This window comes from Triticum aestivum, chromosome 1B (genome assembly GCF_018294505.1).
Source record: "Triticum aestivum cultivar Chinese Spring chromosome 1B, IWGSC CS RefSeq v2.1, whole genome shotgun sequence".
NCBI classification, from domain to species: domain Eukaryota; kingdom Viridiplantae; phylum Streptophyta; class Magnoliopsida; order Poales; family Poaceae; genus Triticum; species Triticum aestivum.
In genome coordinates, this window is record NC_057795.1 from 36,443,163 (window position 1) to 36,515,251 (window position 72,089).

At 46.9% G+C, this 72,089-nt stretch overlaps 1 protein-coding gene and 1 pseudogene across 10 annotated transcripts; one reads left to right on the forward strand and one right to left on the reverse strand.

Annotated features, from left to right (window-relative positions):
* Positions 1-9,049: 9,049 nt before the first annotated feature.
* Positions 9,050-13,935, reverse strand: LOC123085852 (poly [ADP-ribose] polymerase tankyrase-2-like; annotated as a pseudogene).
* Positions 13,936-34,455: 20,520 nt separating this feature from the next.
* Positions 34,456-37,890, forward strand: LOC123105475 (uncharacterized). 10 transcript variants are annotated; one of them, XR_006450886.1, is made up of 7 exons: positions 34,476-34,771; positions 35,904-35,940; positions 36,168-36,260; positions 36,343-36,408; positions 36,576-37,040; positions 37,121-37,280; positions 37,635-37,890. XR_006450886.1 is itself a non-coding variant. In XM_044527549.1 (4 exons), the coding sequence occupies exons 1-4, from the start codon at positions 34,484-34,486 to the stop codon at positions 36,397-36,399; spliced, it is 465 nt and encodes a 154-aa protein (XP_044383484.1). In that variant the 5' UTR covers positions 34,456-34,483; the 3' UTR covers positions 36,400-36,408. The 10 variants fall into 10 exon arrangements, 3 of the variants coding, with proteins under 3 accessions (XP_044383484.1, XP_044383497.1, XP_044383488.1); XR_006450878.1 differs by having other exon boundaries at positions 34,470-34,771; positions 35,066-36,260; XR_006450885.1 differs by having other exon boundaries at positions 34,475-34,771; positions 35,904-36,260.
* Positions 37,891-72,089: the final 34,199 nt, after the last annotated feature.

The window sequence follows — 72,089 nt, forward strand, 5'->3', positions numbered from 1 at the left end:
GGAAATAAATAATAACTTTATTATTGCCTCTAGGGCATATTTCCTTCAGTCTCCCACTTGCACTAGAGTCAATAATCTAGATTACACTGTAATGATTCTAACACCCATGGAGCCTTGGTGTTGATCATGTTTTGCTCGTGGAAGAGGCTTAGTCAACGGGTCTGCAACATTAAGATCCGTATGTATCTTGCAAATCTCTATGTCTCCCACCTGGACTAGATCCCGGATGGAGTTGAAGCGTCTCTTGATGTGTTTGGTCCTTTTGTGAAATCTGGATTCCTTTGCCAAGGCAATTGCACCAGTATTGTCACAAAAGATTTTCATTGGACCCGATGCACTAGGTATGACACCTAGATCGGATATGAACTCCTTCATCCAGACTCCTTCGTTTGCTGCTTCCAAAGCAGCTATGTATTCCGCTTCACATGTAGATCCCGCTACGACGCTTTGTTTAGAACTGCACCAACTGACAGCTCCACCGTTTAATGTAAACACGTATCCGGTTTGCGATTTAGAATCGTCCGGATCAGTGTCAAAGCTTGCATCAACGTAACCTTTTACGATGAGCTCTTTGTCACCTCCATATACGAGAAACATATCCTTAGTCCTTTTCAGGTATTTCAGGATGTTCTTGACCGCTGTCCAGTGATCCACTCCTGGATTACTTTGGTACCTCCCTGCTAAACTTATAGCAAGGCATACATCAGGTCTGGTACACAGCATTGCATACATGATAGATCCTATGGCTGATGCATAGGGAACATCTTTCATATTCTCTCTATCTTCTGCAATGGTCGGGCATTGAGTCTTACTCAATTTCACACCTTGTAACACAGGCAAGAACCCTTTCTTTGCTTGATCCATTTTGAACTTCTTCAAAATTTTGTCAAGGTATGTGCTTTGTGAAAGTCCAATTAAGCATTTTGATCTATCTCTATAGATCTTAATGCCTAATATGTAAGCAGCTTCACCGAGGTCTTTCATTGAAAAACTTTTATTCAAGTATCCCTTTATGCTATCCAGAAATTTTATATCATTTCCAATCAGTAATATGTCATCCACATATAATATCAGAAATGCTACAGAGCTCCCACTCACTTTCTTGTAAATACAGGCTTCTCCGAAAGTCTGTATAAAACCAAATGCTTTGATCACACTATCAAAACGTTTATTCCAACTCCGAGAGGCTTGCACCAGTCCATAAATGGATCGCTGGAGCTTGCACACTTTGTTAGTTCCCTTTGGATTGACAAAACCTTCCGGTTGCATCATATACAACTCTTCTTCCAGAAATCCATTTAGGAATGCAGTTTTGACATCCATCTGCCAAATTTCATAATCATAAAATGCGGCAATTGCTAACATGATTCGGACGGACTTAAGCATCGCTACGGGTGAGAAGGTCTCATCGTAGTCAATCCCTTGAACTTGCCGAAAACCTTTTGCGACAAGTCGAGCTTTGTAGACAGTAACATTACCATCAGCGTCAGTCTTCTTCTTAAAGATCCATTTATTCTCAATTGCTTGCCGATCATCGGGCAAGTCAACCAAAGTCCATACTTTGTTCTCATACATGGATCCCATCTCAGATTTCATGGCTTCAAGCCACTTTGCGGAATCTGGGCTCACCATCGCTTCTTCATAGTTCGTAGGTTCATCATGATCTAGTAGCATGACTTCCAGAACAGGATTTCCGTACCACTCTGGCGCGGATCTTACTCTGGTTGATCTACGTGGTTCAGTAGTATCTTGATCTGAAGTTTCATGATCATTATCATTGGCTTCCTCACTAACCGGTGTAGGTGTCACTGAAACAGTTTTCTGTGATGAACTACTCTCCAGTAAGGGAGCAGGTACAGTTACCTCGTCAAGTTCCACTTTCCTCCCACTCACTTCTTTCGAGAGAAACTCCTTCTCTAGAAATGATCCATTCTTAGCAACGAATGTTTTGCCTTCGGATCTGTGATAGAAGGTGTACCCAACAGTTTCCTTTGGGTATCCTATGAAGACACATTTCTCCGATTTGGGTTCGAGCTTATCAGGTTGAAGCTTTTTCACATAAGCATCGCAACCCCAAACTTTAAGAAACGACAACTTTGGTTTCTTGCCAAACCATAGTTCATAAGGCGTCGTCTCAACGGATTTTGATGGTGCCCTATTTAACGTGAATGCGGCCGTCTCTAAAGCATAACCCCAAAATGATAGCGGTAAATCTGTAAGAGACATCATAGATCGCACCATATCTAGTAAAGTACGATTACGACGTTCGGACACACCATTGCGCTGTGGTGTTCCGGGTGGCGTGAGTTGTGAAACTATTCCACAGTTTTTCAAATGTACACCAAACTCGTAACTCAAATATTCTCCTCCACGATCAGATCGTAGAAATTTTATTTTCTTGTTATGATGATTTTCAACTTCACTCTGAAATTCTTTGAACTTTTTAAATGTTTCAGACTTATGCTTCATTAAGTAGATATATCCATATCTGCTCAAATCATCTGTGAAGGTGAGAAAATAACGATATCCGCCACGAGCCTCAATATTCATCGGACCACATACATCGGTATGTATGATTTCCAACAAATCTGCTGCTCTCTCCATAGTACCGGAGAACGGTGTTTTAGTCATCTTGCCCATGAGGCACGGTTCGCAAGTACCAAGTGATTCATAATCAAGTGGTTCCAAAAGTCCATTAGTATGGAGTTTCTTCATGCCTTTTACACCGATATGACCTAAACGACAGTGCCACAAATAAGTTGCACTTTCATTATCAACTTTGCATCTTTTGGTTTCAACATTATGAATATGTGTATTACTACTATTCGAGATTTAATAAGAATAGACCACTCTTCAAGGGTGCATGACCATAAAAGATATTACTCATATAAATAGAACAACCATTATTCTCTGATTTAAATGAATAACCGTCTCGCATTAAACAAGATCCAGATATAATGTTCATGCTCAACGCTGGCACCAAATAACAATTATTTAGGTCTAATATTAATCCCGAAGGTAGATGTAGAGGTAGCGTGCCGACCGCGATCACATCGACTTTGGAACCGTTTCCCACGTGCATCGTCACCTCGTCCTTTGCCAGTGCCCGCTTATTCTGTAGTCCCTGTTTCGAGTTGCAAATATTAGCAACAGAACCAGTATCAAATACCCAGGTGCTACCGCGAGCTCTAGTAAGGTACACATCAATAACATGTATATCATATATACCTTTGTTCACCTTGCCATCCTTCTTATCCGCCAAATACTTGGGGCAGTTCCGCTTCCAGTGACCAGTCTGCTTGCAGTAGAAGCACTCAGTTTCAGGCTTAGGTCCAGACTTGGGTTTCTTCTCTTGAGCAGCAACTGGCTTGCTGTTCTTCTTGAAGTTCCCTTTCTTCTTTCCTTTGCCCTTTTTCTTGAAACTAGTGGTTTTGTTAACCATCAACACTTGATGCTCCTTTTTGATTTCTACCTCCGCAACTTTCAGCATTGCGAAGAGCTCGGGAATAGTCTTGTTCATCCCTTGCATATTATAGTTCATCACGAAGCTCTTGTAGCTTGGTGGCAGTGATTGGAGAATTCTGTCAATGACGCAATCATCCGGAAGATTAACTCCCAATTGAATCAAGTGATTATGGTACCCAGACATTTTGAGTATATGCTCACTGACAGAACTGTTCTCCTCCATCTTGCAGCTATAGAACTTATTGGAGACTTCATATCTCTCAATTCGGGCATTTGCTTGAAATATTAACTTCAACTCCTGGAACATCTCATATGCTCCATGACGTTCAAAACATCGTTGAAGTCCCGATTCTAAGCCGTAAAGCATGGCACACTGAACTATCGAGTAGTCATCAGCTTTGCTCTGCCAAACGTTCACAACATCTGGTGTTGCTCCAGCAGCAGGCCTGGCACCCAGCGGTGCTTCCAGGACGTAATTCTTCTGTGCAGCAATGAGGATAATCCTCAAGTTACGGACCCAGTCCGTGTAATTGCTACCATCATCTTTCAACTTTGCTTTTTCAAGGAACGCATTAAAATTTAACGGAACAACAGCACGAGCCATCTATCTACAATCAACATAAACAAGCAAGATACTATCAGGGACTAAGTTCATGATAAATTTTAAGTTCAATTAATCATATTACTAAAGAACTCCCACTTAGATAGACATCCCTCTAATCCTGTAAGTGATCACGTGATCCAAATCAACTAAACCATAACCGATCATCACGTGAGATGGAGTAGTTTTCAATGGTGAACATCGTTATGTTGATCATATCTACTATATGATTCACGCTCGACCTTTCGGTCTCCGTGTTCCGAGGCCATATCTGCATATGCTAGGCTCGTCAAGTTTAACCTGAGTATTCTGCGTGTGCAAAACTGGCTTGCACCCGTTGTAGATGGACATAGAGCTTATCACACCCGATCATCACGTGGTGTCTGGGCACGACGAACTTTGGCAACGGTGCATACTCAGGGAGAACACTTCTTGATAATTTAGTGAGAGATCATCTTATAATGCTACCGTCAATCAAAGCAAGATAAGATGCATAAAAAGATAAACATCACATGCAATCAATATAAGTGATATGATATGGCCATCATCATCTTGTGCTTGTGATCTCCATCTCCGAAGCACCGTCATGATCACCATCGTCACCGGCGCGACACCTTGATCTCCATCGTAGCATCGTTGTCGTCTCGCCAATCTTTATGCTTCCATGACTATCACTACCGTTTAGTAATAAAGTAAAGCATTACATCGCGATTGCATTGCATACAATAAAGCGACAACCATATGGCTCCTGCCAGTTGCCGATAACTCGGTTACAAAACATGATCATCTCATACAATAAAATTCAGCATCATGCCTTGACCATATCACATCACAACATGCCCTGCAAAAACAAGTTAGACGTCCTCTACTTTGTTGTTGCATGTTTTACGTGGCTGCTACGGGCTTAAGTAAGAACCAATCTCACCTACGCATCAAAACCACAACGATAGTTTGTCAAATAGACTCCGTTTTAACCTTCGCAAGGACCGGGCGTAGCCATACTTGGTTCAATTAAAGTTGGAGAGGCAGTCGCCCGCAAGCCATCTCTGTGCAAAGCACGTCGAGGGAACCGGTCTCGCGTAAGCGTACGCGTAAGGTTGGTCCGGGTCGTCTCGTCCAACAATACCGCCGAACCAAAGTATGACATGTTGGTAGGCAGTATGACTTGTATCGCCCATAACCCACAGGTCCCAGGATCGTAACCTGGCTCTGATACCACTGTTGGGTTTCGTAGTAATTTCAAAAAATTTCCTACGCACACGCAAGATCATGTGATGCATAGCAACGAGGGGGAGAGTATTGTCTACGTACCCTACGCAGACCGACTGCGGAAGCGATGACACGACGTAGAGGAAGTAGTCGTACGTCTTCACGATCCAACCGATCAAGCACCGAAACTACGGCACCTCCGAGTTCGAGCACACGTTCAGCTCGATGACGATCCCCGGACTCCGATCCAGCAAAGTGTCGGGGAAGAGTTCCGTCAGCACGGCGGCGTGGTGACGATCTTGATGAACTACAGCAGCAGGGCTTCGCCTAAACTCCGCTACAGTATTATCGAGGAATATGGTGGCAGGGGGCACCGCACACGGCTAAGGAACAGATCACGTGGATCAACTTGTGTCAACTTGTGTGTTTAGAGGTGCCCCTGCCTCCGTATATAAAGGAGGAGAGGAGGGGAGGCTGGCCGGCCAAGGGGGGGAGGCGCAGGAGAGTCCTACTCCCTCTGGGAGTAGGATTCCCCCTCCAATCCTAGTCCAACTAGGATTCCTCGGAGGGGAAAAGAGGAGGAGGGGGCCGGCCACCTCTCCTAGTCCTAATAGGACTAGGGGAAGGGGGGGGGGCGCAGCCCATCTAGGGCAGCCCCTTCTCTTTTCCACTAAGGCCCACTATGGCCCAAATAGCTCCCGGGGGGTTCCGGTAACCCTCCCGGTATTCTGGTAAAATCCCGATTTCACCCGGAACACTTCCGATATCCAAATATAGGCTTCCAATATATCAATCTTTACGTCTCGACCATTTCGAGACTCCTCGTCATGTCCGTGATCATATCCGGGACTCCGAACAACCTTCGGTACATCAAAATGCATAAACTCATAATATAATTGTCATCGTAACCTTAAGCGTGCGGACCCTACGGGTTCGAGAACAATGTCGACATGACCGAGACACGTCTCTGGTCAATAACCAATAGCGGGACCTGGATGCCCATATTGGCTCCTACATATTCTACGAAGATCTTTATCGGTCAGACCGCATAACAACATACGTTGTTCCCTTTGTCATCGGTATGTTACTTGCCCGAGATTCGATCGTCGGTATCCAATACCTAGTTCAATCTCGTTACTGGCAAGTCTCTTTACTCGTTCCGTAATACATCATCTCACAACTAACATATTAGTTGTAATGCTTGCAAGGCTTATGTGATGTGTATTACCGAGAGGGCCCAGAGATACCTCTCCGACAATCGGAGTGACAAATCCTAATCTCGAAATACGCCAACCCAACATCGACCATTGGAGACACCTGTAGTACTCCTTTATAATCACCCAGTTACGTTGTGACGTTTGGTAGTACCCAAAGTGTTCCTCCGGCAAACGGGAGTTGCATAATCTCATAGTCATAGGAACATGTATAAGTCATGAAGAAAGCAATAGCAACATACTAAACGATCGGGTGCTAAGCTAATGGAATGGGTCATGTCAATCAGATCATTCTACTAATGATGTGACCTCGTTAATCAAATAACAACTCATTGTTCATGGTTAGGAAACATAACCATCTTTGATTAACGAGCTAGTCAAGTAGAGGCATACTAGTGACACTATGTTTGTCTATGTATTCACACATGTATTATGTTTCCGGTAAATACAATTCTAGCATGAATAATAAACATTTATCATGATTATAAGGAAATAAATAATAACTTTATTATTGCCTCTAGGGCATATTTCCTTCAGGAAGAATATGTGGCACTGAAGAAAAATGAAACATGGCATTTAGTTCCCCCACAGAAAGGTAAAAATCTTATAGATTGCAAGTGGGTGTTCAGAGTTAAAAGGAAATCTGATGGAACTATTGATAGATACAAGGCTAGGCTTGTTGCTAAAGGTTTTAAGCAAATATATGGTATTGACTATGAGGATACATTTAGTCCCGTTGTAAAAGCTGCTACCATTCGCCTTGTTCTGTCTATTGCTGTGTCCAGAGGCTGGAGTCTCAGACAGCTAGATGTACAGAACGTGTTTCTTCATGGTGTTCTGGAAGAAGAGGTGTATATGAAACAACCTCCTGGGTTTGATAGCAAGTCTAATCCCTCGTTTGTTTGCAAACTTGATAAAGCACTCTATGGCTTGAAGCAGGCTCCAAGGGCATGGTACTCCCGTCTCAGTCACAAGATGCAATCACTTGGTTTTGTTCCTTCCAAGTCAGATATCTCACTGTTTATTTACAATAAGCTCAATACATGCATCTTTGTTCTCATCTACGTTGATGATATTATTATTACAAGTTCATCTAGTGAGGCCATTGCATCATTGTTGAAGGATTTAAGTGCAGAATTTGCTCTCAAGGATCTTGGAGATTTGCATTTTTTCCTTGGGATTGAGGTGAAGAAACACAAGGATGGACTTCATCTCTCTCAAGAGAAGTATGCAACCGATTTGGTAAGAAAGGCAGGCTTGCAAGGTGTAAACCCTCTTTCACTCCATTATCTAGCTCAGAAAAGCTATCTCTCTCAGAAGGGCAACTCTTGACTCAAGAAGATAGTATCAAGTAAAGGAGTTTGGTAGGTGCATTACAGTACTTGACTTTAACTAGGCCTGATATCTCGTTTGCTGTCAACAAGGTATGTCAGTTTCTGCATGCTCCCACCACTGTTCATTGGACTGCTGCAAAACGTATTGTCAGATATGTCAAACATACTTTGAGCATTGGTCTTAACTTCAGCAAGTCATCCTCAACTCTTGTTAGTGCTTTCTCTGATTCTGATTGGGCAGGCTGTCTGGATGACAGACGCTCCACTGGTGGATTTGCCATATTTTTTTGGACCAAACTTGATTTCATGGTGTGCAAGAAAACAAGCCACAGTGTCTAGGTTAGCACAGAGGCAGAGTACAAGGCATTAGCAAATGCTACAGCTGACATCATATGGGTTCAATCAATACTAAAGGAACTTGGTATTCGAAGTTCTCAAACCCCATGTTTGTGGTGTGATAATTTTGGTGCCACCTACTTATCTGCAAATCCAGTTTTTCATGCCAGGACAAAGCACATAGAGATTGACTTTCATTTTGTCAGAGAAAGAGTTGCACGGAAACAGCTTGATATTCGGTTCATTCACTCCAGAGACCAAGTTGCAAATGGGTTTACCAAAGCCTTGCCTATCCGAAGCTTTGAAGAGTTTAAATATAATCTCAACCTCATGAAGTTGTGATTAAGGGGGGTGTTAAGCATAGCACCTATGCGGCATGTTAGTTGGGATATAGAGATATAGCTAGGAGGTAGTTTGTATGAGATATATCTCCTCTCTTTTCTTCTCCCTCAAGTTGTATCTTGATTCTCTCTTATCTCCTGTAACCGCACGCATGTAAGCCATCGAGGGTTTGGCTCCCCTGCTATATAACGCGAACACGTCGCCCCCAACAGGGCAAGACGTTTCACCGCTCGCACAGATACAACTGTGATGTGACAGGTGCTCCACAACTAATACTCTTTGATGCAGCCACATAACGCATCAGACTAACTATGATGAGCATATTACACGTGATGACCAGCTAAGAAAAATATAGAGCTAACATCAACAAGGACGATGGACAGTGTCCCGCGAAAAAAGGAGCAAAAACGGTGCCAGATTTTTAGAAAGTAAAGTATCAACAATTTGCAAATTCATGGTAGCAGCTTATCTCATTTATCAGTGCAAAAAAAAAAACACTCATTCGCAAATAGTACGTGCAGGCATTGGCAATGCATAGTAGCATGATCTTCTGCCAAACATTTCACTCCAGCAATAACCAATTCAATTCACCATCCACTGCTGCCACGCTTCCATACAGAACAGGATGTGAGCTTCACAAAACTCGAAATAAGTAGCCACTAGCCAGAAACACGTTTTCCTGTAAGCTGCTGCTGCTACTATCCATGGATTACATCAAAATAGAAGGTGCCATAATTCGAAGTTTAGCCCTTTTGTCTGCGAATGCAAAAGAAAAAAAGAGCTTGAGATTCAGTGTGAGCTTCTCTCTGCAGTGGGTCACTTCAGTTCCATCGCCTGCCTGCATGAATCAGTTCATCACAACATTTTAAAAGAAGGATCAAATTCTACTAATACATTTTAAAAGAAAGCTCAAAATCTATACAACACCTAAAATTACTCGAGAAAGAACAAGATGAAAGGTGAATCCCTTACCAGAATAATTTCTCAACGTCTTTGTTTCCTGGGTCCAACTCTAAAGCACGCGAGAGTGCTTCATAAGCTCCACCATATGCCTAAGGCACACGCACAGCAGAATCAGATAACAGATACGAAAGATGCAATGAAATTGTCAGTTTGAACTCCATCTCTGAGTGCACCTTCATGAACATTAGAGCTGCTCCTTGCCGATAGTGCGCCTTTGCCCAGTTCGGGCAAATTATCTTGCATTCAGTTGCATCATCATAAGCCCTTTGTCCATCACCCATGCGAAGCCAGCAGAGGCTCCTGTTTGATAACAACTTAGCATCGAAGTTATCCATCTTCAGTGCCTGCAATAAACAAAACAGTGAAAAAATAGCTGTTGGCACACTCAAGAAATGCTGCTCAGTTTAGACCCAAGAGTGTGTCATTTGTTCCATAAGTACAGGTGAATATGTTGATAAATGGTCAATATTTCTCCATTGCCAAGGTGTGAGCTAATGTTAATGATAAACCAACCAAATCAATGCTAATGATAAATTAACTAAATTGTTATGGAGTAACACACGTTTCATGACTATAAACCTATACCTCCAGTGGTATACAGAAAAATAGACCAAGGATGTACCTGTGTGTAGAGCACTGATGCATTTACATAATTTTGCTTCTTAAATGCTTCATCCGCTTGGAGTTTCAGCTCGGACATCCTCTTTTTCACAAAATTGTCATCCTGGGAAATTCATAAGAGCTTAAGTCTGGTGCGTGAGGGAGAAACAGCACTCTAGCAAGATATCAAGGTGAAGTGAACAAATACAAGAAACAGTTCTAGTTAATTCAAGATCTCACAATCCCACTTGCAACACTGATAGGAAATGAAGTAAGAGAGCTATTTAAATAAAATGAATTGGTCAACCTGTTATTTTGAAACAAAATCAGAATTAACGGATTACCATTTGAGCAAAGCAGGTTATCAAACAAAGCATCATTAAAATAAAATGAATTTTCAGGAACAGAGTTAGACAACAATGCAAATGCAATAAAACACATGCAGATTCGACGAGTTTCCTATATGAATTTTTTATGTATGAAGTTTTGGTTAAACATCGAGTTGACACCAATACTGTTCAGAGTTAGCATGAACAAAATAGTCGTAAGTGCGCAAGAATTATGCTAGTGACATACCTCAAATTGCTTGATTTCCATCTTCACATGACTAATGATTCCATCAACACTCCAATTTGCCACAGTTGAAACAGGAGAGGTGAAAGGAAAGAGAATCTCAACGTCTTCCCGTGTACCATACTCAACAGCCAACTCTATTGGCAACCTAGCAAACTGTAGAGAAACACGGAAAGCTTTACAAAAGCAATATTCAACATTAAGAAATAAGCTATGTTTTAGACATGATCAATGCAAACCGTATTGAATTATTGATGGACTACCCTCATATTAGGTCAATGTAATGGTAGTATCGCATCTATACCTACCTGACCAAATTAAGGACACGGCACAAAGGGGGAAAGGTGAAACGATAACAAGCTTATACAAATATGGCAACTTAGCACAGCATTTTATTTTTTGTTTGCAGATAGCATCACGTAGGCCTATTTACAGCATAACTCTTACGTTTGTTGCATACCAATACAGGACAGGTCTACGTAAACTATAAAGCCAAGCCAGAGACAAGAATATGTGACAAAAAGAGCATTCTCACCCTGTCCAAAACATTTGGGTTTGCACCAGCTTCCAACAAGCACTTAATAGCTTCAGTTAAGCCCTTTTCTGCAGCCGTCAGCAAAGGATCATAGTGAGGAAAAATACCGCTCACATTAGCTCCACCCTGTCAGAAAAAGGCGTAGAAGAAAGTCAATCATACAATTGTGTGGTCGTTGATACAAAGATAACTAATCAAACGTCAGTTTTATAGAAATCCTACATTCCTACTGCAATATAGGCATACTGTACCTGAATCAATAGCTTCACACAGGACACGAAAGATTTGTCTAATGCCATGTTTAAAGGTCCAAGTATACGAGTAACAATGTTGGGCTGGAAAAAAAAAGAACTTCATTTTCATGCCGGAATAAGCAATTCTAAGAGAAAAATGGAGTTTGTATGGAAAGGAGATGAGCTTCTTTGTGAGATTACAACTTATATAGTGATATATCCCTTTGCTTCAACTGATTTTTCAGAGTTGTTGTGTGGGTTATTGAAACCACCATGTCTGGTTTGGCTCACACATTAAAGCTACGAGAAAGGCTTGTTTGGTTGTTTTTTAAAGGTTGCCAATATTTGCCACACTTTTTCCTAACATATCTAAGGTTACATGATGAAAATGAATGTTAAACTTTGCAAACCTAAGAATCCTACCACACTATTTCTGAGTCAGTGACACAAGCAACCCAAGTTGCAGGTGGTGACTAACTAAAACTTTTGGCATGGCATGGTTAGTCACCAACCAAAAAGACCCTACAGGTGAGAACAATTGGGGAAAGTAGCAAAACCCAGAAAAGGGAAGAATTTGGAGTTAAAGACAACATATCAACAAAGAGTTTCAATAGTACATCTGACTTGTGCTCCAAAAGGATCTTGACAATACTAGGAAATCCTCTAAGAGTAGCATCCATGAGTGGTGTCCCAAGTTCTGACATAGCATGGACATTAGCTCCCCTCGCAAGAAGAAACTTCACTATTTCATAGTACCCTGAAGAGAAGAAAGAAAAAGGTCATAACAGTATTACCAGTACATGAACAAAATTGTTTTTGCGCAAAAAAGTTTCAATAACTAGTGGGGGAATGATTTTTGTTGGTTCACATTTCTCTGAATATGAATACCATAATCAGTTAACATAAGAAGACAGTAACATGCTCAATACGTATCTGAGAACAGAAAATTAGGAATCACTTTGCAGAGAAATGTGAACCAACAAAAATCATTCCCCCACTATCAGTTCCTAATTTTCTGCTCTCTGATACGTCACTCGTACTCTTGATCCTCTAAAGGTTCTTCTCTGTCAGGAACAAAAGGTACATCTATGTCTTGCGGAAGCACTTTAGAGTGCCTAGAAGCTAAACAATCTGCGTCTTCTTTTCTCTCACCTAGAGCACTCTTATTTGAATACATACGAAGAAACTCCGTGAAAGCCAGCTATCACTCCTATGAGACGGCTAACTCATAATTAAGATTGATCACATATAAGATCAGGCTACTTTTAATTTATGGCAACAAGAAAATTGTTTATATTAGGCTATCTTAGCTCTTGGTAAAGTAAACCCGGTTTTATCACCCTTGTAGGTCCAGCACAAAAACAGTTTTGAGAAAGGAAAAGCTCAAGCATAAAACAAGGGAGCAAGGAAACAGTAAAAGACTGTGAGAATGAAACCAAGGCATATTCAGCCCAACAAGTGAAGTTCCATTTCATACCATGAACTACAGCCATATGAAGAAGGGTGATTTTTCCACGTCGCTGATGCAGATCAGCGCCATGATCCAGAAGGTACCTGACAGCGGGAAGGTGGCCATACATGATGGCATGCGACACGGGCGTAAACTCTAGCATTAAGACACACACAATCCATTTGAATCAGTTCATAATCAGGTCATAAAAACTACATATGCTTTAGGATCGGGAAAGGCGTGCACGAATTACCCTGAGCGGTGTCAGGCATGTCGGCATCCATCTTGACCTCCTCGACAAGATACCGGTAGATCGGCAGTTGGCCACCGTCGTCCGGATCCCACGCCCCTGCAGGTCCAGCTCCTTTGCAATCTCTGAATTTCACACCAAAAAAGGGGGACACTTTCAGTCAGGAATCGTGACAAGAACCCAGTACTGCAGTAGATATATAGCGCAATCAGAATCAGTATAGTGCAATTTTAGTTACGAACCATGGAGCCGTGATTTAAGTACTACTATATATACTATGCTGCTGTGCTGCGTGGTTCTTCAGGAGTTGGTCAGAAACCCCCGATTTAATTGCAAGGAGAAGACCCACAATCAGTAGCAACCCGACCTAAATCACAAGCTGAATCGACATCCTGGAGCCGTAATCCGCGGCAAGAACGGAAGCGGAGCACAGACGGCGGCGAAACCCTAAGGCCGCGGCCAGATCTAGCGAGCAAATCGACACAGGACGCCGGAGAGGGAGGGAGAGGGGTTGGGGAACTTGGTTAAGATGCGGCCCTTACTCTTGATCTCGCGGACGTCGCCGTTGTGGGCGGCTTCGAGGAACCTGGCCTCCGGCGGCCACCGGTCGCGCTCTGCACAGGCAAGTGGAACGAACGATGAGACGGCGTGGCGGAGGGAGCCGTACAACTGAACTGAGGGTGTTTGCCGGTTACCTTCGCCGTGGAGGACCTCGTACAGGCGAGGCAGCGGCCATTCCCGCATCCCCATCCTCCTCCCTCTCCCTTTTTCCTCGCCGGCGGTGGGGGTGGCGGTGGCGGTGGAGGAGGGGAGCTTGTGGAGTGGGTGGACTCGGGTGGGGAATAAAAAGGGCGGGAGAGAGAAAGAGAGCAGGTGGAAGACGCAATGGGATGCCGACACGTGCCCAAACACGGGCCGTACGATCTGACACTCCTGCCAGGGGAAGCACGTCGCACGGCGGCCTCTTCCTTTTTTGCTTCGAGTTTTGAAATTTGAATTCAAACTTCACAATCTTCCTCTTCGACGGCGATTAAAGCAAATCTAGCGAGTCGACAATTGACACCCCATATGGATATGGTAAAAGGCCCTTGTCGGGTCACTGGCTAAGACTTCGGTCGACCGCGTGCGCTATGGGATTGAAACAACGTCCTATATATGGACATAGCCGAAACTCCGCACACGTCATGCTTCAGTTGTTCCACGCCTCGTCCCGAGTTGTAGGAAGACGATGAGGGAGGGGCAGCGCTGCATGGAAGCTGCCCCCCGCGATGCTGCAGAGAAGATGAGGGGGGAGGGGCGATTGGGGGCAACGCTACAAGGGGAGCCTCGATGTTGCCGATTGCTATGAGTTAGCACTGGAGACAGTGACTTATGTCGGCAGCCATGTGGATTGTGGCGACTGGCGGTAACCAGATGTGGCTACAGCCCTTGATACGGAGTAGCTACAGCATGGCGGCCGGGGAGCTGCGATGGGGGGGGGGGCATGCTACAACTGTTAATGGTAGAAGCTACATCCGGTGACGAGGGGGGTTGCAACCATGACGGTCGAGAGCTGTGACAGGGACGGTTCCCTGTGCTACAACCATTGATGGCAGAAGTTACATCTAACGTATGCATAAGCTACGACCAGGGCCTACAGAAGTTGCAACTGGCGAGACGACGACTGCGATCAGAGGCTGGAAAGCTGCAACTGGCGAGGCGACGACTGCGACTGGAGGCTGGAAAGCTGCAACTGACACCCCTGGAAGCTACAACCAGCACGTGCAAAAGCTACAATTGACGAGCTAACAACTACGACCGGCGGCTTGGAAAGCTTCAACCCCATGGGTGGGGAAAGCTGTAAGCTGGTGCCATGAACATGGTCGCCTCCCCCTTTGTCACCTCAACGAGTAAATTGCCCAAAATCACTAGATTTCGTGCTAGGGTACTCCAAAACCACCAACTTTGCCAAAAATAACAAAAAACCACCACTTCTGTGGCAAGTGAATAACAGAAAGCATTAAATGCGTTGTGACCCGCGGCTAGCTCGGAATCTGACATGCCTGGCCCGACGGTTGGGACCACGTGGCCAGGGCTAACGGCCGAGGCTAGACGGCGTTTCCACCGCTCATTAACTCTATTGCCTCGTGCGCGGCAAGGCATTTCAATTGCCCGTTCATTCTCTCCTCTGCTCATTACCCTCTCGCGCGCGCACCTACCGCCGCCGCCGCACCGCCGACGGGAGGGAGACATGGTGTCTTGGTCTGATGGTTCTGACTCGTCCTCATCATCTGACGATGATTGTGTGACCCAGGTAAGCTTCTGCTCATGTGCATCTAGGGTTAGGGTTTTAGGGAGAAAGGGGAATTTATGTTCCCTATAGAACACTAGTAGAAAAAGGGCCATTTGTCCCAGTTCGTAAGGCCCATCTGTCCCGGTTGTGGATCCGGGACTAAAGGGTCGTCACTAAAGCCCTAGGCCTTTAGTCCCGGTTCTTACATGAACCAGGACAGATGGGCCTCCACGTGTCCGCTGCGGCGAGCCCAGGCAGGAGGACCTTTGGTCCCAGTTGGTGGCACCAACCGGGACCAAAAGGCATCCAGGCATCAGCAGCTGGCATGAGCTAAGGTTTTTGTTTTTTTAAGGGGGTGGTTTAGGGGTTTTGGGGGTTAATTTAGGTTGTTAGCTAGCTAATAGATAGAAGTGTTCTCTCTTATCTCCGTGCTTGGTTTACCAATGCTACTGCTATGCCTAAACATGGCTTAGATTGAAGTGAAGGCAACATGTGGTGCATGCCGAAAGTAGTACAATCGAAACTTAATCAAGTTAGGATTAGTATTACTTTCGACATGCACCACATGCATGTTGCCTTCACTTCAATCCAATCCATGTTCATTTCACCCACTGATATATAATAACTCTTCATGCTCACACCATGCATCATCATAATAACAAGTCCTACTAATCATCATCATACAACTTCTACTCGTTATTAATAACAAGTCATACGATCATCATCCTCATAGTCATCGAACCAATCCTACTTAATTATTCTTAGCACATGATCATCAGTATTAGGTAGGACCTAAATACCCTCTTTAAGGTAAAATAGCATAAAACAATATAGACCCTGACTCTCCATTATGGAGAATGGAGATCATCATGTCTCCAATTCTTGCGCTTCGCTTCCTTTCGCTTCCAAGAACCTCCTTACGACTATCCATACATTTTTTTTCCATTCTTTGATTGTCATGTCTCCACTTCTTTTAGAAATCCGATATGGACAGTGGAGATTCGTAGGATGACCTGGCTGTATGTTCAAAACATCAAGGCGACCATGCTGATACATCAGATGAGGCACACAATCATTCGGAATTATCTGTTGAAAAACATAGTAGTAACTTCGTAGTTAGCAATGATGTACTAGTTTTAGAAGTATGCAAAAGATGCACGGATGTCGTAATAGTAAAAAATCTTACCAGGGTATCTCCATGGTAGTTACCGTAGTTCAACACATGCACTAGTGGCATGTATTGACCATAATGTTGAGGAGTTCGATTGTAGATATTGTAATTCTCAAGATCAGTACAAAATGCGATCAGATGATTTCTCTCCTGATAAGTTAATTCAGAGCCATCGGTGTAGTGGGTTTTGTCTACCATCTTCCGCACATTCTTTGAAGAATGAAAATAAGCTGTCAATGGAAATAAGTTGTCAACTATTTTGAAATAAACAATATAAATTACTTAATAACTATGTTTGAGAAGCTCACATAAGGGAAGAATTGGAAGCGTATCAACAAGGACCCAAATATCCAAATTGTCTTCGGCGGTGTCAGGATCACCAAGATCCATGGTGATAAGCATACCCTCATAAAAACCATACATCTCGCAAAGTGCTTCCCAATTCTTGCAACCAAAATGGGTTACGCTCTTAGAATTGTACAGATTTACTTCAAAATCCATACCATGATGGGTCCTTAGGTGAATTTTCTTTGTTTCCATACTTTCATGGTCTTCAAAACCCATCCTCTCCAAGACATAGCGTCTTGCATAGCATGGGATAAGCTAGTAGAATTGTAAAAGATGAAAAGTACATGTTGAAATAGTTGAAGTCGTGCTTAATTACAAAAAAACACTTGTCGTCATTGTGTACCGTTTCAACATCGAAGGTCTCCTCGAGCTTAATGTTGAAGCGCCGATCATCGTCTAGCTGAAGGAACCTGTCGCACATACCTCGGTCGTCGTGGCACCAGTCGCACTCCCTCGGGCGGTTTTCATCGTCCGAGTACGACATTTCCTATGTTCACAATTCAAATATTAAACTTGTACAATTAAATATATGTACTAAAAACCTAAATTAGATCATTATTATTCATCACGGGTTGACTATCAGTCTGTCGAGTCTTTTCTTGAAAACTCTCAGCTCACGTGGTGTACATATTCGACCGTCGGTGATGGTAGCTCCTCCTTTCATTCCCGAGTGCATTACACCAAATTGTCTAGCACACGGAAATGAAGGAGAAGCTACCCCCATGACAACAGTCGGGATTTTTTGTCCTCTCATATATATATGGTGGAGACTCTCCCTCACTGATTTCTCTCTGACATTTATGACCATCGGTGATGGTAGCTCCTCCTTTAGTTCCCGAGTGCATTAGACCGAATTGTCTAGCACACGGGGACGAAGGAGAAGCTACCCCCATGACAACAGGCGGTAATCTTCGTCCTCTCATATATGGTGGAGACTCGACGGACTTAAAGTCAACCCGAAATATCATTTAATTATCTTTCTAAAAAAGGACATATCGAGCGCCTAAAATTTGCCGGCAAGGAAATATACATGTTTTTATCTACTTCATATGAGCATTCAAACTTGATGGCCATTACATTTAAATGGTTGAAAATATGAGAAAAAAACATTTCAAAATATCTTATAGGACTCATATTTACATGGAGATTTGGCTAGTCTCACCTCGAGGTCGGAGGGGGGTCGGTGACGGGGACGACGGCGGGGATGATGGAGGGGGCTCCTAGATTTCTGCAAAAACAAAAACGCTATGAGCTATTAACTAATCAAATGCATATGCCTTGCATAGTGCTCTCCAATTTTAGCAAAACCAAATCGTAAAATAAAGTAGTATTCAAATTAGCATGCATTCAATTATAAGCAAAACTACATCATCTCTTGCGTCCGTACATCGTTAAATATTATCACTAATACACCTCGAATACTATCATACACATAGCATTGCTAATGCAGCTAGAACCGTGGCACCCTACGGGTATCCGCGCGGGCGGTGGACACCCAAAGAGAAGGAACCATCACAGGATCATAGCTCCAGTGAGATCCCTGAAGAACCTGTCAGGTATTGTTGAACCTGCCCTCCAACGCAACCATGTAGCGATGGACGTGCTCGTCCTCCTCGCTGACACGGTGACGTACCACCTCCACGGTGTCCGGAAGCCTCGGCACCGTCACTGGCCCACGCGACCGCCACCAAACAAGGATCGGGTCAATGATGGACTGGCTCCTCACCAACCTACGCCTCCTGAAAGGTAGCACCTCCCAATACCAGCCCGGCGGAGCCCAGTCCCGGACATGGCCCCTCTGATCAAGCAGGCCTCCTCCGCCGAGTCGACGACGAGGATGCGGGATAGGCATCGTCCATGTCGATACGCGGGAATAAGAACTAAAAAAATAAACTAGTTCTATTAATTTTCTTGTTAAGAATAAACTACTTACTAAAAATAAACTACTTATATAATAAAATAAAGTAGTTTTATTAAATCAACTAGTTCAACTACTAAGCACTTACTATAAATAAAATAAAGTAGTACTTAATTACTAAAAATAAACTACTTCTATAGTAAAATAAAGTAGTTTTATTAAATCAACTAGTTCAACTACTAAGCACTTACTAATAAACTAAAATGCACTAAATCAACTAACCTTAAATGTAACTTTTGCAACACAATTTTTTTCTAAATATGCACATATACATAAATTGACAAAAAAAAATCTATGAACAAAAAAAATCATACATCAATGCATACATATCCATGGATCATACATACATCTGCATATATATACATATACGTACAACATCCATATATACATACATCAATGAACAAAAAAGTGTGAAAAAAAAGCACAGAGAAGGTCGGCCGGATCAGCGGCGGGCTGCAAAGCAGAGCAGGCCGGGGCGGTGGCGGCGGCGGGCTGCAAAGCAGAGCAGGCCGGGGCGGTGGCGGCGGCGGGCGGCAAGCAGAGCAGGCAGGGGCGGCGGCGCGGGGGAAGGGAGGGCTCACTTGGCGGCGACGACGAGGCGTGGCAGAGGGCAACGAAGGCGAGGTCGGGGCAGGGGCGGCGATGGCGAGGTCGAGGCAGAGGGCGACGACGGTGAGGTCGGGGCAGAGGGCGGCGACGGCGAGGTCGGGGCAGAGGGCGGCGCGGGACGACGTCGGAGGCAGGGCGACAACGGCGACGGCGAGGCAGAGGGGCAGCCTGGCGGCGTCGGGCGAGATTGAAGAACTGAACGAAAATTTTCACAAGTGGTGTTTATATAGACAGAACATTGGTCCCGGTTGGTGGCACCAACCGGGACCAATGCCTCCCTTTAGTCCCGGTTGGTGCCACCAACCGGGACCAAAGGGCGGGAAGCAGAGGCCTTTGGTCCCGGTTGGTGGCACCAACCGGGACTAAAGGGGGGCATTGGTCCCGGTTTGTTCCACCAACCGGTACGAATGCCCCCCTTTGGTAACGATTGGTGCCACCAACCAGGACCAAAGGCCTCGTGCTGCTCGTGGCCAGAACTTTAGTCCCACCTCGCTAGTTGAGAGGGGCGCGCAGTGGTTTATAAGCCTCATTGTCGCACCCCTCTTGAGCACCTCTCAATTGCATGCTTACGGGCCTAATTATCATTGTTATGCCTCTTGGGCCTACTAGTCCTTCTGCGGGCCTGAATTCTGGCCCCTGGTAGGGTTTCTAGTCGTATTCAGGTCGTAGTGGCCTAGTAGGTGGCATTTTTTTTATTCCCATTTTTTTTCTGTTTTTTGCATTATTTATTTTCTTTTGTTTTTTGCTTTATTTTTTAGTTCCTTTTGCTTTTAGGTAATAAAAATTATAAACTCTTTGTTACTGCCATTTGTTTTCTAATTTGAATTTTTTGAAATTTGTGTGAATCACTAGTTTTTGAATAACTTTACTATAAACATAGATTTTTGAGTTATTCTTTTTCCTGCTATTTAATATTACTGTGTTTTATCATTATATTCAAATCATATTTTGTTATTTTAGTTTCTAACAAAAAATTCTTTATGCTAATTCTTTTTGCTATTAAAGTTTCTAACAAAAAATTTCTTTATGAAAATTCTTTTTTTTCTTTTAATGTTTTGAAAAGAAAATACTTTGATAATTTTAGTTGCATAAATTTTATATAATTTTAGTTTCAATAATACTAGAGGTTTTATAAAAGTTTATTTTGTTTTTACTTATTTATTAAAGTTTATTTTGTTTTTACTTATTTATTAAAGTTTATTTTGTTTCTACTTATTTATTTTCTTTTCTTTTTGCTTCTTTTATTTATTTTATGAAAGTTCTTTCTTTTTTGCTTTATTTATTTTATTTTGTTTCTACTTACTGTTGCTATATTTATTTATTTTATTATAGTTTATTTATTTTACTTTATTAAAATTTATTTTGTTTCTACTTATTTATTAAAGTTTTTTCTGTTTCTACTTATTTATTTTATTTTGTTTCTACTTTTTTTTCTTTTTTTTTGCTTTTTTTATTTATTTTATGAAAATTCTTTTTGCTTTTAATGTTTTACACACAAAAGCCCTCCCCCCTGGCTGGTTCATTGGTCTCGGGTTGTGGCTTGACTCGGTCCTAAAGACTACCCTTTGGTCCCGGTTCAAGCCACCAACCGGAACCAATGGTGGTGGCCCAGGAGCGAGGCCCATTGGTCCCGGTTAGCGCCACCAACCGGGACCAAAGGGGCCAGACGAACCGGGACCAATGGCCCCACGAGGCCCGGCAGGCCCCCTGGCCTCACGAACCGGGACCAATGGGCCTATGGGTACGTGATTGAACCGGGACTAATGTGTTTATCTGGCCCGGACATATGCCCTGTTTTCTACTAGTGGAAGTTGAACACTTTTTCCTTATGTTTAGGCACCTGTGACCATGGAGTGCATGGAATGGAGCGGCCTAGCTATGAATCATCCTGCATGTTGTGAGCATCGAGCCCCCCATGAGAAGTTGGTTGCGTTTGAAACCACTAATAGCGGCAGGAGGTTTCTAGGTTGTGCACAAAAGGTAAGCTAGCAGTGCAATTAGGTGTTAAAGTGTACTGATAACCCACAAGTATAGGGGATCGCAACAATTTTTGAGGGTAGAATATTCAACCCAAATTTATTGATTTGACACAAGGGGAGCCAAAGAATATTCTCAAGTATTAGTAGCTGAGTTGTCAATTCAACCACACCTGAAAGACTTAATATCAGCAGCAAAATGTTTAGTAGCAAAGTAGTATGGAAGTAACGGTAACGGTGGCAAAAGTAATAGTAGCAGTTTTGTAGCAATCGTAATAGTGGCAACGGAAAAGTACCTGAGCACGCTTAACTTTTGAGTTCTATTCCCCCTAGTTTCCAAGTCTGCACTTGTTGTTTTCCTGACAATACTAAGCTGTCAATCCTATTAACCCTTAAGAGTTGAATTTGAGCATGAAGCACCGTTTGAGTTTGAAACTATTGTTCTAAAAAATAATTATTATTTATTAACACTAATATTTCTTGAATAAGTAGTTTGACCAAACATTCACAAAAACTTAAATTTGAGGATAACCTTTTTCCTTTAAGAATTTCAGGATTCTAAAATTTTGCAAAGCGGCCTATGGCCGTCGAAGTCGGATGGGGATTTTCATGCTGTTTTTTGATATATTATGCGTTTTTTCAACATCGTATGCAAAATATATGTCCGTTTTACTTTTTCATAACACTTTGTTGCAAAACATGTCCAAATTTAAGTTTTTTAAATTTTCCTAACTAGTAGATGTAGTAACATAACTACATCTCAAAGAATTTTATTTTTTGAAGTTTTTATCATTTTCTTTGTTTTTTACAAACTGAAATGGCGATACATGGGGGGTGGGGTAGAGGTTGAACCTTTTGAGTCCGGGATGGTGTCCATCCAATCCTACCGTCGACTACATCTGGTAGCACCGTCCCAGCCAGAGTCACAACTAAGGTTAACCAAGCCAGAGTCACGTTCTATTAAAGTGGCAAAAAAATTACTTTTTAATATAGCAAAACCAATTCTATCAACTATTATCAAAGGTTAAATAACTATTAATACACAACATTAGCAAAATTAATATTAATTAATTATAAAAATGTATCTACTGTTGTCTAACAAAAGCATACTACAACATGTTAAAATCCACATAAAGAACTAACTAAAAATAATTGAAAACAACAATTAAAGGACTAAAATAACTATATAAGCAAAGCAGTACTGTTTTAATTACAATCGTAATTTAAATTATTCTAAAAATTAACCTTATAAATCTTACTGTGACAGCAATCTGACATGTGACTAGGAGCAAAAAGAATTAAATTAAAACTATTTTTAAACTCAGACTATTCAAAATCTAGGGTTTGAAGCAAATTTGAACAAATTCATATTTAAATCATTCAAATTTGAAAACTAATGGATAAACAGAAACTAGACGAAATTTCGAATCTAATGCAAAAAGAATCACTCAAAAACATCGAATATCGTAAAAGATATAAGAAATTTAAAATAGAAACTAGAAACAAAAAACAAATGGAAAACAAAAAACAAATTTCAGAACCCCTTTAGTCCCGGTTTGAGACGCGAACCGGGACTAAAGGGCATCGCACCCTTTAGTCCCGGTTCGTGTCTCAAACTAGGACTAAAGGTCCCATTTGAACCGGGACTAATGCCTTCCCGACGCCCTAGCCGCTCGAATCGGGACTAATGCTCACATTAGTCCCGGTTCGTAATGCAACCGGGTCTAATGTGTACATTGAGCTTGGACCAAAGTCCTGTTTTCTACTAGTGATAACTTTCAAGATAGGATCAAGAACACTCATATATTCATGAGAACATAATAGATTTAGATATAAAATCGTGGCACTTAGGCCCTAGTGACAAGCATTAAGCTGGCTGGACTAACGAGCTACTCGGCTCGTTAAGACTCGGCTTGTTAAGGCTCGTGATCGTTAAGGCTCGTATTGTTAAGCTCTTTAAGGATAACAAGCTAAATATAAAGATTGGATTGGTTCGTTATATGTTCACGAGCGCTCGCGAGCAGCTCGTTAGGAAAATGCATCAATAGACAAGCACATCACATGCATATAAAATACAAACATACATAGGTACAGCTAGTAGGGTTCGATAAATGGAGAATATGAGAAGATGAGAAAGATATGAATGTGGCAAATAGCCCGTCCATAGACTTAGGAGTGATCGAAGTCACCAAAAAATTCTCTATAATGAACAAACTCATGCTACTACCGAGCTTAACGAGTAGCTCACGAAACTCGCAATCATGATCGTCTAACTCGTTAGTGCTAACGAGCAAAAATTGCTACTCGGCTCGGTTCATTAAGAAAACGAGTCGAGCACAAACGAGTCGAGCAGCCGAGCGCTCATTAGACTCACCGAGCTTCGAGCTTTTTGTCCAGCCTTAAGCATAGCAAAGTCATAGCAACATCAATCTTAGAACATAATGGATACTAGGGATCAAACCCTAACAAAACTAACTCGATTACATGGTAAATCCCATCCAACCCATCACTGTCCAGCAAGCCTACGATGGGATTACTCACGCACGGCTGTGACCATCATGAAATTGGTGATGGAGGATGGTTGATGATGACGATGACGATGGATTCCCCTCTCCGAAGCCCCGAACGGACTCTAGATCTGCCCTCCCGAGGAAGAACATGGCTTGGCGGCGGCTCCATATCGTAAAACATGATGAATCCTTCTCTGTGGGTTTTTTCTACACGAACGTGAATATATGGAGTTGGAGTTAAGGTCGGTGGAGGTCCAGGGGACCCACAAGACAAAGGGGGTGCGCCAGGGGGGTAGCGTGCGCACCCGACCCTTGTGGCTAGGGTGTGGGTCCCCTTCGGTTGTTTCTTTCGCCAATATTTTTTATTTATTTTAAAAGTTATCTTCGTGAAGTTTCAGGTTATTCTGAGAACTTTTATTTCTGCATAAAAATAACATCATGGCAATTCTGTTGAAAATAGTGTCAGTCAGGTTAGTTCCATTCAAATCATGCAAATTAGAGTCCAAAACAAGGGCAAAAGAGTTTGGAAAAATAGATACAATGGAGACATATCATGTTCACATTTTATTGTTTTCGGCGCCTTCGTCATCCACGGATCTGGAACTGGAGCCAAACTTTGCAGCGGGCGTCACCTCCGTCGCAGCGTCTGAATAGGACCTGCGTGCGCGGCACGGCGAGGGCGGGCCGCCAGCAGCTGAAGAGGACGACGTGAAGTCCAAGCCAAGAAGGTTCCGCATGCGAACTCGGCCGGATCTAGAACCGCCGTCCACGTCGCCGGTGTTTGGGCTAGACGCCATTGTTTCGCGCGCAAGAGGGGAAAGGGGGGAATGAAAGCGAGGGAAAGTGCAGAGGGAGAGGCAGCAGAGTTGATGAGCAGTGGAAACGGTCGTCTGGCCTCGGCTATTAGCCCTGGCCACATGGTCCTGACAGGCGGGCCAGGCATGTCGGATTCGCAGTTAGCCGCGGGTCACAGCACATTTAGTGCTTTCTGTTATTCACCTGCCACAGAAGTGGTGGTTTTTCGGGGTTTTTTTAGCAAAATTGGTGGTTTTGAAGTACCCTAACCCGAAATTTGGTGGTTTTGGGCAATTTACTTCTCCTCAGCAAACGGTCCAATGGACAGGTCCCGAGTACGCCCAAACGGTCCAATGGACAGGGCCCGAGTATGCCCAGGAGCGTGCGGCTCTCCCACAACCTAAACTAAACTAGGAAGGATGCACGCAACCAAACGATGTGTTTTTACCATTGCAACTGCTCAGCCAGGCCAACTGAGTTGCGCATGCAAGGAATGCAAAGAACAATACTGTTGAGCGTACGTTGTACACTGCATATGTATAGGACTAGGGTTTGTATTTATACTGTTGTATCTCTCTCTCCCCCGTATATTTGTACATCTTGAGAGGCAAGTAGAGGCCGGTCCACCCTGTACCTATATATGTGCACCATGCACACGATCAATGATCATCAATTCATGCAATCTCATTCACTACAAAAAAATACACTTCCGTGATGATACGTGTTTGTCACAGTAGGTCGCGTTTTTTGTCATGCATGTACTTCCATGACAAATTTATGACAGAATCAAGATAGTCATACCTGTGCTGTCGTAGAAGTGTTCCATGACATTACCAAAATTATCATCACGGAAGTGTCCACTTCCATGATGATAAATCGCGCGTCACGGAACTGCTTTCGTCAAGGGTGACCGACACATGGCATCCACCATAACGGAATGCCATTAAGCTATTGGGTCGGGTTTTGGATCCGATAACCCGTTAACAGCCCCGACCAATGGGGATTTTCCATGTGTAAAATCATCATTGGCTGGAGGTAACACATGTCAGCTCACCGTTGGGACATATGTCATCCACTCATTAGACAGAAGGCGCCTATGATATGTCGACACATGACACGGCCCAACAGAGGCCCATTCACATGAAAAGGCCGGCCCATTTAAGTTGGTCAAAAGGTGGCGGGCCGGCCCATGGAAAGCCTGTTAACGGCCTGTTCGCATATAGCCCATTTACAGCCCGCTAACCGAGGGTCCATTTCGCCCTATCCGAATTAGGCCCAGTAGCGTCATCTGGGCCATCCAATATGATTCAGCCCATTTTAACTTTCGGCCCATGTGTGGCCCATGACTTCTTTTGGCTCATATGAGGACCTTTGTAACTCTTGGCCATTAACGACTCCTTGTGAAACTGGTCCGTAATGAACAGTGTATCACTTTATAACCATTAACGGCCCGTTATTCCATTGGGCCGTTTCCAGCCCAAGTTATCTTTCGGCCTTCTCAGGGCCCATTGATTCTTGGGCTCATTTGCAGCATTCGGTTACATACGGCCCGTTACTGTCATTTTCTGCTTGTGGGCCAAATTCAGCCCGTCGTTACAGTCGGCCCGTTTGCGGACCATTAATACGTTGGGCCGTTTTCATGTCAAAAAAAACCCGTTGGGCTATTTTCTTAGAGTTATCAAATATGGCCTATTAACGGCCCGTTATGGTCCACGAATAGTACGGCCCATGATTGTCAAAATGATGATACGCCCCGTAGAAGGCCCATGGATCCTACGGCACGTATGAGGCCCATGGATGGTACGACCCGTAGAAGGCCCATGGACCCTACGGCCCGTAGAAGGCCCATTGATCCCTAAGGCCCGTATAGAGGGCCAATGGATCCTACGGCCCGTATAGAAGGCCAATGGTCCTACGGCCAAACGAAGGCCCATGGATCATACGGCCTGCAGGAGGCCCATGGTTACAACAGTCCGTGTGTTGTCATGATTATTTTGGCCTAGTTACCAAAAATAGGCTATTGTGGCCACTAGAAAAACACAAAAAAGAACTGCAGTGACTAAAAGCAAACAACTAAACAAGACAATAAGAAAATAGATAAGCAAGCAATTAAGGCTAGCCTATTACCGCTATTACACATATTACATCCACTGGGCATCAAAGTTCGCCACCAGTGCAAATATAGGGAACAAAGCAGCATATTGCATACACTTGGCCGTCAAAATTGGCCACCAGTGCAAATAAACGCGGCAGCAAAACAAGAGCATAACTGAAACAACTTTAGAAGAGCTCAAGAAACATTATCCTGGGTATCCACCATGCTAGCAATAAGCTTAGCAAGCTGATTAGCTTTGTCCTGTTTGGCGCTAAAATCCTCAAACGCTTGCTGTTGCACCAGAAAGTATGCATCTGAATGCTCCAGGGACTTCCGCAGTCCTTCCGCTTCTTGTCGCAGCACAGCTGATCGATGTCTTTCAGCTTGTAGTTGAGACTCAAGAAACCGAACTGATTCAGACAGTGAGTTTGAATAGCTTGTGCATGCGGTAGTGGCCAGTAACTCGAACACTAAACCAAGACAGGACTTTGGGGTTGTCTCGCTGTCTTCAAGATAGTCTTCCTTAGCTGTTTTATCAGTTTTGTTGGAGACCAACAAGGATGTGTCACTATCCTGAACCTTATCTGCATTACTTCCTTTACCCACTACAAGGATTCCGGTCTATTGCAACAAAATTTATTGCTACAACTATCTTTCCTTGCAATAAAATGCTATATTACACAAAATTCCAGTTCGTGGTAATAGGATCTACATATTGCCACAATTTAGTTTCATCGCGCTAGGTACTCATTTTGTTGCAATAGAAGCCATGTATTGCCACAAGCTGCATCAGCGTTGCAATATGGTAGTGATATTGCGACAATTGCGTCCTGTTGCGTGAAGTGGTCATTTTGTTGCAATAAAGACTAGGTATTGCAACAAAGTAAATCTTTGTGGCAATATTTAGACATATATTGCAACATTTGTGACATGTGGCGCTAGCCATAGATACTGTTGCAAAATACATGGCTTCTTATTGCAACAAAACATGTATTAGTTGTAATAGGGCGATTTTTTGCCTCACCTTCGATGTGTTGCAATAACTATTACATATTGTGACAACTTATGCGTCCATGGTAATACGTACAACATATTGCTACAATCCTCTTGTATTGCGAAAAAAGGAGTAGGATATTGCAACGATATTCTCTATAGTGCTCCTGATTTTTTTTCATTTGTTTATTATACTATTTTTCAGGATCTGATTAAAGGGGCGTACTAGTTCATAGAGGTATTAACACATTTGGTACCACAAATTGCACCTAAGTTGTATTTTAGTCACATATCTTGCAAAGTGGACATCGGTGGTACCACAACTTGGAGGAATGCTTGCTTACGCGCGTGTGAACGTTGCACACTCGCGGACGCCCTTCACTTTAGGGTTTCTTGCACCGCCAAGGTCTCCTCCACTCGCCCTACTGACCTCCTTCGGTAGCAAGGTCGTCCTCGGCACCGAAAAGACGGCAAGCTCACTGCCCTTCTCACCAAGGTGAGTCGTGAGCACTGGGCAGCAAATCCTCACACTCTCTTCCTTCCTAATTTTTCTGTATCTTACTTGATGTGATTGTATGCATTTATGTGATGTTAATAAAAATGCATAGCATCCAAGATTCTCTCACCGTGATTGTATGTATTTATGTGTTGTTAATAAAAATGTATAGCATCCAAGATTCTCTCACCTAAGAAAAGCTACTACAAAGGTAAGAAAACTTCCTTGGTGGCGCTGCTGAAGCCTGGCCACCCGACGCCCCAGTTTGGGCCGGCCCACGGTCGGCTGCTTTTTCTTCTTTTTCCTGTTTCTTTCATTTCTGTTTTTCTGTTTCATTTTCTTTTCCATCTTTCTTTTTATTTCTTTTTCGTATATTATACACATTTCATTGCATATTTATATACAAACATGTTCAGCGTATATTTAAGAAAATGTTCATTGTGTATTTTGAAATTTTCAACATATATTCACAAAAATGTTCAATGAGTATTTAAATATTGTTCAGTGTATATCATCAAAATGTTCAATGTGTATTTAAATATTTGTTCAGCGTACATTAAAAATGTTGAGTGTGTATTCAAAAATTGTCATCATTTCAAATTTCAAACTTTGATCCAATTTCAAAAAAAAAATCAAGATCTCAAACGTTATGAAAAAATTAAGAAAAACTGTTCATTTTCCCCAAGAAACGGATCTGCTTGTATATAGTAGTTTAATTGATCACACTATATACATTGGTTCTTAAAATTGGGCGCTCAAAATCTAGCACTAGGATATGTCTGGTCTATTGGTTTGGACGAGCTATACACTAGCCGGAGATCAGACCTGGCCAAACAGGCCGGCCCGGCCCGGCACGGCCCAGCCTGTGCTAATCGTGCCTGGCCCGGCACGGCACGCCGTGGCACGTTTAATAGCCGGGCCGTGCCGTGCCGGCCCACGGGCGCTGCTCCTTCGCCCAGGCACGGCCTGATTAGTAAACGGGCCGGCCCAATGGCCCGTTTAGCACGCTGGGCTGCACAAAACTTGAGTAAGTATCAAGTCAAATACATTTGGAAAAAACAGGATGCTACTCCACTGAACTATACACATATCAGCCAGGATTCAGCCTGCATTTCGCCTCATGAGATCAGCTTGTGTGTTGCCTTGTGTACAGTGCAGAAGAGATCAGTTTCTTACGAATTTCTATATTTGTCAGGCACAGTTGCGAAGAAAGCCATATATTTCTCATTTCAATGGTGAGTAATTTTCTTTTTGTACCTACAATGGCAGAAAGTATTCCGTAAGTATCCCAAGTATATATATAACAAAATGAGTACACGAGGAGAGAAGTGTATAATCAAAGGGAGCACATAACAAATGAGAATCATCTTCTTCATGCTGTTTTCCACATATGGAGTTCATGAGCAGGAATACAAAACGGGCTGATTTTCACTGAACTTGTGTAGAATCACGTATTTTGAAATGGCAATAAGACATGGGCCACTACTTGAAACTGTAACCAATATTCTTCAGACACCATACTGAGTTCTTTAGCAACCATATGGAGTTCAAACAGACAGAATATTGCCTATCTATTTCAGGGATTGCCTATATTCTTCAGCAAACCATACAGAGTTGAAACAGACAGAATATTACCTATCTAGTTCAGGGATTGCATATTTTCTATCTAGTTCAACCATAAGATTTCCTTGACTGTACTGCCGACCCTTGGTAACATAAATATAACAGTAGTGATCCGTGATGAAAAACAGACAATGTCGATGGTTAACCAATTAATAAACCCCTTCACAGTTCAAAGACCACGTTCCCTTAGGACCAAATAGAGAATAGGAAATTTATTCAAAACCAATTCTGCAGTACTAATACGTCATGGAGAACAGCTATTGTCAATATGTCAACAATTAAATCAATTCACATGTGTTTTCACCCAGAGAATCCAAGACAGGAGCAACTAGTCAAGCAGCATGCACCAACGGAGTAGTTAGATTAGGATTGAGAAATATTAGTTACTTATCCGGAAGCTGTCCGCCTTTTGATGGCTTTTCCGTTCAAATAAAGATGGCTCTTGCTAGCCACTGTGTTTTCACCCTCACGCTATATCTCAAATCTTCTCATTTTCAGTGGACTTCAACCAGGCAAAAGCGATCTTTCACAGGATTATTACATAAGTAAATTTTGATATCCTAAGCAGAGAAATACATAGGTAGGTGGTCACTTATCACAAGACGAAGTTAAATTTTTTTGGAATCAAGAGTATGTTTCGATTCAGTTCACCAGCAGTAAGTATGAGATTATTGGTCAACTATACTTGCAACTAAAGTGGCTCCTAATTTGCAATTCTAACTATTGACCAACTACAACACGTGAGCACATGCACAGCTATATTTGAGTTCCTTGCAGATTGCAAAAGAAAACACAGACAAGCAAATATAACTGGGTCTTTACTCACATTGATTATTAAAGAACCAATACCGTGCACTATAGAGAAATCAAATTGGAACCTGGTCGCAGCATCAATGATTTAGGCTCTAAACAAATTTGGCAGGCAACAAGTGGAAGTGTAATTGCTCAGGTAAAGGCTAAACATGTTGCACCGCCACTCTTCCTCAGTCATCAATAATTCCTGGTTGAGCTCCTGCCAATAGCTAGTAGTGATCAACAAGCCAAGAGAAGCAAATCAGCAAGCTTAAACATGTTTGATTATATCCATTTTCTCGCAGTGCATACATCACCTAAATTTAACAACTAATGCTAAAGAACATAGCATATCTTTATGCTACTGACCTCCACAAATGTGTGGTTCTACATACCAATAAAACAGCAAGCAAGGGAAAATTAGTCTACTACTTCAAGATTTCAGCAGCAAATAGGTAAGCAATCAGCAGCAATTTTTCGATAAAAGGGTATGGCTCTTCACAAACACAGCGAAATCTAAATTTGCTGCACTTTGCTGCACTTGCAATGAAAAATACAGAGGGAAACAGGGGGAATAATCATACTTTTGTTGTTGTGAAGGTAGTAGGTCGCACGGGAGGCAGGCAAGCCAGTCCCGGGCAGGTGAGCAGGATGTCGGAAGAGCCGAAGCAGAGCTGGTTGGCATCGGAGTTGAGATGTTGGGCGGTCTAGCCACGCGCCCACGGGCAGGATCGACCAGCCGAGATCCATGGAGGAGGAGGCCGACGGGCGGAAGGCGCCGAGCGGCAGGTGGCAGAGCAAGTTTAGAGGGAGAGGGGAGCGGCAGGGAGGCACTAGCGCGGGCTGCTTCGTCGCGCCGCCGTGAGGTGGTTGCTGGATGCGGCCAACGCTCGGGTCGGGCGGCGGCGGAACAGGGGGATCAGGTACGAGTTGAGGTATGGAACCTGTCCATAAAGGGCTAGTATTTTTTATTTTCTTTTGAGGATCTGAGGTAGTTTTTTTTAAGCTTACGTAACTCCTGAAATTACAAGAAGAGGATTTCATACAGGACTTTCATGGGAAATAAGAACCTGATGATGCAAACAAAGAAGTTGTTTCCGTTTCATGAGTAGTATTCTACAAATAACTGTGTTCATGGTGCAATCAGGCCAATATACATTAGATTTGCACACCAAGAGATTGAGTAACAGTATTCAATTCATCCAATCTGAATCACCATTGGTTTGAGGGCTACAATAGCTTTGCTATCTCTTACCAGCTCAGGGCACATACTGTATCCTAACAGATGTTGAATCAATTTTCCAAATAAAAGTTCTGTTGGTACAACCATATTCATTTTGAGATTTCAGATGAAAGGCAGCTTCGACGACGTCTTGGCACTTCCTCGATAACGCTTCCTCGACCGGCCAGCGAAGACGGCGTCTTGCCGGTTTCCTGGCCCGCCACTACAGACGGCATGACGGCGCTTCCTCGACCCGCTAGCGGCGACGGCGTCTTGCCGGTCTCCCGATCCGCCACCGAAGACAGCATGAAGACACTTCCTTGACCCGCTAGCGTCGACGGCGCCTTGCCGATTTCCCGATCCACCACCGGAGACAGCATTACGGCACTTCTTCGACCAGCTAGCGGAGACGACATCTTGGCGGTTCCTCGATCTGCCAGCGGAGAGGGCAAGACGGTGCTTCCTCGACCCGCCAGCGGCGACAGCTTTTGCATCCTCTGATTCAGCCGTCGATGAGGAATTGGTCAAAACGTGTAGGTTCTTCGCCAATCTGGTCTTCGTCGATCCGCCATTGAAGAGGGCTTGTTGGAGCTTCCTCGATCCGGACCCACTTTTTGACATGTCCGCCTTGGCATTTCGTCAAACACATAGCAGGTCAGCCGGTGCGCCCAACGAGTGCTGCCTCCGCCCGGTCGCCGCTACTCCCGCCCCGCAACTCCATCCTGCTACTCGCCCGGCAATAGCAACTCGCTTGAGAGAAGCTGCCCACGCCCACCTCCGTGATGCTCTCAGTCCGCGCCGAAGCTCGTGCCCGCTAGTGCTCACGCCACCTAGTCCAGCTTTGGGTGTTAGGGTCACGTTTTGCTGCCCGGAGCTCCGAGCTCGCGCCAACGTGCGCCGCCGAGCGCAACCGCCATGCTCGCCGGCGCCCCGACCGCAAGTAGCCGAGCGCGAGGCGCCGCCCCGCGCCTGCAGCTACCACCGCAGCCCCGATGTCGTGCTGACCTGCAGGGGCACCGCCGCCACATGGCGCCGGCGGTGCCGACAGCAGCGAGTGCCGGGAGCATGGCGGGCGTCCGGGCGAGCATGCTCGTCGGTTGGGGATGTGTGAGGCGCGGCATGGCGCTGGCGGGAATGAACATGGCGGCGGTGGGGATGGGTAAGGCGCAACCGAGGATTGGTAGGGCGGTTTGGTTGTTTAATTTACATAGTTGAATCTCCATGGTTATTGTTTGAACAAAAGTGACATAATTATGTTGGACATAATTATGTTGGACCTACTATGGCTGGCGTGGACGAACCCTCCACAAATTGTCCGGTAAGATGAAAGATGTTGAGATCAACCCATCTCAAGATCGGAATGTGAGATCGAGACTGCCATAGATCGACCGTCTCATCAACCCATCCCATCAATACTTATGTTTTGAGACAAGAGTATAACCTAATAGTTTAAAAGTGAGGGTCGCATGAGATCTCTGTGAACTGTAGTTCAAAACTGGTTAAATTTTTGCTGCTTTGACCAACGGTTGACAAGGCACAAATATTTGACATATCCCAACCTAAGTGTAGATCCATGATCAAACAACACGTTTCTAACACAATAAATCTCAAAACTAAATTGGTTTGGTTGTTTAATTTACATAGTTAAATCTCTGGTTATCCTTTGAACAAAACCGACATAATTATGTTGGACCTACTCTAGCGTGGATAAACCCTCCAAGAATTGTCCGGTAAAATAAAAGATGATGAGATCACCCCATCTCAAGATCAGAATATGAGATCGAGACTGGAATAAATCGATCGTCTCATTAACCCATCCCATTAGTATTTTTGCTGCTTTGACCAACAGTTGACCAAGGTATAAATTTTTGATATATCCCAACCTAAGTGTAGATCCATGATGAAACGAGACCTTCCTAATCGGTTGCGGTTGGTTGGCGGACCAGGGTTACAGCAGAGGGGTTGAAGCACCGTGGTACATCACCTATCCAGTGCATGCACTAGTCGACGGTGACGGCGTCCGTGGACGTCGTGTTCCTCCTTGCCCGCTCCGTTTGTGTGGCGTGTGTTTGTATCGGTTGCTTCGATGTATGTGATGGTTGCTTTATAATATAAAGCGGGGAAACTCTTTTTCGTTCATTAATTGGCTTCCTCAAATGGCGACAGACTATACAAATATCGACGACGAGAACGTTACATGGGAGGGCGACGGATCGCCCTCCACGATTTTCGGATTTTGGTGTTTTTTTAACCATGATATAACTTTTTACAAACAAAATTTAGTATTCCCTCCGTCTCAAAATCGATTTACAAACTAGAACATTCCCTCAAAAAATAATTACTTTTTTAGAACAAAAATAATTACTTTCCCACCACCTAAGTTAGAAGTTAGGTGTACTGTTGTTTGCGCCAATATTTTTAACCTCCCGCTAAAAGGTCTCAAATTAGCGTCTTTGTTCCAAAAAAAAACTTATATTAATCTTCCCGCTAAATACCGGCGTCTTCACGGGAGATTGGATCTAAGCTCTCGCCCCTGGTTTCTTTGTGCTGCCGGCGTCATGACGGTCTCAACACAGCGAACCACACTCCAGTCAGCTGCACGCCGTCAGGTTATTCCACCCGATCTCTTCCCTTCCTGGAACCTCCGGTCCTGCTGGATCTCGCCCTCCTCCATATCCTCTGCGCCCGCCGATCAGGGCAGGGGACGACATGGCCTCCGCAAAGCAGCAGCCGCCGCTATACATTGTCGTCGCCGACGACCGCCAGAGGACCAGCTTCCCTTGCACGCGCCCCATCCCGCAGAGCGCGCTCCAGATCATGGGCTGCAAGCCAGCCACACCTTCAAGGTCTGTCTTCCCCCATCTTGCTTGTCCCCCAATCTGTCAGCTCACTTCTTTTCCCTTGGGTTCAGACTGAATCTTTAGATTAGACTCAGTTATCATCTCTGCCGCATCCCTGAACCTCCATAATAAGAGATGTAGATCAGTTTTCTTTTTTGGAATTCCATACTCCTCATATCCTACTTCAATTGGCTGATGGGATCAGTCTCATAGTGTTTTTGGTTACAATTAGCGAGCGTTGTACATCTGCCTCATATCCTGCTTCAATTGGCTGAACCTACATAGTGTATTTAATTGCAGTATGATGTTCACAGCAGGGGAAGAGCTACTAGGAGCCTCCCTGATGCATAGGCATCAGGGTCGATGTTGATTTCTTGAAGCGATTGTGTAGAGTTGTTTGGCCGTGCACCAGGTTAGGCTGACAGCGGTGCATCAGGTACAGAGACAATCCCACGGCGGCCTTGTTCGGAACTGGTTCATGGGTAGGCCAGGTCTTGTTCAGACGTGGCCAGGCCTTGGCGTAGCCTTGTGGGCTGCAGCCTTTTGGGTAGGTTTCGTGTGGCTGGGCATCAAGGCGTCAATGCCCTTAGGTGTTGTAGCGTCTAGCCGACACGCGATCACTCGACGAACCACAGCGGATGGGCGACGCTGCGCTAGGCTTGAGCTTTACACCTAGCATCATCCATGCTAATCCGATCAGCCACTGACCTCAGCTCCAGCCCAAAGGTAGAGTATGACGTATAGAATATAGATGTAGTAAATCTTAAATCTCGGGTTAACCATTGCAAAAATTGTGCTTTTAGGCGGTATCTTCTTTAGATTTTTTTAGTTCTATGTACGGGGATATTCTGAAGTTGAGAATTCAGTTCATTTAATTGACTTTATCAAATGTGGATAGCCACAAGACTGGAGACGGGAGACTGTGTATAGTCTAATAATGTTGCAATAAGTCGCTCCATCGTCGTATTTTCCCTCCTTTTTTGCAATAATTGTTCATTCCCAATTTTTCAGAAACTATTGCCAATGTACTAAGTCTTATTCAGAGATTGTCAATATTGTTGGGCGTCTCCTGCTCTCCCTCTTTTATATTTGGTTGTTTGGTCTCACACTGAAGCTGCTAGATGTAATGTGGACTCAGGGCCAGAACAGAGAAGAAGCAGAGCAGGTAGACTCGGGTGTGTGTTCAAGGCAACAAATGCCCTTTTTTCCACTGAACCACCAACACATGCTAGCTCTACTCTTTTGCTGTTCACTTACACAAAAAAAGACCACACTGTATCCATACCCGTGCACGCACACAGCCCACACTGTACTACACTATTTGGGTACACACTCAGTACATATCTTCAGCTTCTAGAATGGCTTGTCTGACTGGTTATATTTGGTTTCAATAAATTGATAGGAACGCAGCCAAAAGAACACCGATAACCGTAAGAAACAGAAGACAAAACACAAAATTGGATTAAAATCTTACTTGCAAGTAAGCTTTGAGAAGGTATGAGTCTAACTAAATATGTATGCCTCGCTGCTAAATATGGTTTCGTGTTTCAAGCATCTCATTGTTATATTACTTGCAGAGAAACTTGGAACTCACCCACACGAACGACGGAACACGGTCTAACACAGAGTCCTAGAAAGTTTACGTAAGTACACTGACTTCTGGTTATTCTATAGTTATTCAGTGATGTGCATTCGGTGTGTTTCATCATCAGCTGGGATTATTCATGCGTTGGATCCATCCATTCTTGTTTCATCTTTTATATAGTGTCAATCTTGATGCCCTACCTATAATTGTCATTTTCATTTTTAGAACAAAGCACGTCAAGAGGTTCAAAACAAAGAAACTGAAACTGAAGGTCCACTTTCAAGTGAGCAGAAAAACAATATTTCCCAGACCGCATACAAAGACACTCTGAAATGCAAGTCATCGCAGCCTCGTGGGTATGGATACATGGCCAAACCTTCAACTGGTTCTCAAAGGTTTCGTATCCAGATTGAAGAGCAAGCTCGTGCTACAGCAGCCACCCAGCAGCAAAACTCTAAGCTCAGCCAGCAGGTCAATGAATTTCAAGATCAACTACAAGCTGAACATGCAAACATAAAAGAGAGGATTAACTTGGAGCGTGCTAAGAGAGAACAACTTGAGGAGAGGTTAAAAGAAAAGCGTGTTGAAAGGGAAAGATTGTTGGAAGGGGAGCAAACATCAAGACTGGAATTTAAAAAAAACATGATGACAAAGTTTGTAGCATTGAGCCAACAGATGGGAACCCAACAGGTGATTACAGTCATATGCTTGCGACCTTGTAAGATTTATGTTGCTTACTTGCATTGCTAAAAGTGCATTTGTATTTACAGGTGCCTAAGGATTGACAAAGAAAATAGTGACCCAAACTTGCAAAATACTCTTTTATACAGATCTAGTTCTAGTAAGACTCTAGGTTCAAGGCCAATTATTATTTCTTCAAATGCGCTCATACAAGCTGCAGCAAGGAAATCTTGAATGTTTAAAGCAATGGTAAGTCACAACCGTACTTTCTCTTCATGTTCACTTGCATTTTATACGTCATTGGCATTCATAATTAGCTAGCTGCTTCTTCTCTTTCACCATGTGTTGTTGCTGCATCGAGTCACAACTTAAACAAAAAAAGAATATGTGCTAGCTAGGGACATGAACTTAACTGAAACTATACATCGAGTCACAACTTAAATCAATAGCAGAACCTTTTAGTAGATGTACTTGTGCTTATGCTTTAGACATTTACACTTGTAGTCTGGCGATAGTTCTTTTTAACTATGGGGCTGGAATAATTGTATGGCGTATGTTATGTTGGACTCATTTACTAGAACTTCTTTTATTTCTTGATTGCAGGATCCAAAGAACTAGCTGGCCTGGACTCTAGATCACAGACCGTTTAGTCTTCGCAATTAATTAGGATGGCTAAATTACATCTGAGTTTCATTTGATGGATATTTGCTACGACAATTATGAACTTTACGAATCTATATATTATACGTATGGTTTTGAATATTGTAATTGAATGCATGTATTTTTTCTATGGTTGCAATATGCTACAACCCACTTTCGGTTGCCACATGTTAGCACCACTAAAAAAAGTGTTGTGTCATATCTCAGTCGCTACACCTACCTATTTTGTTGCATTAGGATGTTGTAACAGATCACTTCATATTGTCGCAATAGCTGTTTGGCGCCACCAAAGTATTTTTTGTTGAAATAGAGTATCACCACGGAAATTTTAATTGTCGCAATAATTTCTCGCTACAAACATTTCACCTGTTGTGATACCTATTTATCACCACCAAAACAAGTATGTTGCAATTCCCTGTTACGACGACTGGAATATTTGTTGCCATAAGTTAATGCCACAAGTGTAGTGGATCGTGGCAACATGCTTAATGCCGCGAAAACAAAGATTGTTGCCATACTTTATTGCCACAATTGTAGTGGGTCGTGACAACATGTCTAATGCTACGAAAACAAAGATTGTTGCCATAGTTTTTTTCCACAAGTGTAGTGGGTCGTGGCAACATGCCTAATGCCACGAAAACAAGGATTATTGCCATAGTTTATTGCCACAGTTGACTATTGTCACAGAAGAGTAATGCGCAACGAAACGGGCGTTGTTGGCATAGGTTGTTGCCACAAATGTCTATCGCCACGAGATATCAGGCTCCACGATTCGTTACATGTTGCATTATAGCTATCTCCACAAATATAATTGTGGCATCAAGTGAGTGTTGCCATGGGAAAACATGTGGCAATTTCCCACATGGATGTTGCAATAGCACAATTTATTGCCACAATTGCTTTTTGGTGGCAATAACCTATTATCATGCGTCCAGTCGCAACGGCTGCCAACGAATGTTGTTTCGTGGCAATAGGTACTTATCGCCATGAAACGGCATGTATTGCGACAAACAATTTTGTTGCAATAGACCCGGATCCTTGTAGTGACCATTGCTTAATAAGGCACTCTTTCCCAATATTCTGTCAGCATTCTAAAATAAGAAACAAGCAGACACATAACAAGTTTATCATGTACTAGTATATGAAACTCATTTCGGTGAACCAGTTCATTAGTAAGGTGGACAAGATTAAACTATCAAGTCTTCTATTGCCAAGTACTAGTACATAATAAAAGCATCAAACAAACATATATCTATGTCCTATGGTCACTGCATTGTCTTGCTAAATCAAAATAGAGACACGGTTCAAATCATATCAGTTCAAGACAAAGCAGCAGTGAAAGAATACAAAGCATGGGAAACTACACGGCACAACAATATTTCAGATAGGTACCACGGGTCTACATGTACAACAACACTATTGGCTCTGTTGTGATGCTAGTAATGTGCATGATATGAAAGTCAACTGTATACACAATTGAAATTGAAATCAACAGACCTATTGATAAAAGCAAACCTGTTAAAGATACATGCGTGAACATACCTGTTGTGCCATTGGAGTTTCGATTGGATCATTCAATTTAAAAATAAGTTCGTATCAGTAAATACAGTGATACAAGAGCAAAGTAATCATAGTTAAAAAAAGGCGCGCCTAAGCGAGCGCTTAAGCGCGCCTAGGCTCTAGGCGTTGGCAAAACGCATTGCGCATAACTACACATAATCTATGCATAACTGCGCATAAGCATGCGCTTTGGTCAGTAAAGCGCAAGGCGGTGGCAAAAGCACAATTAACGCCTAGCGTTTTTTTGAACTATGATAGCAATGGAATCTTAAATTAGAACCGTCGTTCTTCAGGTTTAGGCACTTGTTCTACATGAATAGAGTACAGTAAGACGCAAGAATAAAATACTTAAAAATAGAAAATGAGCTCATAGACCTTACCACATTCTTGGTTCGGGACCAGTACAAAACAAGGCGTTCCCAGTCATCGTCCAGTAAATGTGTCTCAGGAGAACATACGGGAATTTGATGAGTTTCTTTGCCGGTGAAGTACGTTTTCTTCAGGTAATCTGATACTGCCACCAAACATTCTTGAAGATAGCAGATGTATTAGCACAGGTTACCTCATCCTGAGTTTCCAAATCGTCCTTCTCTATAGAGAAAAATGGGAAAATTTGCTGTATTGTAACCATCATGGAGGTAGGATGTATGGGACGAAGCAAAGTAATTGCCATGAATAACATTACTTACACATAACTCCTGGACAAACACCTGCAACTGGCATTTTCCTTCATCTTCGGTATAATATTTCCAAGATGGGAAGATACGCACATACGATTTAATAACGTCAAATGCGATAGATGCTAAACTACGACTGGCTGGTGTGGCTTCCTCCACAGGAATAGGGGTACTAACTGGTGGAGTTGGGGTTCACCATGATAGTACTGGCCCTTTGGGCACTGGAGCTGCCTTACTAACTGCTGTTGTTTGGGAGCTCTGTGGTGGAGATGGTGCTGTGTCAACAGGAACTGGGTTACTATCGGCTGGGGTTGGGTTAGATTGGGTGAAACTGGTTCTTTGTCCATCGCAGTAGGGGTACAATCTGCGAGAGTTTGAGTTATGTGTGGTAGGGCTGGTTCTTGTGCATGCACAACCAGGGTGCTATCTCCACCAAGAGGTAGCACTGTTTTATTTGAAGACCATGTTCTTATTTCGCTAGATACTGGCATCACCCGCTCCAATTGAAATGGCTGATAAATAGGAAACATAGTTGAATGTACAGACATTGTATGAGAGACAGATGCAATAGATAGTGTGGAAAAAGAAGGGCATGAAATAGTTGACATGTATATTGTTTAACTAAAACGGATAGCATGACATAATTTCACATATATGATGTCTATCTAAACTGGATAGCATAGCATAACATAATTCAAAGATATGATGGATAACTAAACAGGATCGCATGACATAATTCACCTACATGTTATCTAAGTAATCAGGATCGCATCATTTAATTCACATATGTGATTTATATGCTAAAAAGGCCATTCGATATGATGTCTGAACTAAGAACATGGTGTTGAATATTGTGTATATGATGTCTAAATTATGCAATGCAAGACAACATATGCATGATATGAGCAGTATAACCGTGCCAAGTTAGAGCATACACCTCAGTGGGGGAATAGGACTGGTCATCTGTCTCTGAATCCATCTCTGAGGAGCTATCGGGACCCAACAAGAGATCTGCTTCGACAGGTAGTACTGTCTGCTCTGAAAGCCTTGTTTTCACTCCAGATTTTTCCATCTCCCACCCAAATGGCTGATTCACAGGAAGAGTAGTTTAATGTACAAACATTGTCGACAAATGGAAATGTAATGAAGAAAAGGATGGGCAAGATATTATTTAAATATATGATGCCTGGTTAAACAGGATGGCATTGCACATTTCACATATATTATGGCTGGCTAAAAGACATGAGACTGCATAATTCCCATATATGATATAGAAACTAAACAGGTGGCATTACAGAACATGTCTAAACTAAGCAGATGACATATATGATGTCAAAAGTAGGCACTGCAAGGCAACATATGCATGATATGACTAACATCATCATGCCAAGGTAGAGCAAACACCTTGGGGGTAAATAGGAGTGGTCAGCGGCGTCTGAATACGCCTCAGAACAGATATCTTCCTCTGGATTACAATCTGGAGAGGGGTGGGGAGGGTTTGCCATTGAACCCACCATGGAGCGATGTCTGCATGACATTGTATTGCCACGCAAAACTCTTCTCTTTTTCTCTACATGTTCAGCATGACTGTGTACAATATCTGACATGCATACGCAAAAAATATGGTGAGATTATGTAAGGAGAGCATGCAGAAATTTAGAGTGATGGTAACAACCAGTGGATGGATCCAAAAATAATGATAGCAGGCTGATGATTGCTTTAAATTAATAAAAAGACAGATGATGATTGCTTTACTATTTGTTTCCCACCCAAGATGAACAACATAGGCATACCCTAGGTGAACCAGATATTAGACAGACATACTATTCATTGTTGCCTCGATATGTGCCCCACAACTAATTTAGAACTCAAGTTTGAACATGAATTTGGACCTGAGTTGGGAGTCCAAGAGCTGAACAGGACGATAAAGTAGCAGGTAAGTTTAAGCAATGCATAACATAAGCAGAAACAAAAGAGTGCGACCTCTCTTGTGGACCCGTGTACTCCTCAGGTTCATCTGCTGAGTCGATGATGGTGATGCCATTGGGGTGCGTGCCGGCGGCAGGGAAGGAGATCTGAGGCGGCGAAAGACGGTCAGGAGTCGTGATGTCTGGTTTGGTGGATGCTTCTGTCGATGGAGCAGCTCAGGTGAGGTGGACGACGTCGCGGCAGGAGCAGGACAAACCACACAAAGTTCCCTTCGACACGTACCTGTAACTGAAGTAATTCTGTAAGGGCTCATTTGGCTTGCATGATTCTTAAAACGCAGGGATAGGAAAAACACCGGAATAGGATAGGAAAATGCACATGGTAAACAGAGCATTTGTAAACACATGATTTCTATCAACTTGGGTGTTTGGTTTACAGGAATTGGAAGAGCAGAGGAATGCAAAGAAACATGGCCAAAATAAAGAGAAACCATATGAAAGCGTGTACAGTTAGAATGTTATTCTGGCACTAATGCACTTGGTCTTGTTTTCATGCATAGGATTTTGAAAAGTAGGTCCAGGTGGATGTTTTGCTTCATTCCTTTCAACAAAATGCATGAATAATTGAATAGTAGAGTGCCATTGGAAAATTCCCTATTGCTATGTTTTTCCGTTGAACCAAAATAGCCCTAATGGATCGACGTGAATGTATAGTAATAAGTGACGCAACAAGTGTACAACCTCTTTGCCGTAGCCGTGTCGACCTCAGCATCATTGGGTTGGTCGCTGAAGCAGTTGAGGCAGAGGTGGCTGTCGGAGGTGTGGAGGAAGATCTGAGGAATCTGTAGACGGCGTCCAGGGCACTGCTCTATTGTGATGGATCGTTCTGTCGTTGGAGCAGCTCCGGTGAGCCGTAAGACGTCAAGGCTGAAGCAGCACAAGACAGACATCGTCAATCTCAAGTGGGATTCTAATAGCATCTCCAATAGCTGATGAAAATGGATGTAAAATTAACATCACCAAAAACCACCTGACTACAACAGATGAGGTAAAAACTGTTGACTCTGAACTTAACTGTCGAAACTGAAATTAACTGTGGAATCTGAATGCTACTGTCGAAACTGAATGCAATGGTAACAGAGAGACACTTGACATGTAGTTTAGGGAGGGCCTGCAGATCATCTTCAACCTGCACACCCCTGAGCCGCCTGCCACCACCGGCCGAACCGCTGGCCCCAGCACCGCCTCGCCGCCCCGAAACAACTCGCCACCGCCGCCCCGGCCAGCCCTCTAGCCCCCCCCCCCAACCTGAACCCTAAGATAGATAGTGGGGTACCTCTCCGGAGAGCCCCCGTCCCTGCTGCGGGTGGTTCTTCCTTAACTCCAGCGAGCCCCCCTCCCCCAACCCCTGAAAATCAACTGACCCAAAAGTCGATTTAGTCGACTGAAGTATGGCTTAATCAGAGCAGAGCAGCAGCACGAGCGAGGGGGAGAGCAGCAGCAGCAGCTGGGCGAGTGAGCGATCGAGCGAGAGCCGAAGCAGCAGCAGCAGCGCGAGCGAGCGAGAGCCGGAGCAGCAGCAGCAACGCGAGCGAGCGAGCGAGAGCCAGAGCAGCAGCAGCAGATCCGGCTGGTATGGACGCCACCACTGAAGGGGCCTCACACTAGGGGAGAGCCGCCGTGGAGATGTCGCCCGCGGCGCCGGCTTCAAGGTAGCTGCTCCATGGCAGTGCGGGATGGAGCACCATCAGCGCCGGGAGGTCGAGTTAAGGAGAAGGTGCGATGCGATGAGTGTACAACCTCTTTGGTGGCGCCGAGTAGGCCTCGGCTTCATCCGAGGAGTCGGTGAGGATGATGCGGTTCCGATGGAGCAGGTTAAGGTGGCGCTGTGGGGATGGAGCAGCCGCGATAGACGAGGCGATTGTTAGAGCAGCTCCTTGGAGGTCGAGGACGGGGCGGCTGAACCGGCGGGATGGTGAGATGGACGACGGATCCTCATCCGGGGAGGTAGACGAGGGACGTTGAGCTGTTGCGGTGGACGACGTTGTCGGGGAAGAGGCTCCGGCTGGGCAGCGGTGACGTGGCGGACGGAAGAGGGTGGGGTTTCACGGCTGGAGCGGAGAGGTTATGGCGGCCTGGGATTTCGAATGGCTAAAAGGGGGCGATGGGAGGGGTGAAGCATGACTTAGGGACGCGCTTGTCCAAAATGTAGGGTGTGTTACAAAAGTACCCCCCACCGATTTGAACTAGCGGCCCTTTCGGCTCAGGGTTAGAAGGGGGATTTCGCGTGTCGGGATTTGGCAGCTGGAGGGAGTTTTCGCGCGCGTTGTAATTTCGGGATAGCAAGGCGCGGGTTATGAAGGCGCCAGTTTTGGGAGCACGATATCTGAATTTTCGGGATATAACAAGATGCGGGTTGAATTTTAGGGACAAGCCTAATGTGTAGTAATATTGTACTTGTATGTACCAAATCAATTCGCACTTCCCTCAACCAAAAAGAAAACAAAAAAAATAAAACTATTCACACCACACAAAGAGAGAGTCTTGCCCCGTTTTACTATACAAATGCTATTCAAAGCTACTCCCTCCTTCCATCTATATAGGGCCTAATGCGTTTTTCGATGCTAACTTTGACCAAATATTAGAGCAATGATATATGACATGCAACTTACACAAAGCACACCGTTAACTTCGTCTGTGAAAGGTTCTTTCAATGATATAATTTTCACATTGTGCATGTCATGTACTATTAATCTTGTCAATAGTCAAAGGCGGTCTTAAAAATCTCATTACGCCCTATATAGATGGAAGGAGGGAGTATGAATCCATGTTATGTCCGATTAATTTTTTTCGCTTTGCTGTATAATGCATGTAACCTACTCATACCAACATTTTAGTGCATTCCAAATGTCTATACTACCGCTGCAATTCGAACTAAATTTGAATTCGTTTCTCTATTTCAATAAGAATCTACAATCATGATTGTTGCCAACTTCAACCATCATAGTTTCCTTGCTATCCGCCAGATATAAATCGGACGGCCTATAATGCAGGATGGCAGGCACACCATCATCAACAACTCCGTTTTTTATAAGAGTAGAGATAAAATATATTAAATGTAGTATAACATGTTCATAAACACACCATGTGTATCACCGTTATATATATTCACACATACGTCGGTTTAAAACACTATGATAAATTCTTCAAATATCCAAATTCGCTTTTTATAATGAAGTATATATGATCTCTATTCGTCTTTTACACCCACACAACCCTCTTATCTTTGTAGCTAGCGCTAACTTTCTCTTGTGCATGCACACGCCCGCATCCCTCTCACCCTCCCTCAGCATTCTCTAGCTCCATCGCGCAAATTCGTCTTTTCACTTTAGGTCGTTCACCCACGGTGTGTGTAGGCCCCCCAGCTCCTTCTTTACGGCACACATCGATCGATATGCCTCTCTAGCCAGGTGTGCCTAGCACAAACACAAGCTTCCCCTCTTCTCTTGTCACCGTCCATGCCTCACTCCCACCACTCTTTTCATCGTTCTCGTACTCGCACACTCCTCCCCGCTCGATATAGTATGCCTCTCGTACCACCTCCTACATGCATCCCTCTATCTCTATCCTTCTCCTCGTGCCTTGTTTGCTTCTAACACACACATGCATGTATACCGATCAATCTCCCAAGATATACCTGGATCGACTTTAACTACCCCCCCCATCGATCGACGTACCTCACAAGTTATGTCTCTCCTTTCTCTAACAAAGGGCGATTGATCTTCCTATGTAGTTATGTCTGCTTACCACAGCCACATCGTCCCCCCTCATCATTCGTGCATGCCTCCTGACCCGTCTCTCACACGCACGTGCACAGACAACAAGCAGCCATCTCCTCTCTTATTGATATTGCGGGCGTGCCCTCCATTTGTCTAGCAAGCCTATCCCACCATTTGTTAGAAGCAACTCCACTACCACCCCCTCCAACACTCTAGCTCTGTCTCTCTCCCAACCTTATTCCTCTCATGCACATATGCATGGATGCCGATCGATCTCCCTTAATACATGAGGCAGATCGATCTCCTTAATACATGAGGTAGGCCTCTCTCCTCCTCCACACATATACCAGCCATTGTACCTCTATAGTTAATTGGGCCTCCCTCTTCCCCCACCACACACCGATAGTCGAGCGCTGCAGGTAGGTATCCATGCCACAGAGACAAACTGCACATGTCCCCTCTCACGTTCCAGTAGGCCAGCCACTCTATATCTTTGACGTGGGCACACACAAATTCGATGGCACTCTTTATCGATCGCGCGCGCGCACACACACACACATCATCCCTCTTTTCGATTCTATGGACACCTCAAGCCGGTGATACCTCCACTCTCTTCTCGTGGATCGCCCCCTCTATATATATGTTATATCTAGGACTCTATTTCACACACATTGCATATGTTACATTTTTTGATTGACCCCCCCCCCAAAAAAACTCTCAAGAACCCACACACTATATCTCTCTAGGTTTGTATCTCTCTCACACAACCCCATGTAGGTGGTGTACGTATACAAGAAGAGAATAGGTGCACCGTGCACGTACTCATGCTTCGTGCCCAGCCACACCCGCGCGGGTACACGGTGGAGCTCATTTCTTTACGAAATGGCAGCCCACGTGCTAATTTGAACGCCTGTAGCGGTTGTTTACCTAGGGAGGTCGTGTACCACGCCTGCACGAAACAAAGTTCGACTTGACGCGTTGCCGCGTTATTTTTAAATAAAGTTATAGCGCTCAATGGCACGTACACAGAATATAAAACGATTTTTATGGAGAAAAAGGTAGTCCGCTCACTATATACAATGGAGCCTTGCGTGCCTAGTTTGTTGCTCTTCAGAGTATCTCACACAAGGCTGCGGTGGCCTCTCTCTCTCTCACCGTTGGTCACTGATCCGGCCGCATCCCATCCGCCAGGGGAAAGGGAGTGCGGTGGCCTCTCTCTCTCTCACCGTTGGTCACTGATCCGGCCGCATCCCGTCCGCCGGGGGAAAGGGAGGAAGTGCATCGTTTCTCTGTTCGACGGCGCTGAGGCAGCATGTCCCGATCTGCGGTACACGCCGTTCTCTCTGACCAAGCTCCGGCGCGGCAGGGCCTACGCCACCTGCTCGCAGATTCCGCCCGCCGCTGCTCACCTAGTTACATCCCGACGACCTCCAGGTATCCCCTCCGGCCTTGCTCCACTGCCCGTCTTCCCACGTCGCTGCATGTGGATCTTCCATAGTTCTTTGCCCAAAACGTAGCTCATCCAGCGTACTTTCCATATTGCATTCTCGTCCTCACACCGTTTTAGACATACACAACCGTGTTGTTATCTTCCCTTAGGGCAAGGAATATGCTTCTTTTTTGTCGTCGCATGTGTCATCAACTATTATTGGCCAGTAATTGTTTCCTTTCTACCTCTTTTTTGCAAACAGGGCTATCCATTTCACCTCGTTGCTATTGCGACCTTTTGGTGAACTGCACAAATCACTTTTTTCTTAAGAGTGTTTTGTGCAGTTGTACTAAAATGTCACATGGGCAACGTCTCTACATTTCAGTGTGACTGCACAAAGGGAGATTGGTTTTGCTCTATCCTCCTCATCCAACTCCGAGCCTAATCTTCTCCAACTAGTTAGTCTTAAAAGAGACTGCAAAGGTGACCGGCTTCTATTTATGTGTTTATTGTTTCATCAGCAGTCCTCTATTATCGTAATCACACTTAATATCTTTGGAACAGGGACGCTCAACTCTATTTTAGTGGAACTGCACAAAATGATCGGAATGTTGCATGCTCCAGACAGCTACTTTTTTCCCAACATGCCTTGTTGATTTAGACAGAGCTGGGGGGACGTTGCTGCCAATGAAAGCATGGATCAATTTTAATTTAACACCTTCTCACAACTCTGTCTTCAGTTGTGATGTAATTATTAGCTTTGATCTGCTAATAATTGACATGCATTAGCAAGGAAGTTAGTTTTTTATTGTTTCCGAAAGAGCATCGATGGCAAGACACGCGAAACAGAAGCTGAAAGCTCACACCATTGTACAATTTCATGTCTCGCTGGAAAATTATTTGTATAGTACGTCAATTATGTAAACAAATAATGGAAGCTTGATAGCATTGCCAGAAGCCTCTTCATCATCCGGGTCCATGTGCCATGCACAAAATTATACTCCTTCGTTCCTAAATGTTTGTCTTTTTACAAATTTCAAACGGGCATATTTTAGAGTGTAGATTCACTCATTTTGCTTCGTATGTGTACTCCCTCCATTCCTAAATATTCTATTCGTCTTTCTAGAGATTTCAACTAGTGACTACATACGGAGCAAAATGAGAGAATCAACACTCTAAAATATGTATATACATCCGTATGTGCCAGTCCATTTGAAATCTCTAAAAAGACAAATATTTGAGTAGTCACTCGTTGAAATCTCTAGAAAGACAAATATACTCCGGAGTATATTTAAGAACCGAGGGGGTAGTGCACAATCGCATGGGAGACTCGGCCCGGTCGTTGCACCGCATTAATAGTGAGTAATGAGCAGTCAAATCATAAGCCCCACCTTTCCCACTGTAAGTTGCTCTGAAGAACCAACCATCAATACACTCTTCTTTGAATTCGCTCATACTACTCCATCCGTCACTGTTTATACAGCATGCTTCAGAAAAAAGAAAAAAGATCTGTGGGACCAAGGCGACTAGCGATCGGCCTGAAAAATAGCATTGGTAGTTATAGCACGGCGTCTATTACTAGTAGAGGGAATAATGCGTACACACATGCATGCAGTGCTTCCATCCCGGGTACACACGTGCATGCACTTACTCCATTCTGTAGTTACATGGAGAGAAAATTGTGAACTTGATTGCGATTACCACGCCCTAATTAATTGAGCATTAAACCAAACGCGTCTAAAGTCTCTCTGGTGGTGGAAACGCATTGAGAGAAATGCATCATAATGAAGCGCGCCCTGTAAACTGTGACGGAGGGAGGAGTAGTATGAAGGTTCAAAACCAAGTACGCGTATGGCCAGTCGGTCAACGCACCTCCTCTTGGCATATCACTGACATGTGGGACAGGAATGTGAGCAAACCGATCTCAATTGATGGCAAAGAGCCAACCCGCCGTTCCTTGAGAGAGACGAGGAGCGAGAACACACAGACGGGTTCGCATGGAGGCCAAGATATATTCGAGCATGGTTGGTTGATCGATATCATTCATTACATGTTGATGTTGGGCTGCCGTTTTCCGCCCTTCTCTAGAATAAACGTGTACTTCATCAGAGATAAAAAGAAATAAAAGTACAAACGCTCCACCATGCGGTTCTAGTAGTAGTACTACTCGTACTACTGCGCTTGGCTCTTCGCCTCTTCGTGAAGTCGAACAATGATGGTACTCTGCATGTTGGGTAGTACTACAGTGTATGCCTCTGACAATCTGACACCGAATGGACTGATGCATGTCCATCGAGGGTAGGCTGCATTAGTCAAAAGGCGTAAGCGAGCTTCACCTTGTCCTGCAAGCTTCTCCTTGTTCTGCGAGTTGACGGGACACACCAAAAAGTAGTGCTAGTCCATACTCCCTCCTTTCCGGTTAATATGGCTCAATCCTTTTTGCGGGTAAATGAGAGAGCTTTATTCATATATAAGCATTCTTAGGACGATCAGCCAAGACACTGGTCACTAGGAAGCGAGGTACCCCGCAAAAAAAGAAGTAGGAAGCGAGGTGTTTCATCAAGCCAGCTCTCGGCCACATTCAAAGTGCAGCAAGCACGGTTCGCACGAAGATGCGCCGCAAGGTTTGCTGACCTGTTTACATGCTGAATAACAAAAAAAGAGTAAATATTATCGAGCGCTACTATTTGTAACAGGATATGAGGTAGAATTAAGCAAGAATTGTGGCAAGTTTTCCATGCAATCAACTTCCATTATCACATGCGAGAACCCTCGAAGATAACCAAATGTGTTGAAGATTGCTTTATCACATTTTAAAATTATAATAAGAGTGCAGACGCTCCTCCATCCGGTTCCTAGTACTAGTATAGTACGTACCTTTATAGACTATATTAGTAAACTTTGCGCTTGATTGTTCGCCTTGTCCACCGCCTGAGTGAGGGAGGGCTTGCATTAGTCAAAAGTTTCTCCTTGTCCTGCGAGCCACCGCGCGCAAGTAATGCTAGTCCATACTGCCTCCTCTCCGGTTAATATGGATTAATTTCAAACGAGATAAATACACTGTCTGTCACTGTATATTTGTAAAAATACGGTCAGTGCACTTCATAATACGCCCATTGTGCTCAATATAAATATTTTCCGGTGTTTATATGGTCACTAGCTCACCCTGACTGAGTATGTGTGTGCATGCACGTGTAGGTTGAGCATTTAGCGTGACCGTGTGTGTTCTGTCGTGTGCTCGGACATGCATGCATTAGGGCATCGCGCACGTTTTTGCGTCCATGTGTACGTGTGACTGTTGCATACACGTAGGGGGAGTACGTGTAGGGGCCACTAAGGAGCAGTCAAATCACACAGTACATCACGTCTGTCGTAGCCGGCTATTGCGACCTTTGAACGCGGAGCAGCCGCGTGCACCCGGAAGCGGTGCGGGCGACGCTCTCTCGGCCGGCGCGCCGGTTCAATGCCGGCGCCAGTGAGAGGTCGCGTCCGCTCTGGCGGGCATGAATGCGGCACTGACCGTTTCGGGGGGGAAGCACGCGTGGGTTATGAAGAGGGTTCGGGTTGGTCAGGACCGGCCGTGGCAGCGGTCCGGACGTGCGCAAACAAGAGATGTTGTACGTTAATATTGTTGCGTATATAATTAACAACGTGAATAATGTGCCAGTTGGACAAATATGATTGGAGATGGAGATGGAAATGGAATTTTACGTAAACACGGATATGCATGTCTATGTCTATGTGTGTGTGCGCGACGACTCTCACGACCTGGAAGCGGGGGCGTGTTTTTGATCGAGTTTTCTTTCTTGGTACATTAGAAAATCAGTTTGTCCAATTCACATCTAGATGTTATTTAAGGATATCACATCTAAGCTCCCACAAGTATATAATGTAGCAACAAGAAACAAAAAAAACTAGGAAAAAAACATATACCACAAACCATCGATGCTCATGGTCGCGCCTCATGGTTGGGTCGGCTGGTGAAGTTGATCGATTTTCAATGAAAAACAAGCTGTCTTCCATCAGTGCTCTTTGCTTGTTACGCACAAAGATGATATCCTTCGTCAGTTCACCTTGGTTGCGTTGGAGACGCAGTCGTCTTTCACGTTGGTGCAATTTTATCACACAATTGGCTATGAACCAAATGTTTCCTAGAAGAAGGATCGACGTTGGTACTAAGAGCATAAGTTTTGTATTGATTTCTAAGCCTTCTCACAACTTTGTCTCCAGCTCCACAGTAATTTTATTTGTCCAGCTATTAACTTTGATTTAAAAAATGGTGTGGAATAAAAACCCGGATGGACGTAGTAGCCCTCCATTTTTATTTACTCCGCATATTAGATTTGACTGAAGTCAAACTTTGTAATACTCTCAAACCTTTCCGATAATTGAAATTAAAATTCTTTATTTGTACACACTCTCACACATTTCCGATAATTTGGCGCATGTGTGGTTGTTCACTTAAGGGAGGGTAGTGTACCACAAGTGAAGGACAGGAAGTGCGACCAGGACGCGTGGGCGTGGATCGTTAGTTCATCGGAAGTAGTACTCCCTCTGTACATTAAATAAAGAGTTTCGTTTCATACTTACACGATTTAAAACGATTGTTACGGAGAGAATAAGAAAACCACTCCACTATATATTAGTCGTATACACACGAGAATACTCTATGGACGCAGCTTCATTGACTTAGTGCACCTGCCTTTGGGTTTATGACAGGTGGGCCCAAAATGTGGTTGGCTCACCTGTCATACAGCCAAAAGCAGATGGAGTGAAGGCACCGAAGCTCAGTCTGTACTACATTAGTATATATATAAGCGGGAGCCTCAGCGCTTGTTCGCTAGGGTTTGCACTCTCCACACGCTCGCCGTAATACATATATGTTACACGCTGGAGGCTCAGCGTTCATTTGCTAGGGTTTGCTATATTCACAGTCTCTCACCCTCTCTTCACCAGATCTAAACAAGATTGCGTTGGCCTCTTGTCTCTCTCCCCCCTCACAGCTGGTGAAGGAGGCGTCTGTATCCCGTCGCACCGGGAAGGGGAGGAAGTGCAACGTTAACTCTATCGCCTTCGGCGAGGGAGGCAATCCACTACTGGCTGCGCTGTTCTCTTTCACCCAACGCCTGTGCGGGAGGGCCACCGACCCCTTCTTCCTCGCTACCGTACATAGTGTGGGCAGATCCGGCCTCCTGCCGCACGCCTTGCCACATCCCGACGACCCTAAGGTATAAGTTTCTTTGAAACCGTCGTTGCTCTAGCTGCATGTGGATCTTTTTTGATCTGTAGTCGAATCTAGGTCTTGGTTCAAAGAGGAAAGAAAGGTGCGGTGGGGTGGAGCATGAATCTAGGACGTGGTTCAATGAGGAAAGGAGGGAGGAAAAGTAGTATAGACTGGCTATCCAGCCGCTTTGTTGGTCGAAAAGGAAAAAAGGGGGTAACCCAGTACACACATCTGTAAGGAACCGATCTCTTTGTTGAAAAGGGAAAGAAACTGGGGGGGGGGGTCGGGTAGTTTGTGCAGGACTAGATTTGCTGCCCTCACATAGGAAAAAAGTTCAAAGAGAACAAATATGGGACCAACACAGATATGCTGCTTGGCTACATACTCTGCATCACCCATTTATATGTGTGGACATACATGGTGCTAGCATGTCCCATTTGCTAGAATGCCGCCGGAAAATTGAAGCAATGCCACTGTTAAAAGTAAATTACATTTTTTAACGAATGTTGTTTCAAGAGAGTGTCTCTGTTAATATGAATCAATGCTACCGTTTTAGAAATGCTACTATCCTACTTTGTTTTCCATCCAAGATAAGTTAGATGCTTCTTTCTGTCACCGTTTGTTTCATCCTCCTTTATCGGCAAGTAATTGTTTCCTTTTTTGCCTCTGTTAAAACAAGAGTCAATATGAATGAATCACACTGATGGAGAGTTGCTCCTCTCCTGCTTTGTTTCCCATTAAGACAAGTCATCAACCGTTATTTCTCAGTAGTTATTTCCCTTATACCTATTGTTGCTTACAAGGATATCAAAATTAAAGCTCGGTTTTATTCCGGCTTTGATTTTAGTTGAACTGCATAAAAGGAGCCAATGTGTCCAAGGCAAACTGCTGCATTACTGGGTCCAGTTGGTCGTTCCACTTTGCAGAAAGAAGCAGTCACTGGATCCGGTACATTACAGAAGGAATGACCGAGAAGCTTTACAGAGTATTATTAGACACCGGTGACATGACTAGTCTGCAGAGACCATTGGCAATTTAACAACACGTGGAGTGCCCTGGGCAAAAAGTGCCTAAACAAGTACAAGAAGCTAAGACAGGACATGATCATAGGCATTACATATTTTGAATGGGAAAAGCTTGTCAAAGTTTAATCATTGATGTTAGCAAGAAGACGTTAGTTTAATATATTGGAATTGGAAAACCTTGTCATAATTTGCTCATTGATGTTAGCAAGAAGACGTTAGTTTAATATATTGGAATTGGAAAACCTTGTCAAAATTTGCTCATTGATGTTAGCCATAAGACATGCATTTGATATTTTTGAGTGGGACGCCCTTGCTGTGAGCAGCGTCGAGTGTTTTTTCCTATTCCTGTGTTCAGTTTAGAAGTAAATAGTTACTCTGCTGAGATATTCCTGTGTTAAGAGTTTGTTCTGAATATTGTCTATGTAATGCCAGGCCTTGTGTTTGATTGCAAAGTTGAGCTTGGAATGTTGTGGCATGCGGCATCACGAGCTGTTCACCGTGCCTCCTGAGAATAATGCTTCGTATTGTTTTGCATGTCGATCTAATGCCAGTGATTTGCTTGTTAAGAAGATCATCCTCTTCTGTTGTTTCTGTGCGTAAGAAGTTCATCGTATGATGTTTCATTCATAGCCTATACGACATGTCGGGTAGGTTAGACATGAAACCATATGATCTTCCGACCAACTCATGATATTAGGCCGTGATTGGATCGTCGTTTTCCAACCAAAACCGCTTGTAAAACTGACGCTTGTAAATTAAAGCAGATGGTCTCGGGCGAAGGCGCTTGGTTGGTCGATTTCGACTAGTAAAATATCGGAAGTACTTCACACACGATAAAAACACTGAACGACACTCGGACGATTGCTAATCCAGCCATTAGCTATTGTTTCATCCTTGCACATGGATGGCATGATACGCACGTCGTGCATGTATCGTCTGGTAATGTCGTCCATATAGCAATGCTCGTAAAATATACAATGGTCTCTCAAATTACACGCATAACTTGCCGGTTTTACTTACAGACCTCGGGCCTTCCGATGACGAGTAAATTACACTTTTATGTTAATACAGGTTTGAAATAAACCAGAGCTCCCAAGCGCGGCCTTACCATTTCATGCCATCTCAGTTTCTCGAAGGTGCTCATAGGTGTCCGATGATCCTGGCTTCCTGAACGAGCAGCGGGCGCTGTATTAGACCTCCGTAGGGCCCGCGAGGCCCTCTCTGTTGTCCTTTGAGTTGTTGCGCTCGCCGTGGCGTCGAGCATTGTTAACATGGTCAACGAACATGAGGATTTAGGAGATGACTTTATTTTGACTGGATGACACTAGGGACCCACTAGGGCCATAGCCGTACGTACGCAACTGCCTCCTTATTATGTATAACTATATTTTTTTGCTTTCTCCTGGTTTCCTGACATCACGGTCCCACACCATTGACAACCTATGTAGTCAATATAAACGAGAGAATTGCACAAGGTGCGGCCGACAGCTGGGACCAAGCAGCTCGAGCAGTATTTGTGTTTTTGAGGCATGAGCACTGCAGAGTTTTTCTTGGCGATGATTTCGTTGTTGTTTAGAGGAGAGCAGGGGATTAACTGGGCGGGCTGTGGCCCGTCTAGCCCAGGCCAGATATCCAGCCCAGATACTACTTTTTTCAAGATGAAAATGGCTAGCCCAGCTATACGTCTTTTTGAGGAATACCCAGGCAAGGTCAACTTGTTATTCTCCGCCCCGCTATGCTGCAAATTTTTCCTAGGAGGGATGCATTAGGCTTAACATGAAAATGGGCTTTAAAACTAATAAATGGGATGTAATTATAAAAACTGGGCAGTAACTATAAAAAATGCACCAAACACGAAATTAGTTTATAAAATATTATTTATGGATTTTGAAAATCTTAAATTTTCATTGTTGCACGCACAATGTTTCGTTGGATTTTTACGTAATACAAATTTATATTTAATCTGAATAGAAATTTCGGGATAAAAATATTTTGGATCCCATCAAAATGTGGGAAATTTTATTGAATTCTGTCTTCAACGGTTGGTTGAAATTATTAATCGTTGTCCTAGCTAGAAATGGGTTGTACTTTTAACAAACTGTAAATGGGCTGTTGTAAATTCTATTAGAATTCAAAAATGGGTTGTACATTCTTACAAAATGCAAATGGGCTATAAGTTCTCTGCCACACACTTGTTGGCCTACTAAGTGACGCGTCGCCTAAAAAAATAAGTTAGCGCGTATGCAAGGCTTTGTCAACTTATTATAGTCAACACACGGTTCTAGCAGTAGTGGCCGTTGGATGTCTATCCAACGGATGTCGTGCTTCTTCTTCAATCTCGGATATTCTTAGCTTCGGCCGCCCAAAAAATGATTCCTCCCCCTGACATCTGGGGCGCACCGTTTCGGAGGCTGACCTGTGGGCCTACTAAGTTGGAGCGTACAAAGGGCTTTGTCAACTTAGTCAATATAAACGATTCTAGCTTCACTGACCGTACGATGTCCATCCAACGACCGTAGTGCTTCTTCAACCTCTGGTCTTCTTGGTCCAGCCGCCCAAAGCAGCGCCGGTCGTGCCTCCTGCTCCTACCTCTCGTGGCTGGCTGTGCTGCCGCAGAGGCCTCAGCGCCCCCATACTACTCCCACCGCTGGCCAGGCCATCCCTCCACTCACCCACATCCCCTGTTATTCTGCGGCGACGGTAGCCTCAGACCGCAGCCGAACTGGTGAACCCTCGTACTCCTCTCCGCGCGGGCTTCAACTGTTGCGTCTTCCCCGGCTCCACGTCGTCCCCTTCCTAGGTGTCGCCGTCGTCCATCGCCCTGGTGCTCTCGGCGCGGCGTGGTCAACGTGGTCAACAACCGACTTCCATCGGAAGAGTACTGTATGTGGAGAGGCTGGCAGCTGGGTCCACGGCGGCCGCAAGGAAGTGCCTCCTTATTACGCGCAAAATAATTATTCCTCCACCTGACAGCAGGGACCCGTCGGACAGGCCACCTTATTTCGCAAAAAAAACGTTTCCCCCCTGACTGCTGGTACCCACCGGACGGGCCACTGTATTTCGCAAAAAAACATTCCCCCCGCTGTCAGCTCGGACCCACCGGAAGTGCCTCTTTATTACGCACAAAAAAATGAATACTCCCCCTGCTAGTTGGGACTCACCTTGGTGGAAAGCTGACTTGTGGGCCTACTAAGTTGACGGGGACGGAGGGCTTTGTCAACTTAGTCAATATAAATGATTCTAGCTCTAGTGACCGTACGATGTCCATCCAACGGCCGTAGTGCTTCTTCAACCTCTGGTCTTCTTGCTCCAGCCGCCCAAAGCAGCGCCGGTCGTGCCTCCTGCTCCTGCCTCCCGTGGACGGCTGTGCTGCCGCGGAGGCCTCACCACCTCCATACTACTCCCACCGCTGGCCAGGCCATCCCTCCACTCCACTCACCCACACCCCCTGTTATTCTGCGGCGACGACAGCGCAGCCGAACCAGTGAACCCTCGTACTCCTCTCTGCGTGGGCATCCACTGTCGCGTCATCCCCGGCTCCGCGTCGTCCCCTTCCTAGGCCTCGCCGTCGTCCACCGCCGTGGTGCTCTCGGCGCGGCGTGGTCAATGTGGTCAACGACCGAATTCCATCAGAAGAATACTGTACGTGAAGAGGCTGATAGCTGGGTCCACGACAGCCGCAAGGAAGTGCCTCCTTATTATGCGGAAAATAATTATTCCTCCACCTGACAGCAGGGACCCACCGGACGGGCCACCAGTATTTCACGAATAAAATGTTTGCCCCTGACTGCTGGGACCCACCCGACGGGCCACCGTATTTCGCGAAAAAAATGTTCCCCCTGCTGTCAGCTCGGACCCACCGGAAGTGCCTCCTTATTACACACAAAAAAATGAATACCCCCCTGCTAGCTGGGACCCACCTTGGTGGGAGGCTGACTTGTGGGCCTACTAAGTTGACGGGGATGAAGGGCTTTGTCAACTTAGTCAATATAAACTATTCTAGCTCCGGTGACCGTACGATGTCCATCCAACGGCCGTAGCGCTTCTTCAACCTCTGGTCTTCTTGCTCCAGCCGCCCAAAGCAGCACCGGTCATGCCACATGCTCCTGCTTCCCGTGGCCGGATGTTCTACCGCGGAGGCCTCACCGCCCCCTACTATTCCCACCGCTGGCCAGGCCCTGCGGCGACGGCAGCCTCACACCGCAGCCGAACCAGTGAACCCTCGTACTCCTCTCCGCGCGGGCTTCCACTGCCGCGTCTTCCCCGGCTCCCCGTCGTCCCCTTCCTAGGCCTCGCCGTCATCCACCGCCCTGGTGCTCTCGGCGCAGCGTGGTCAACGTGATTAAGGAACGACTTCCATCGGACGTGGACTGTATGTGGAGAGGCTGACAGCTGGGTCCACGGCCGCAGCAAGGAAGTGCCTCCTTATTACACGGAAAATAATTATTCCTCCACCTGACAGCGGGGACCCATCGGACGGGCCACAGTATTTCGTGAAAAAAACATTTCCCCCCTCACTGCTGGGACCCACCAGCTGCACCTTCGCACGCAAGGAAGTGCGTCCGGGCAAAAAAAATGATTCGCGCCCCTGACTACTGGGACCCACCAGCTACATCTTCGCACGCAAGGAAGTGCGTCTGGGCAAAAAAAATGATTCGCCCCCCTGACTGCTGGGACCCACCAGCTACATCTTCACACGCAAGGAAGTGCGTCCGGGCAAAAAAAACAAAATGATTCGCCCCCTGACTGCTGGGACCCACTAGCTACATCTTCGCAGGCAAGGAAGTGCGTGACAGTCGGGACCCACCTGGTCGAAGCGTATGTACCGTTGTCATTCTGGTCGTGAACGTGTACGTACATATATACTGGTGGATGTAAAGGCGCGCACGTGTTGTAGTAGAGGCGCGCACGTAGCATGTACACGTACGTACAATGGCGTTGGTGCAAGAAAGAAAATACGGCCACGTACGTACATACGGGCAGGGTCTCTAACGCCTATCGCGCATACGTACATGGCTGGGTCGGAACGGAGAAACAACGTCGTCGTCATGTTCATGGGGAGCTAGCAGGCTGGGTCGGAACGAAATGCGTGGTCGTGTTCATCGGGAGGGCTTAAACAGAACAGGCAATGGAAACGAGGCCTGGCGTACCGCACAACGGAGGAAACGGCCTTGTGTTCGATTGGACACGTTCGAAACGGGGTCCTATTGATCGGGAGGGGCCTGGCGTACCACAAAACGGAGGAAACGGACATCCTATACGGTCGAAACGGGGGTCCTGTTGATCGGGAGGGGTGTGGCATACCGCAAAACGGACGAAGCGGACCTCCTACGGTCGAAACGGGGGTCCTATTCATCGGGAGGGGTGTGGCGCATCGCAAAACGGACGAAACAGACTTGTGTTGGAGCGCTACGGTCGAAACGGGGGGGAGGGGTGTGGCGTACCACAAAACGGGACTCCACGAGATACTGTTCATCTCCACCGCCGACCTCCTCCAGCCTCCACGAGCTATGGTCGACCTCCTCCAGCCTCCACGGGCTCCTATTCATCCAGCCTCCACCGTGCGCTACTCCACCGGCTACTGTTAAACCACCCCTCCACGGGCACCCCTTCACCGTCTACTGTTCATCCAGCCCTCCACACCACGGGGTCCTGTTCAACCACCCCTCCACGGCCACCCCTCCACCATCTACTGTTCATCTAGCCCTCCACACCACGGGTTCCTGTTCATCCAGGGGTAACGCCACCGCTCACTGTTCATCCAAAACCCCCCTGCAACACTCACTGTTCATCCCAGAGGAAGCATCGATCGGCTTCAGTTAGCAGCAGTAGCGAAGGAATCGCTCCATCGGGTTCAGTTAACAGCCATCGATCGATCGCTCGGGTTCAGTAACGCGTAGCCTGCAGTGCAATCGCTCGGGTTCAGTTAGAGCCCAACGCCTCGCTCGGCTTCAGTTAGAGCCAACGCCTCGCACACACGCGCGTACGTATGAGAGAAACGCGCATCGCTCCGCCCCCGACCTCCCACCGTAACCGACAACTCCTCAAAATTTTCCTCCCCCTCGCTTGTACCATGGTTTTTTCCATCATGGAGGGCCCAAAGAATGTCATGCAGCTGCGTCTCCGGCCCGCCTAGGACGAAAAGCCCATTTTCTGTCATGATTTTTTGTCATAGAAGTAGGAGCCCACCACATCTATGATGATACCGGGTTTTGACACAATTATCGTCATAGAAGTGTCATATGTATGATAGAAAAAAAATTCGTTCAGCCCAAAATGTCACGGATGTGTCTTTTTTTTGTAGTGATTCTTCCTAACTAACATGGTATCAGTTTAGCACGCCGATCCTATTCCACCTTCCACATGAGCCGCCGCCGCCGCGCCATACAGCCGCCACCGCCGCCGCGCCATACAGCTGCCGCCACCGCCGCGCCCCTTCTCCCCGCAGCCGCCGCCTTACCCTCTGCCGCCGCTGCCTTCCTCCCCAAGCCGTCGCCGCGCCCTAGAACCCTAACCCTACCCAGCGCCACTGCTGCCAACCTCCTCCCACCCGAGCCTCCGCACCCCTCTCCTTGCCGCTGCTCCCATGGCGTCTCTCCAATCCAGAAACTCCAACCGTCCTCCGGACTCGTGCCCGACGCAACCGCCGTTCGTGATCTCGACATCCACACCCGCGTTCCCATCAAGCTTGATCAGTCCACCTCCTCGTACTACGTGTGGAAGACCTACTTCAACCTCGTCTTCCGCGAGTACCACCTCCTCGAGCATGTTGACGGGACCGTGGATGGCGCTCTCGTGGTGGATGATCCAGACTGGGCGGCCATTGAGGCGTCCCTCGTCCGGTGGTTCTACCTCACCATCTCCCCAGACATCTTCCGCACGGTCGTCTCGGAGGATGACGACACGTATGCTGTGTGGACCAAGATCAACAACCTCTTCACCGATAACAAGCTTCAACGTCTTGTGTTTTTGCAGCAGGAATTTGTCGGGTGCCACCAAGATGATTCCTCCATCGATGACTACTGCATGCGCCTCAAGCGCCTCGCCGATCAGCTCCGCGACATTGGCGCCAAGGTGTCGAACGAGCTCATGCTTAGCACCCTCACCGCTGGCCTCAATGAGGATTTCGGCAACGTGGCCTCGAACCTCTCCCTGCTGCCGAACCCGACCTTCCAGTTTGTCATCGCGTATTTACGCCTGGAGGAAAGCCGGATGAAGAAGGTCAAGGCCCGTGTCCACCATACCGCCCTCGCCGCCGGGACATCTCGTGGGCATCCGCTGCCCGCACCGCCCCAACCACATCCGCCGGCGCCACCGGGGTACTACCCCCTCCCGCCCGCTCTGCCCGCTCCTCTGCAACAGCAGCAGGGCGGGGCCGGCGGTCGATGCAACATGCGTCGTGGGGGCAGGGGCGACGGTCGCCCTCAACAGCAGCAGCATCAGCAGCCGGGGTACGGGGGGGGGGGGGGGGCTCAACGCCAACACCAGCCCTCCCCGCCCTGAGCCGTCGGCCCTAACCCATGGACCGGCGTGGTCCACGCTTACCACATGCCGGTCCCACGGGCCCCGGGCATCCTCGGGCCGCACCCGGCCGGACCTCAGGCGCACTCGCCGCCGCACCAGGCGGGTGGGGGCGGCCACGCACCAGGCGGCTTTGTCCCGGGTGGCTACGCGCCGGGCGGTTACGCCCCTGGTGGCCACGCGCCTCTGCCGGCGCCCGCCTCCTTCCGTTACGCACCGCCGCCCGCACCGGTTCAGCCTGGCGGCTACCCGCTTCCTCAGGCTCCATGGGATCCCGCTCTGCTCGCTGCTCTTCACTCGGCGCCGTCTCCCTCCATATACGGAGGTGGCGGTGATTGGTACATGGACACGGGGGCTACCGCCCACATGACGTCGCAGCCCGGTAACCTTGCCTCTTCCTTCCCGGTCACCACTTCGAACCGTATCACCTTTGGTGATGGTTCCTCCGTACCCATTACTCATGTCGGTCATAGTTTCTTTCCGTCCATATCTATGCCTATTAACATGTCTAATGTTCTTGTTGCACCTAACTTAGTTAAAAACCTTGTCTCTGTCCGTCGTCTTGCACGTGACAATCCTTTCACCATTGAATTTGATGATCTTGCCTTTTCTATGAAGGATGCCCATACACGGATGGTGCTCCACCGATGTGACAGCCCCGACGACCTGTACCCGGTGCACTCCACCTCCACCTCCACCGCCACAACCCCAATCGCCCTCGCCGCCGGTGTCGACCTTTGGCATGACCGTCTGGGTCATCCCAACTCCACCGTCCTTCGCCATATTCTCAAGAGTTTTTCATTTTCATGTAATAAATTTGACGAGCACACCTGTCGTGCTTGCCGTCTCGGCAAACATGTTCGTCGACCGTTTAGCGAGTCCACACTATTTCTTCTTTTCCGTTCCAGTTAATCCATAGTGATGTTTGGACATCTCTCGTTGCGGGCAACACGGGCTTCATATATTATCTTGTCTTACTTGATGATTTAGCTCGCTTTGCCTGGACGTTTCCACTTCGCCGCAAGTCCGATGTTCTTTCCACTCTCACGGCTTTTTACTCATACATCACCACCCAGTTCGGGCGCCCTATTCTCGCTCTTCAAACTGACAACGGAAAAGAGTTTGACAACGCTGCCATGCGTCACCTTCTCCCATCTCACGACACTACCTTTTGCCTCACATGCTCATACACATCCGAGCAAAATGGACGCGCCGAGCGGATCCTCCGCACTATTAACGACTGCGTCCACACATTGTTGTTTCACTCCAATGTGCCCCCTCGGTTCTGGCCCGATGCTCTTGCCACCGCCACTCTCCTAGTTAACATTAGGCCATGTCGTCCTCGCTGGAACTTCACCCCACACCAACTTATCTTCGGTTCTCCTCCATCCTATGATGGTCTTCGCATCTTCGGATGTTTGTGTTATCCTAGCACCGCCGCTACTACACCACACAAACTTGCTCCTCGCTCCGTAGCATGTATCTTCCTAGGGTACCCTCCCAACACCAAAGGTTACCGGTGCTACGACCCCGTCTCCCACCGCGTGTACACCTCCCGACACGTGTACTTTGATGAGCAGATTTTTCCCTTTCACCAGGTACCGCCTTTTGCAGAGGACTCGGCGCTCCATGATGGCGTTTCGGACATGGACCCGGTGCAGCCCCGGCGTGACTCTCACAGGCACCTACCGGAGCGGCCTTGACGCCCTCCCGTGGCGGGCCCCTCCGCCGCGGCCCCGGCTGCAGGCCCCTCGGCCTTAGTCCCGGCGCTGCCGGGTATGGCCCCAGGTGGCCCTTCGGCTCCCATCCCGCTAGGTGACGCGGCCCGCTCCGCCCAGCCCGACTCTGCTGCGACACCGGGAGCGACAGACCCTCCACCAGCTCCGTCCGTCCCTCCTGCCGCAGCCAGCCCCCCTGCTGGCACGACGACATGATCTCGCGCCGGTATCTACCGCCCCAGCACGCGTTATGCTGCTGATGAGTACGCCTGCGCGGTGTCGACATCATCCTCTCCACCATCGCCCAACCCGTTGTCCGCACGCGCCGCCCTTCGTGATCCACATTGGCTCGCCGTGATGCGCGAGGAGTTTGATGCGTTGCAGCGCAACCTCACGTGGAATCTTGTGTCGCGACCCCCTCACGCCAACGTCATCAGTGGCAAATGGGTGTTTCGCCACAAGACTATCCCGGGCGGTTCTCTCGAGCGCTACAAGGCTCGCTGGGTGGTGCGTGGCTTCCGCCAGCGCGCCGGAGTGGACTTCACCGACACCTTCGCACCGGTTGTTAAACCGGGCACGATTCGTATGGTGCTTCAGCTGGCGGACTCCCATGCCTGGCCTGTGCACCAGTTGGATGTCTCCAACGCGTTCTTGCACGACCACCTCACGGAACGGGTCTTCTGCGAGCAGCCATCCGGCTTCATCGACGCCGAGCATCCCGACCATGTCTATCTGCTCTCTCGGTCCCTTTATGGACTAAAGCAGGCCCCCAGGACGTGGTACCAGTGGATGGCTAGGTTCTTGCAGTAGCTTGGGTATTTCACAACCCGCTCCGACGCGTCACTGTTCGTCTATCATCAGGGCACCGCTACTGCGTACCTGCTGCTCTTTGTGGACGATATTATCCTGACGGCATCCTCGCCTGGGCTTCTTCAGCATCTCACGGGTTGTCTTCGTGACGAGTTTGCCCTCAAGGATTTGGGAGCGCTGCACTACTTCCTTGGCATTGAGGTCGTTCGACGTGCCAACGGCTTCTTTCTGCACCAGCAGAAGTATGCCCATGAGCTTCTCGAGCGCGCGGGTATGCTTAATTGCAAAACCGCGCCCACGCGTGTTGACACTAAGGCGAAGATTTCTGCCTTGGAGGGTTCTCCTGCTCCGGATGCGGCGTTCTACCGCTCCATCGTCGGCGCCCTGCAGTATCTCACCCTCACTCGGCCTGGCTTGCAGTATGCGGTTCAGCAGGTGTGCCTCCACATGCACTCCCCGCGTGATTCCCATTGGACTCTGGTGAAGCGTATTCTTCGGTATATACGCGGCACTATGACCATGGGACTCACCCTGACGGCTTCCTCCTCCATCAACATGGTTGCCTACTCTGACACTGATTGGGCTGGCTGCCCGGACACACGTCGCTCTACGTCAGGCTATTGTGTCTACCTCAGGCCTTCGCTGATATCGTCATCGTCGAAGCGGCAGCCCACTGTCTCTCGCTCGAGTGTTGAGGCAGAGTATCGGGCAGTGGCTAACGCCGTTGCTGAGTGCTCTTGGCTCCGCCAGCTTCTCCAGGAGTTGCTTTGTGTGGTCCCCAAGGCCACGATTGTCTATTGTGACAACGTCTCCGCCATATACCTCTCCGCCAACCCTGTCCACCATCGCCGTACGAAGCATATTGAGCTTGACATTCACTTCGTCAGCGAGCAGGTGGCTCTCGGGAAGGTTTGTGTTCTGCACATTCCTACCACTCAGCAGTTCGCCAATGTCATAACTAAGGGACTACCAACCCCAGCCTTTGAGGAGTTTCGGTCCAGTCTCTGTGTCTCCGGCAACGCTTCGACTGCGGGGGGTGTTGAGTGTACGTTATACACTGCATATGTATAGGACTAGGGTCTATATTTATACCGTTGTATCTCCCCCCCCCCCCCCCGTATATTTGTACATCTTGACAAGTAGAGGCCGGTCCACCCTGTACCTATATATGTGCACCATGCACACGATCAATGATCATCGATTCGTGCAATCTCATTCTTCCTAACTAACAAATACCGTAGGAGCATGTATAGTCCCGATGTGCTAATTCAACCCCTCAAACGCTCGCGGACTCGTCTAGGCGCGTTTGTGGGCGTTGACCGGGCACGCCACATATTTCCATCTCCATATTTGCGCATCTCATATCTGGTACTCTATATACATACTATACATGCAACGTGAGACTACTCTACGTTATCAAACAACGGGCAACAAAATCGGTTGCAAACAGACATAATAAACGAACTTGACACACTAGTAGAAAACGGAGCTTTAATACCGGTTCATAAGGGCCTTTAATACCGGTTCTGCAACCGGCACTAAAGTGTGGAGACTAAAGGCCCCCCCCCCTTTAGTACCGGTTCGGCACGAACCGCCACTAAAGGCCCTCCACGTGGCGTGAGCTCGCGCCGTTGTATGGGGGGAGCTTTAGTGCCGGTTGGTGTTACCAACCGGTACTAAAGGGAATTTTTTTTTTGAAAATTTTGTAAAAAATATTTGATTTTTTTTCGATTTTCAATTTTTTGAATTATTTTAACCTCTAATCTCTAATCACCCCTCACCACTGCTCAATTTAATATCTAATCTCTAATCACCCCTCATCATTCCAAATCATCTAACTTCCCGGACGGTCACCCATCCTCTAACTACTCTAGCCTAAGCACGCTTAACTTTCGGGTTCTATTCTCCCTCGTTTCCAAGTGTGCACTTGTTGTTTTCCTGACAAATGTAAGCTGTCAATCCTATTAACCCTCAGCAGTTTAGCTTGAGCATTAGGTCACACGTTTCACCGTTTGAGTTTGGAACTATTATTCTAAAAAACATTTAGTAACACTAATATTTCTTGAATAAGTTTGACCACAGTTTGACAAAAATTTGACCATAGTTTGACCATAGTTTGACCAGATTTGACCAAAATTCAAAAAAATTGAAATAATTATTTAGTAGCACTAATATTCTTTAATAATTATGTAGTTTGACCATAGTGCCTCCTTATTACACAAAAAAATGAATACCCCCTACTAGCTGGGACCCACCTTGGTGGGAGGCTGACTTGTGGGCCTACTAAGTTGACGGGGATGAAGGGCTTTGTCAACTTAGTCAATATAAACAATTCTAGCTCCAGTGACCGTACGATGTCCATCCAACGGCCGTAGCGCTTCTTCAACCTCTGGTCTTCTTGCTCCAGCCGCCCAAAGCAGCACCGGTCGTGCCACATGCTCCTGCTTCCCATGGCCGGATGTGCTACCGCGGAGGCCTCACCGCCCCCGACTATTCCCACCGCTGGCCAGGCCCTGCGGCGACGGCAGCCTCACAGCGCAGCCGAACCAGTGAACCCTCGTACTCCTCTCCGCGCAGGCTTCCACTGCCGCGTCTTCCCCGGCTCCCCGTCGTCCCCTTCCTAGGCCTCGCCGTCGTCCACCGCCTAGGTGCTCTCAGCACGGCGTGGTCAACGTGGTTAAGGAACGAGTTCCATCGGACGTGGACTGTATGTGGAGAGGCTGACAGCTGGGTCCACGGCCGCAGCAAGGAAGTGCCTCCTTATTACGCGGAAAATAATTATTCCTCCACCTGACAGCAGGGACCCACCGGACGGGCCACAGTATTTCGCGAAAAAAACATTTCCCCCTCACTGCTGGGACCCACCAGCTGCACCTTCGCACACAAGGAAGTGCGTCCGGGCAAAAAAAAAACGATTCGCCCCCTGACTGCTGGGACCCACCAGCTACATCTTCGCACGCAAGGAAGTGCGTCCGGGCAAAAAAACGATTCGCCCCCCTGACTGCTGGGACCCACCAGCTACATCTTCACACGCAAGGAAGTGCGTGCGGGCAAAAAAAATGATTCGCCCCCTGACTGCTGGGACCCACCAGCGACATCTTCGCAGGCAAGGAAGTGCCTGACAGTCGGGACCCACCTGGTCGAAGCGTATGTACCGTTGTCATTCTGGTCGTGAACGTGTACGTACATATATACTGGTGGATGTAGAGGCGCGCACGTGTCGTAGTAGAGGCGCGCACGTAGCATGTACACGTACGTACAGTGGCGATGGTGCAAGAAAGAAAATACGGCCACGTACGTACATACGGGCAGGGTCTCTAACGCCTATCACGCATACGTACATGGCTGGGTCGGAACGGAGAAACAACGTCGTCGTCGTGTTCATGGGGAGCCAGCAGGCTAGGTCGGAACGGAATGCGTGGTCGTGTTCATCGGGAGGGCTTGAACGGAATAGGCGATGGAAACGAGGCCTGGCGTACCGCACAATGGAGGAAACGGCCTTGTGTTCGACCGGCCAAGTTCGAAACGGGGTCCTGTTGATCGGGAGGGGCCTGGCGTACCGCAAAACGGAGGAAACAGACCTCCTACGGTCGAAACGGGGGTCCTGTTGATCGGGAGGGGTGTGGCGTACTGCAAAACGGACGAAACGGACCTCCTACGGTCGAAATGGGGGTCCTATTGATCGGAGGGGTGTGGCGCACCGCAAAACGGACGAAACGGACTTGTGTTGGAGCGATACGGTCGAAACGGGGGGGGGGAGGGGTGTGGCGTACCACAAAACGGGACTCCACGAGATACTGTTCATCTCCACCGTCGACCTCCTCCAGCCTCCACGGGCTACCGTCGATCTCCTCCAGCCTCCACGGGCTCCTATTCATCCATCCTCCACCGCGCGCTACTCCACCGACTACTGTTAAACCACCCCTCCACGGGCACCCCTTCACCATCTACTGTTCATCCAGCCCTCCACACCACAGGGTCCTGTTCAACCACCCCTCCACGGCCACCCCTCCACCGTCTATTGTTCATCCACCCTCCACACCACGGGTTCCTGTTCATCCAGGGGTAACGCCACCGCTCACTGTTCATCCAAAACCCCCCCGCAACGCTCACTGTTCATCCCAGAGGAAGCATCGATCGGCTTCAGTTAGCAGCAGTAGCGAAGGAATCGCTCCATCGGGTTCAGTTAACAGCCATCGATCGATCGCTCGGGTTCAGTAATGCGTAGCCTGCAGTGCAATCGCTCGGGTTCAGTTAGAGCCCAACGCCTCGCTCGGCTTTAGTTAGAGCCAACGCCTCGCACACACGCGCATACGTATGAGAGAAACGCGCATCGCTCTGCCCCCGACCTCCCACCGTAACCGACAACTCCCCAAAATTTTCCTCCCCCTCGCTTCTACCATGGTTTTTTCCATCATGGAGGGCCCAAAGAATGTCATGCAGTTGTGTCTCCGGCCCGCCTAGGACGAAAAGCCCATTTTCTGTCCTGATTTTTTGTCATAGAAGTAGGAGCCCACCACATCTATGATGATACCGGGTTTTGTCACAATTATAGTCATAGAAGTGTCATATGTATGACAGAAAAAAAATTCGTTCGGCCCAAAATGTCACGGATGTGTCTTTTTTTTGTAGTGATTCTTCCTAACTAACATGGTATCAGCTTAGCACGCCAATCCTATTCCACCTTCCGCATCAGCCGCGCCGCCGCGCCATACAGCCGCCGCCGCCATACAGCTGCCGCCACCGCCGCGCCCCTTCTCCTCGCAGCCGCCGCCTTACCCTCTGCCGCCGCTGCCTTCCTCCCCAAGCCACCGCCGCGCCCTAGAACCCTAACCCTACCCAGCGCCACCGCCGCCAACCTCCTCCCACCCGAGCCGCCGCACCCCTCTCCTTGTCACTGCTCCCATGGCGTCTCCCCAATCCAGCAACTCCAACCCGTTCTCCGGACTCGTGCCCGACGCAACCGCCGTTCGTGATCTCGACATCCACACCCGCATTCCCATCAAGCTTGATCAGTCCACCTCCTCATACTACGCGTGGAAGACCTACTTCAACCTCGTCTTCCGCGAGTACCACCTCCTCGAGCATGTCGACAGGACCGTGGATGGCGCTCTCGTGGTGGATGATCCAGACTGGGCGGCCATTGAGGCCTCCCTCATCCGGTGGTTCTACCTCACCATCTCCCCGGACATCTTCCACACGGTCGTCTCGGAGGACGACGACACATATGCTGTGTGGACCAAGATCAACAACCTCTTCACCGATAACAAGCTTCAACGTCTTGTGTTTTTGCAGCAGGAATTTGTCGGGTGCCACCAAGATGATTCCTCCATCGATGACTACTGCATGCGCCTCAAGCGCCTCACCGATCAGCTGCGCGACATCGGCGCCAAGGTGTCGAACGAGCTCATGCTTAGCACCCTCACCGCCGGCCTCAATGAGGATGTCGGCAACGTGGCCTCAAACCTCTCCCTGCTGCCGAAACCGACCTTCCAGTCTGTCATCGCGTATTTACGCCTGGAGGAAAGCCGGATGAAGAAGGTAAAGGCCCGTGTCCACCATACCGCCCTCGCCGCTGGGACATCTCGGGGGCATCCGCTGCCCGCACCGTCCCAACCATGTCCGCCGGCGCCACCGGGTTACTACCCCCTCCCGCCCGTTCTGCCCGCTCCTCTGCAACAGCAGCAGGGCGGGGCCGGCGCTCGATGCAACAGGCGTTGTGGGGGCGGGGGCGGCGGTCGCCCTCAACAGCAGCAGCAGCAGTAGCCGGGGTACGGGGGGGCTCAACGCCAACACCAGCCCTCCCCACCCTGAGCTGTCGGCCCTAATCCATGGACCGGCGTGGTCCACGCTTACCACATGCCGGTCCCACGGGCCCCGGGCATCCTCGGGCCGCACCCGGCCCGACCTCAGGCGCACCTCGCCGCCGCACCCTACCAGGCGGGTGGGGGCGGCCACGCACCAGGCGGCTTTGGCTCGGGTGGCTACGCGCCGGGCGGTTACACCCCTAATGGCTACGCGCCTCTGCCGATGCCCGCCTCCTTCGGTAACGCACCACCGCCCGCACCGGTTCAGCCTGGCGGCTACCCGCTTCCTCAGGCTCCATGGGATCCCGCTCTGCTCGCTGCACTTCACTCGGCGCCGTCTCCCTCCAAATACGGAGGTGGCGGTGATTGGTACATGGACACGGGGGCTACCACCCACATGACGTCGCAGCCCGCTAACCTTGCCTCTTCCTTCCCGGTCACCACTTCGAACCGTATCACCTTTGTTGATGGTTCCTCCGTACCCATTACTCATGTCGGTCATAGTTTCTTTCCGTCCAATTCTATGCCTATTAACATGTCTAATGTTCTTGTTTCACCTTAGTTAAAAACCTTGTCTTTGTCCGTCGTCTTGCATGTGACAATCCTTTCACCGTTGAATTTGATGATCTTGGCTTTTCTATGAAGGATGCCCGTACACGGATGGTGCTCTGCCAATGTGACAGCCCCGACGACCTGTACCTGGTGCACTCCACCTCCACCTCCACCGCCACAACCCTAGTCGCCCTCGCCGCCGGTGTCGACCTTTGGCATGCCCGTCTGGGTCATCCCAACTCCACCGTCCTTCGCCAGATTCTCAAGAGTTTTTCATTTTCATGTAATAAATTCGACAAGCACACCTGTCGTGCTTGCCGTCTCGGCAAACATGTTCGTCGACCATTTAGCGAGTCAACACTATTTCTTCTTTTTCGTTTCAGTTAATCCATAGTGATGTCTGGACATCTCCCGTTGCGAGCAACACGGGCTTCATATATTATCTTGTCTTACTTGATGATTTCTCTCGCTTTGCCTGGACATTTCCACTTCGCCGCAAGTCCGATGTTCTTTCCACTCTTACGGCTTTTTACTCATACATCACCACCCAGTTTGGGCGCCCTATTCTCGCTCTTCAAACTGACAATGGAAAAGAGTTTGACAACGCTGCCACGCGTCACCTTCTCCCATCTCACGGCACTACCTTTCGCCTCACATGCCCATACACATCCGAGAAAAATGGACGCGCCGAGCGGATCCTCCGCACTCTTAACGACTGCGTCCGCACGTTGTTGTTTCACTCAAACGTGCACCCTCGGTTCTGGCCCGATGCTCTCGCCACCGCCACTCTCCTAGTTAACATTAGGCCATGTCGTCCTCGCTGAAACTTCACCCCACTCGAACTTATCTTCTGTTCTCCTCCATCCTATGATGGTCTTCGCATCTTCGGATGTTTGTGTTATCCTAGCATCGCCGCTACTACACCACACAAACTTGCTCCTCGCTCCGTAGCATGTATCTTCCTAGGGTACCCTCCCAACACCAAAGGTTACCGGTGCTACGACCCCGTCTCCCACCGCGTGTACACCTCCCGACACGTGTACTTTGATGAGCAGATTTTTCCCTTTCACCAGGTACTGCCTTTTGCAGAGGACTCGGCGCTCCATGATGGCGTTTCGGACACGGACCCGGTGCAGCCCCGGCATGGCCCCTTCTAGCCCCGGCGCGACTCTCGCAGGCACCTACCGGAGCGGCCTCGACGCCCCCTCCCCCCGTGGCGGGCCCCTCCATCGCGGCCCCGGCTGCAGGCCCCTCGGCCTTAGTCCTGGCGCTGTCGGGTATGGCCCCAGCTGGCCCTTCGGCTCCCATCCCGCCAGGTGACGCGGCCCGCTCCGCCCAGCCCGACTCTGCTGCGACGCCGGGAGCGACGGACCCTCCACCAGCTCCGTCCGTCCCTCCTTCCGCAGCCAGCCCCCCTGCTGGCATGACGACGCAATCTCGCGCCGGTATCTACCGCCCCAGCACGCGCTACGCCGCTGATGAGTATGCCTGCGCGGTGTCGACATCATCCTCTCCACCATCGCCCATCCCCTCGTCCGCACGTGCCGTCCTTCGTGATCCACATTGGCTCGCCGTGATGCGCGAGGAGTTTGATGCGTTGCAGCGTAACCGCACGTGGAATCTTGTGCCGCAACCCCCTCACGCCAACGTCATCAGTGGCAAATGGGTGTTTCGCCACAAGACTAACCCGGACGGTTCTTTTGAGTGCTACAAGGCTCGCTGGGTGGTGCGTAGCTTCCGCCAGCGCGCCGGAGTGGACTTCACCGACACCTTCGCACCGGTTGTTAAACCGAGCATGATTCGTACGGTGCTTCAGCTGGCGGTCTCCCGTGCCTGGCCTGTGCACCAGTTGGATGTCTCCAACGCGTTCTTGCACGGCCACCTCACGGAACAGGTCTTCTGCGAGCAGCCGTCCAGCTTCATCGACGCCGAGCATCCCGACCATGTCTACCTGCTCTCTTGGTCCCTTTATGGACTAAAGCAGCCCCCCAGGGCGTGGTACCAGCGGATGGCTGGGTTCTTGCAGCAGCTTCGGTTTTTCACAACCCGCTCCGACGCGTCACTGTTCGTCTATCATCAGGGCACCGCTACTGCGTACCTGCTGCTCTATGTGGACGATATTATCCTGACGGCATCCTCGCCTGGGCTTCTTCAGCATCTCACGGGTTGTCTTCGTGGGGAGTTTGCCCTCAAGGATTTGGGAGCGGTGCACTACTTCCTTGGCATTGAGGTCGTTCGACGTGCCGACGGGTTCTTTCTGCACCAGCAGAAGTATGCCCATGAGCTTCTCGAGCGCGCGGGTATGCTTAATTGCAAAACCGCGCCCACGCCTGTTGACACTAAGGCGAAGATTTCTACCTTGGAGGGT

Coding starts and splice junctions, on each gene's coding strand:
- LOC123105475 (XM_044527549.1), top strand. CDS start 34,484: ATGACGGTCTCAACACAGCGAACCACACTCCAGTCAGCTGCACGCCGT. Junction 34,772..35,903: donor AAGCCAGCCACACCTTCAAG/GTCTGTCTTCCC, acceptor ATGTGGACTCAG/GGCCAGAACAGAGAAGAAGC. Junction 36,261..36,342: donor TGCAAGTAAGCTTTGAGAAG/GTATGAGTCTAA, acceptor TATTACTTGCAG/AGAAACTTGGAACTCACCCA.